Source organism: Chrysochloris asiatica, unplaced genomic scaffold (genome assembly GCF_000296735.1).
Source record: "Chrysochloris asiatica unplaced genomic scaffold, ChrAsi1.0 scaffold00103, whole genome shotgun sequence".
Classification (NCBI taxonomy): domain Eukaryota; kingdom Metazoa; phylum Chordata; class Mammalia; order Afrosoricida; family Chrysochloridae; genus Chrysochloris; species Chrysochloris asiatica.
The window spans coordinates 3,761,690-3,822,816 of NW_006408621.1; the positions used below are offsets into that span (position 1 = coordinate 3,761,690).

Genomic DNA, 61,127 nt, shown 5'->3' on the forward strand with positions numbered 1-61,127 from the left:
GAACCGCTGACCTTAAGATTCGCAGCCCGATTCGTAACCACTACGCTACCAGAGCTCCACTGCTTGATAAATGGGGTCAGGTGAAGGAAACCACAAAAGCAGAGATCCTGGATTATAAATCTAGTCTGCTACGAGAGACAGTGATGCCTCAAGGGAGATTTACGAGACTTTAGGACCTTAGTTTTCTAATCTGTGAAAGATCACCTTTGTTGTTCTTGCTGAGTGCATTTGGGTCATAGCGACCTTGTATAGGATTTCCAAGGAGAGCCTGGTAGGTTTGAACCACAGATCTTGTGGCTAGCAGTTCAGTGCTTATCTTACAGTGCCACACCAGAACCCCAAGATAACCTTTGCTGTTGATGTGTAATGCTGTTGAGTCGGTTTCAACTCTTAGTGGCCCTGCATAGGGCTTCCAACAAAGGGTTAGCATTCCAGTGCTTATCATACAGAGCCACACCAGGACTCCAAGATAACCTTTAGTCACTAGCAATCCAGATACCAAGTGAATCTTGTGTTCAACTGGAGTCTGATGGGAACATAACATAGAAAACAGACTAAATTTCTTCGCCTCTAAAATAAGTAGGAAATCTTGACTATTTTCTATATCATTCTTGAGAAACCAAGGTGTTTCTTTTTCAAGTGCTTGCTTAAAATCGTAGCTATGTAATTTGCTTGAATAAAACTAGTAGTGCTGAGAAAACAAACAATGTTTTCAAAGCAAGCAGTTTTTGCCATCTGTTTTGTGATCTCTGGTGAGCGTTGGTGGTCAGCCGTAGCACAGCTGTTGGAATTCTGGTAAAGAGAGGGGTGTTGTCGATTCTTGCGGGTGTTCATTGGACTCGGCATTCTAACAGTCCCAGTAAGTAGGGCTGGTGTTGGGTTCATCTGAGATACTTGGGCATAATGTACACTTCAGTAAGTAAGAGCTGGATAGATTACACACAAAAAAATAACTTGAGAAAAGTACACCCTCACAAATCAGCCAGTCAGTTTCCTTTTTTAAAAAAAAAAAAGTTATTTTTTTGCTGTGCTAGCTTCCAACGTGTATGGGGAAATGTGCACCATCATCACGTTCATTCAGAAAGAGTGTCTGAAAGGAAGCCTTGTGCTGTGGGGGAAGATCAGCTGCAATACAAGTGAGATTGACAAGAGATGAGGCCCGCTTCCTGCAAGATCTGTTGAAACTTTTTTTCTTCTTTTTCTTACATGTAAGCACACCCACCCACTCACACACACTCACCCCATGAAATACTTCTGACAAAGCACTTCAGATCTACTTCATTTTCTATTCAGGAAAGAATAAGCAGGGACAACTAAGACATTGTCTTCAAAGTCATTTGCTTTGGGGCTGATCTTTATAAACGTAGATTGTCTGACTTCATAGAATTCATTATAGAAACGTTTCTCAGCATTCATATATGAACATGACTTTCACAAGTCTTTTCACACATATTCCCTGACTCTCTGAAGTAGAACTACGGATAGTATTAATAAATACTTGCTTAAGATCACCTAGCGGTAAGTGGAGGAGAAGTCAGATCATACAAGTGTAAAGCCCTATGATCTTACTTTCACCAGACATTGCTCCAGTGTGAAAGCAAGCAGAGCCTAATAAGATTCTTCACTTTCCAGGCACTTAGTAACTATTTATGAATGAGTGAGTGAATGAATTTAGCATTCGCCACCGATAGTTTTAAAAAAGGAGCCCTGGATATTGTTCCCTCCCTTTTGAGGTTTATGGAACAATACGAAGATCACTGTAATACATTTTGTTGTCCATTTATTTCTCTTTAATAAATAATTGACAAAGTTACAGCGTTATAGGGATTTAATGTTCTATGCTATAAGATAAGCATTGGGCAGCTAACCGCAAGGTCGATGGTTCGAACCCACCAGTCGTTCCTGGGAAACCCTATACGGGGTCGCTGCGAGTCAAAACTGACTCAAAGGCATTTAACAACATACTTGATTTTGCTACTGTATCCAAAGTTCATGAAGACTAGAGTTACTGCGCTGCCAATCACAATAGCGCCACCTAGTGATGCTTGTGTTTATTGCCTTTGAAATTGTACTTTAATGTTGGAGAATATTAAAAGTGCCATGGGCTGCCAAGATCCGTTTTGGAAGAAGTGCAGCCAGGGTGCTCCTTGGAGGCCAAGATAGCCAAACTTCGTCTCTCATACTTTGGACATATTGTCAGGAGAGATCAGTCACTCGAGAAGGATATCATGTTTGGTAAGGTGGAGGGTCAGAGAAAAAGAGGAAGACCCCCCAACGAGATGGATTGGCCAAGTGGCAGTATTGATGGACACAAGCATGGCAACAGCAGTGAGGCTGGCCCAGGATAGGGCAGTGTTTCGTTCTGCTGTGCATAAGGTCGCTATGGGTCGGTGGCACCTAACAACATTATAAAAAAAAAATTCACTGCCAGAGACTAAGTGGAGTTCAACATGGGTAGTCTGTGATCGTCTCACCTTTTTCCCAAGTAAACTTTACTCCAGATTTTAGTAGGTGATCTGGTAGCGTAGTGGTTACGAATCAGGCTGCGAACCGCAAGGTCAACAGTTCGAAACTACCAGCTATTCCGCGGGAGAAAGATGAGGCTTTCTGCTCCCGTAAAGATTTATAGCCTCGGAAACTCTGTTTAGGGTCACTATGAGTCGGAACTGATGGCACATAACAACAACAAAACTTCATAAGCTCATTCAACTTTCTCAGATGACAGCATGCATGATGTATTTAACAGAAGCCCTATTCACATCAAATTTTCTAGTAGTGTGTATTTCAGACTGCTTTGCATCTTTTAAGATTACGTTTAATATATTGATTTAAAAACCATTTTTCTGGATAAACAAACAAAATTAAACACATGTGTTGTTTGTAAGATATTCTGATTTCAAAAACATTAAACTGTGAAGAAGAAAAAAAATCCAGGAGAAATTTCATTACTAGAATATTTATATATTGTTGGAATTAAAGCACTTACTTTCATAAAACCACTTTAGCAGTAAATATGCTTCAGTAATGGATGTCGATACATTTTCAATAATTGTTCACAGCTTTCATATATATAAATTCACAAATAAGAAACGTTTGATCATGCCACAGTTACTCAAAATTCAATTAGGAAATTGTAGATTTGCTAAAGAGTATCTTATCTCTGTTAGAAAGCATGGAAGCTAGTCCTGGCTCAGACACTTTTCTAGATATGTAAAGTTGAGCAAGTCAATTAACTTCTGTAATTCAGTATTTTCGCCTGTAAACTGGTATAACAATGTTCACTTTACCCAGCTCTTAGATTTTGAAGATCAAGCATGATGTGTAAAACTGTTCTACAAGGGAAAGTAGGGGGTTATTTCCAATGATCCTTTCTCTGGAAAGCACAGACTTTGGAGTTAGATTACTGTCTTGATCTTCCATTATGCCAACACTCAGAACTGCCTGGCACATAATGTTGCTGTTGATAGGTGCTGTCCAGTCAGTAGACTCATAGTGACCTTATGCACAACAACCTTACAATCATTGCTACACTTGAACCTTTTATTGCTGCCACTGTGCCAATCCATTTCATTGGTGGTCCTTTTTTTCCATGTCCTTCTCCAGGAACTGGTCCCTCCTGATAATACATTTGAAGTATAAGAGAGCAAGTCTCACCATCCTGGCATCTAAGGAGCATTCTGGATGTACTTCTTCCAACACAGATTTGTTTGTTCGTCAATCCATGATACTTGTAATATTCTCCTCCAGCACCATAACTCAAATGCATCAATTCTTCTATGGTCTTTTTTATTCATTGTCCAACTTTCACATGCATATGAGATTACTGAAAATACCTTGGCTTGGGTCAGGCGCACTTTAGTCCTCAAACTGGTACCTTTGTTCTTCAACACTTTCAGCAGATTTGCCTAATGCAATACATTAATTTTATTTCTTGGCTGCTGCTTCCATGAGTGTTGGTGGTTGATTCAAGCAAAATGAAGTCTTTGACAACTTCAATCTTTTCTCCATTTATATGGATGCTGTTTATTGGTCCAGTGGTGAGGATTTTTGTTTTCTTTACATTGAAGTGCAACCCATACGGAGGCTGTGGTCTTTGATCTTCACCAATATTTTAAGTTCTCTTAGCTTTATCATTTGCATATCATAGATTGTTAATGAGTCTTTCTCCAGAATGCCACATTCTTCTTCATATAATCCAGCTTCTTGAATGATTTGCTCAGCATACAGACTGAATAAGTATGGTCAAAAAACAGAACCCTGGTGCACATCTTTCCTAATTTTAAGCCTTTCAGTGTTCCTTTGTTCACTCTTAGTCTATGTACAGGTTCCTCATGAGCATAATTAAGTGTTCTGGAGTACTCATTCTCCACAATGTTGTCTATTGTTTGTCATGATCCACATAATCGAAAGCCTTTGCTTAGTAAAGTCCAGGTAAAACATCTTTCTGGTATTCTCTGCTTTCAGCCAAGATCCATTTGACATCAGCAATGATAGCCCTTGTTCCACGTGCTCTGACAGCGGCCTGTCAAAATACTGCTGCAGGCCATTTTTGAACTATTGTTAGCAAAAGTTTATTTGCATGTGATATGGATATTGTTCAATGATTTTCACATACCCTTGGGTCACTCACCTCTCTTTGGAATGGATACAAATACAGATCTCTTCCAATCAGTTGGCCAGATCTTCCCAATTTCTCAGCATACATGAGTTTGTTGAAATATTTCTATTTGTATTCCATCAATTCCCGGTGCCTTGTTCTTTGCCAATGCCTTCAGTTCATGTTGGACTTCTTCCTTCAGTATCATTGGCTGTTAATCATATGCTACCTCTTGAAATTGTTGAACATTGATCATTTCTTTTTTGATAAAGTGACTCTGAGTAGTCCTTCCATCTTTTTTTAAGTTTTTATTGTGAATTGAGTGATAGTTTACATGGGAGAACATCGGTTTTACACTCATCATTTCATTGCAATGATTACAATCTCCTCTGTGCATCGTCATTCAACAGTCTTTTCTTTTATTCCATTTTATTTGGTGGAGGGGGGAGGAATGTACAGAAAAGCACTCAGGAATATATAATCATTTAAACAAAAGGGAACATTCTGCAATCCTGCCTCCTGGTCGCCTGCACACAGCCTTTCTCTTTCCAGGAGTCTAGAGTCCTCAGCTGCTCCCTCTCTCCATGTCCTCATCTCTGCCTCCATCTCTGGTGTTGCTGCTTCTCTCTTGCCATCTTCGGATACTTTCTGCATCATTCAATATTTTGCCTGTGTTGCTGTTGCTAAGTGTTGTTGAGTCAGTTCTGACCCATAGCAACCCTGTGTAGGGTTTTCAAGGAGCAGTTAGTGGGTTTGAACTGCCAACCTTGTGAAGTTCATTGTTGTTGTGAAATGCCATTGAGTGGGTTCCAACCCATAGCGACCCTGCATAGCATTTCCAAGGAGCAGCTGGTGAACTTGAGCCACCAACCTTGCAGTTCCAACAGTCTGGCACATTAACCCACAGAGCCACACCTGGACTCCAAATAGACTCCTTCAACATTGCAATTGAGACTTGAATTTTTTCTTGTTCCCTCAGCTTGAGAAATGCTGAGCGTGTTCTTTCCTTTTGGGTTTCTAACTCCAGATTTTGCACATTTCATTATATTTTACTTTGTCTTCTGGAGCTGACCTTTGAAATTTTCTACTGAGCTCTTTTACCTCCTCATTAATTCCATTTGATTTAGCATTTCTACACTGGAGAGCATATCTGATGACTGATAAATATTGGTCTAATAAGGAGCTCTGGTGATGCTGTGGATTATGCATTGGACTAACAGCAGGGTGCAAATCTACCAGTTACTCCTTGGGAAAAGAATGAAGCTGTCTGCTCTGTGAAGATTTAGTTTCCAAAACCCTATATAGGATCTTTCCGGCATCCTGGTGTGGCGCTGTGGGTTAATGAGCCAGACTGCAAAGCCGTTTGAACTGCAAGGTCTGCGATTCAAGATCACCAGCCGCTCCTCGGAAACCCTAGTCAGAAATGACTCGATGGCACATAACAACATATAGGGTCTCTATGTGTCAGAACCAACTCAATGGCAGTGGGGCTGAGGATGGTTACCCCATTACATATAAAAAACACATATATTTTAATCTCACAAACCCCCCTTCCCTACTTTTCAAATCTGGCTTTAAACAGAGTAGTTGTTAAAATTATGTCAGAGAGAAATTAGGTTAGGCAGAAGATGCATTTTAATAGCTCAAGCTGCCTGTCTCTTGCCTGGACTAGATTAATGACCTTCTTACTGGTCTTTTTACTTCTACTCTTTCTTTCATTCTATACCCAGCAGCAAGATTGTTTTTTTTTAAAACATAAATCATGTTTCTCCCCATTCCAAAGCTCTCTGGTTTCCTATTTTACATAGCCAATACCACTGTGGTGCCGTTCTCTTGGGCTCTCACACTGTTGTGGACACACTTGCCTTGAGAGGAGCTGGTTGGTCCCTTTGACTGAAAACCTCTTCCTGAGTTTCACACAGGGGTCTTATTCCGATCTCAACCTCACCTTCTAAAGCAGCCTTTGCTGATCATTTTAGGCCATGCTCGCTCAGTTCTGTCCCGCACAAACTTCCTTGACATTTTGTATCAGTTGTCTGTCTGTCTCCCCGTTATCCCAACACTCAGAACCACCTGACAGGTAACAGCGACTGATAAATACTGGTTTAATAATGACCAATGTTACCTCACTCTATTATCCCTCTCCTTAAACAGACTTTGTGGTTGTAAACCCAGCGTGGAGTCCTGGATGTATAAGTCCTTGTACAAGTGCTTCTGCTTTTCCTAATCTGGGATCTTTTATCAAAGAAAGAACGTTACCTGCCCTACTTATCTTGTGAGCCTTGAGGACTGTTAATGGATGTGATTGCTAGAAATACTCCCTCATTTCAAAACTGAAGGGAGCCCAAAACATCTAAGTGGTAGTAAATGAAGGTATATGCCCACTGCATCTAGCTGTAAAGCACAAACATGAATATGTAAATGTATTGATCTTACACAGATTAAGTACCAAAGCACTTTTCACCAGAGGAATAGGTGAACACTGGAAAGCTGGTTTTCCTTCTTTTGCACACCCTCTCTCTCACTTTTCAGTGGTATGTCTTAAGCATTTAAATGAGCTTGCTGCAGCCTTATCTGTTGTTGGTAAGTGCTGCTGAATCGATTCCGACCCATAGCAACCCTGTATAGGGTTTCCAAGAAGCAGCTGGTAAGCTTGAACCAAATTTGCAGTTCAAACGACTTTGCAGTCTGACGCATTAGCCCACAGCAGCCACCAGGACTCTGCAGCTTTGTCTACACAATGGTTTTCAGTCCTTTCCTATATTCTACATTATATGAAATGCCTTCAAGCATCCAACAACTGTAACAGCAGTATTGATTATAATCTTATGTCTTCTACTATTCTTAAACCACAGATAAACTTCCATAATGGCCACAGAATGACTTCACAATGTAATAGATATGAATGACTTTCATAAGCATAGTGATACAGCATGTAACCTCTAGAGTTTGGCACCCTATGTGGGAATTCCAACTGTTTTTACTCTGACCAATTACTCAACTATTCTGACTACAGTTCCCCACTTGAAATCCAGGGCTTAAAACCCATCTTACAAGGTTGTTGGGAGGATTCATTGATCCACACAGTAAATGCTCAGCAGTGACTAATCTTCCTTCAGAATTCTGCCTCACCCTGCAATCTGAATCTTACATCAATAAAACATCTGCTTCCTCAGACACATTTTATATTTATCACCCAATAATTGAAACACCTGAGTTACTAGAGGTATGAAAAACACAAAATCTATTTTAGCATAAAATCCAAAGTATAAGAAGCAGAAAACCTGGGAAAAAAATAAAAAGGACTACCCCCAACTTCCACTCATTTATTTAACTTGTCATTATATTCCATTTGAGGCAGCATAATCTTTATTTCAAAATAGCACTTTTATTATATAAAAATGTAAAAATCCAGCAAAACCAGAAATACGGATATATTTTCCTGGGATTTCACATTTGTTGATTTTTATTCATAATCTCTTTTTCAATACAATTTACAACTTTATTCCCATTCCCAACCTGATTATACAAGGTGCTAAGTGGCAGAAAGGTCTGGAATAAATACATCCAAAAAAGGGCAAAGCTGTGACGCTAAGTGCATGCAATGAGTCCTATGAGGGTGAGGGGAAAGTGTGTTGGAAATAAAATAGAGTAAGACAAGGTAACTGGAAGGTTTTAGCTTAAGTTCGTTCAATCATCCTTGTCTTTTGCTCCATGTTTAAGGATGCGCGTGAACTCAATGTAATTGAAATTCCCCTTTTTGTCAATAGGTGCTTCTCTGTACAGCTCATCTACTTCCTCCTCCGTAAACCGATCTCCCATGGTAGTCAGCAGCTCCCGCAGGTAATCTTCCTGAATGGTGCCTGGAAGGTAACAGAAAGCAGGAACTACTTTCCGAGCACTTTGCCAGTTCATTTCTAAAGCAGGGCAGCCTTACATAGTATTTCAGAACATTTATATTGATAGGAACAAAAAAAAAGCCAACTAAGGCAACACATCACTGTATCATTTCCTAATGACTTCTAGAGCCCTTTATTAATACTAGATTAGCTCTGTAAGCTTTATCACTAAACTTTTTTAAAAAAGCAACTGTTTTTCTAGAGGAAAAAACCCTTCCTGGTGTGGCACTGTAGGATAAGCACTGGACTGCAAACCACAAGGTTACTCAAGGTTAATGGTTCAAACCCACCAGCTGCTCCTCAGAAACCCTATACAGGGTCACTATGAGTTGGAACCTACTAGTCTGCAATTAACAGCAACTCCTTTCTTTTTCTTTTTTTAAGTGCTGTATGAAGAGGCTTCAAAAAGTTCACAGAGAAAATAGAATTGGAAGATAAGGTCTTTTTCCACAAACTTTCTGAAGCCCCTCATATTGTTTTAATAATTAGAAAACCTAAAACAAAACATGCATGATCCTCCCACCCTGAACTTCACTTGTTCACCTGGCTCTACTTACCATCCGCTCTAAGAATATAGTGGTGAAGAATGCAACCACGACACCTGAATGGTCAACAATTGGAGTCTACTAGTTGCTCCGGGAGTGAAAGAAGAGACTTTCTGCTCCTATAAAGCGTCTGAAACCCTACCCACTAAGGTCACTACTGAATCAGCACTGATTTGACAGCACACAGCCACCACCAACCCCTCCAAGAAAGCACATTGTCAACACTCCGAATGCTGGGTCTCCAGGACAGAGACCAGTTTGCTAGGACCTCACCAAACAAAGAGACAATATTTAAAGAGTCACAAAGAGTAAGTCTACCATGTGCTGAAACAGATGCAAATCTGAAACTCCTATTTTAATCCATGTGTCTATAATGATACTAAAAGCAAAGAAACAAGCAAAGTCTTATATCATTTTTGGAGTCTGGTAGCTGCCAATACAGTATTCTGAAAACTAGTGCAAAAGTGACAGAATTGAGCACTTATCGTGTCTTTTCTATACAAATTGTAGCTGATGAAGAACGTTTTTATAGAAGAATTGCAGCCAGTAAAAGAAGAAGAAATTATAGGAATAAATATCCCCATTTTGCAGCCCTTGTGAAGTAATGCCTGGACACTTGAAATCTGGCCCATGCAAACTGAGCTATGCAGCAGACAACACACACACCAGACTTTGAAGATATAATATTAAAAGAAAGATTGTAAAATATATCATTAATTTCATTGTTGATTATATGTGAAAATGATATTTGGATGTAATGGATTTAAATAAAATATATTATTAAAACTGAAAAATGGCTTTTAGACTGATTAAAATACAGAAAGCTCATACTATAAACAACAACAATCCCTACTTTATCTGATATATACGAAAAGTTATCATTTTAAGTAGATTTTACCTTACGAGACTGATTACTTTTAGACTTACATCCCACCTCAAATCACTGAGAACCCCAAATTCTAAGAATTCCTGAGTAGATAATTCAATAAGTATTGAGAAAGACTTCTGTAAAATAAAAATGTTACATTGAAAGTCAGCAAACATAGTTAGTTTAGAATAAGTAGCTGCCAACAGCATGTGATAAGTGTCTGTAGAATAGGAAGTAAAGTGAAATGATACCAGCTGGCAGTATTATCTAGAAATTAGAGTTGATAATTCTGAAAACAAGGTTAAAGACTTCATACAACACAGTATTTAAAAACAAGTCTGAAAGACAGCTCTGACAAGCATGGCACATTTTAGTTAGTAATATCAACTTCTGTATTTACTTTATGATTAATTCAAACTGGCTCAGAAATAGGAACAGTCAACAGTAAAGTTAATAATTCAACAAGCTTAACTTTAAACTCAATTTATACTATAAGGAAAATAAGCATTGCTGTTGTTAGTAGCCATTGCAGTGATTCGGACTCCTGGCAGGGCCTTGTGTGCAGAGTAAGTCTGCCCCATAGCTCTCAAGGCTGTTACTTTTCAGAAGCAGATCTTTTGGCTTTATCTTTGGAGGTTTCTTTGGGTAGGCTGGACCTGCCAATCTTATGGCTAGTAGTTGAATGCCTAACCATTTTTGACACTCAGGGATTCATAAAAAAGCCAGTATACATAATATTATTTATATTTTTATTAAAATTTTATTCTAAATGACATCTTTTGAAAAGACATGACAAATTTTTAAATATGATTATTTGAATATTTTGGTACAAATCCTTGAGAATATTAATTTATTCATATAATAAATATTTATTTAGGGAATGCTATATATCAGGATACTGAGCTAGCTAGGCATATGGGGAGTAAGAGGGCTCTGCTCTTGAGAAATGTATGTCCTAGAAGAAGTGATGAGACATGTGCATAAATAATATGAATAGATGAGTAGAATACACAACAGGGACTTGAGGAATTCTCACTTGAGGAAAAGGGACTAGGTGGTTGAGGTTAATGTCCAAAGGCCTGCTCTCAGAGGCAGTAAAGTTTAGTGCCTGAGTCAGCCTGGATATGAATCCTTGTTTCACCACTTACTAACAAAGTCACTTTGCACAACTAACTTCATGTCTCCAGCCCCAGTTTCCCTATTTGTCAAATGGAAATAATCATAATACCTACTTTCTAGGGTTGCAGTGAAGATTACATAGGATAATCTATGAACCGTGCTTTGGCCACTGCTTGACATGTTGTTCCCAATCTCTGTAAGTGATGAGGCAGACTGGCACACTGCCTCACTTACCATCTCAACACTGCACCAGATGCCCAGATCAAATGTGCATGAAGGACTAGGTGCAGTTAAAGAAGGCCAAGATGGAAAGCAGGAGGGAAAAAGCAAGGTATCTCTGAGGAGGTGATATGGGGGCTGAATAGAGGGTTCATACAGGAAAATCAAAGCAATAAGGTTGAACAAAGAAAGAGAAAAATGAGAAAGGTGACTATCTTGGCTTTGGTGGTTGCCATTGATTTGAGTCTATTTTACGCAGACCCCCAGGTTTGTAGAGTAGAACTGTACTCTACAGGGGTTTCAAGGTTGTAACTTTTCAGAAGCAGATTCCTAGGCCTTACTTTGAGGCACCTTTAGGTGGGCTTGAACTGCCAACCTTTTAGTTAGTAGTCTAATCCTTATTAACCATTTGCATCACTTAGGAACTCCTATGTAGGCTTTGGTGAAGTTGGTTCCAAATCATACCAACCCCATATAGGGTGTCTGAGGCAGTAAATCTTTATGGGAGCAGAAAGCATCATCTTTCTCCAGAGGAGCGGCTGGTAGATTCAAACTGCTGACTCTGCAGTTAGCAGTCCAAGTCGTAATCCACTATACTATCAGAGCTCCTATCCTAGGCTTTACCCAATTTAAAATATGTCGTCTCTGTGGTGTAGTTATCAATGTCTCTTTTAGTCTGAATCTGTAACTCCAATTAATGTTGATAACACTAGTTTATCACAGGGGTTGTTTGAATACTATTATTTAGAAAATCGAAATGTTCATTTTTCCTACTGTTTCAAAATTATATCTCTAAGTTGGCCATTTAGGTTAAAACTACTAGGTGGGTGTAGAATTGGGAGCTTATTTTGCATAGTGATATAGTACTAATCAGTTGCCAGACGAATACCTATTAGTATTGTTTACTCATGTCACTGAATAATCTTATTCAGGATTGCTTGAAATGAGAACTGCTCATCTCAGTTCTGAAAGCCCAGCTCCCTCTCCAGTACAGTCGAGAGGGAACTATCCGCACTGGGTCTGGATAAGAGAAGGTGTAAGAAGATACTGATGGATGAACATGATTCAGCTGTGGATGTTAATAAAATTCATTGTTAATTGTGGAAAATGTGGAACTCTAATGTAGGTTTAAAACGAGCCCTCTCAGAAACAGGGAAGAGGGGAATCTCACTACCATCAACGAGGAAGAGCCAGGAGTGGAACATGTTCTCTGGGCCTGAGATCCCTGCACATTGAACCCACGTGGCTCAGGCAGAAAGCTGTGACAGGGGAGGAGCAGAGAGGAGCAGCAGCAGAACCAAAAGCCTGAAGTCAAGACAGAGCAATGGGCTGCCCAGCCCACCCAGCAAGTAACGCTGAGTGACTCTGGGCCAGAAGCTACCTTGTAGAGTGGCATGGTTCCAGGCGGGAGCTCGGTTTGCTGCCCCACGGAGCTAGAGCTGAACGCTGTCAAGTTAAGGCGTATGATGGAGAGGTGTGTCCTGTGGGCATTTTTCAGCAGCTGACTGGAAAGCTGTGCCCTGAGCATTATCCAATCCTGTAACCCAAAACTGCTAGCGTCCCTAATAAACCCCGTAACTGTTGGCGCAGTGTCTGAGTTATGTGTGGCCATTGCAATGAATTGTCAAATCCAGCTGAGTAGAGAATACTGTGGTGAGAGACGGTTGGTGCTTCATATCTTTGCATTATCCATAACAAAAACCCAATCCCACTAACACTGAGGCAGTTCCAACTCATAGGGACTGTATCGTGATTCCGAGGTTATAAATCTTTATGGAAGCAGAAATCTTTCTCCCGTGGAGCGACTGATAGGTTTAAACTGCCAACATTTTGGTTAGCAGCGTAGTGTTTGTCCCACAGTGCCACGAGGACTCCTTAACTTTCTCCTTTGGTGTATTAATAATAACACAAAAATACTAAGATTTTAATTTTTCATGTTAGTTGCTTTTTAGTGAGATTTAAATCTCGTGAAGAAATAGTTTTCATTGTCTAAGAAATACGACTTAACAGAAAATAATTCTCCTTTCTGCTTTCAAAAGTTCAGAATGAAATTCAAAGATTAATAATACAACCCGGCTAATTTTTTGACACATGTATCTGTGCCATAGGCATTCCCAGGTCATACCATCCTATTGTAAATAAGCCTTTATTTACTCTTTTAGGAACATTTTTATCTTGACATTTATTTTTTTATTTCCTAAAAAATGCCATATTTACTCTCTGGAAAAGACTAACAGAAGCAATAGCACTCACCTGTTGCTTCTTCATCAAAGCAAGCAAAAGCATTTCTGATGACATCTTCCGGATCGGTCCCATTTAGCTTCTCCCCAAACATCGTAAGGAACATGGTGAAATTGATGGGGCCTGGAGCCTCATTCATCATGGCATCGAGGTAAGAATCAGTTGGATTCTTCCCTATACAAATTCAAGTTTAACAGTTCAAGATGTAGAACTAATTCAATAAACATTTTGCTGTTGTTATGCTACCCAACGATTGTGTTTAGAGGTTACATCACCACTACTAGAAACGAGTTTTTCAAATGTTTGCATTAAAAACATTTTTAAAAACTCAGTTTTTGGCAACTTTTAAGATCCTTAAAGCAACACCATACACACACAGTCTGGACTTAGGTGAATGTACTTACTCACTGATACTTTCCCTTCACTATTTTTCATTAAAAAACAATACTTGAAATTATGAATCAGGCAATGCTGTATTATTATCTTGAATGTTGATAACACTAAAGTCCAGCGCAGGGGTTATTTCAACATTAGTTATTTAGAAAATAGAAATATTCCTTTTTCTTATTGTTTCAAAATATTATTTATAAATTGGCCATTTAGGTTAAAAACTACTAGGTGGGTTTAAAATTGGGAGCTTATTTTAAACAGTGTTATAGATATGAATACGTTGCCAGACAAATATCCCAAAGGTGTTTCATGTCACTGAATAATCGTATTCAGGATTGACAGAAATGAGAAACGTTCATCTGAGCTCTGAGAGCCCACCTCCCTCTCCTAGTACACTGGTGAGGGAACTATGCTGACTCTTCCCCTGGGAGAGGAAGACAGGGCCACAGTAAGAAGGAGCACGCTCTTGCTCTGGGTTACTTGGGAGCCCACATGGTGTGGTAAACGCAGAACGAAACTAAAGGTCTGGAATCCTGGGTTTCATCTCAGATCTGTCCCTGGCTCTGTAATCTGAGACGAAGTGGCAATGTGCTAAGGTTTGCTTGTTTTATCTGTAAAATGTCATGATAGAACCTGGTATCTCTAATGGGGCCTTCCAGCATGAATCTGTATGACTCTACATGGAAAGAACATCTGAAGTTAGATATTCATATCTAAGGGAACATCTCAATATCACACCCACTTAGGAGCTAAATATAGCTTGACAGTCAAATCTAGAATTCACAGTTTACATATAAATTTTAATCCTGGAAATCTAAGTAAAATTTAAATATCAAATTGGCATTTATTTCACTGTATTACATAATCCTACATCATTACACCTATTCAAGATATAACACAAACATTAGCCCCAAACAACATTCACTGAATAAGTAAAAGTAGCTAAAGTGATTTATTTTTCAACCTTCAGAGTTGACCTCACTCTTTTGTATCAATTTCTGGGGGTAAAGGGTGACCCTAAGTGAGTGTGGTGGTTCTGTAGACTATGCACTGGACTGAGAACCAAAAAGTTGCCAGTTTGAGCCCACCAGCCACTCTGCAGGAAAAAGATAAGGTTTTCGGCTCTCACAAAAATTTCAGAGCCTAAGAAACCCTATATTAGGTCTCTATGAGAAACCACTCAGTGACACTCAACAACAAGGCATCATAAGAACCCTAGGGTACCAAAAAGACACAGGCATTCAAAATGAATTGGTTTAGGCTAAGCCTCTATGGACTCCCTCAAGGTGTCCAATACATCAGTGGGCTTCAAACACTTATGGAAAAATGGAACTGAAAAATAATGGTAGCCCCTTATAGTTTGTGGATTTTAAAAATATTTGAGAAGGTATGAGATTTCCCCCAAACAGAACATCACCAAAGTAGGTCTCTTTTCAATAACCACTGCTGATTCAATAAATACTCAATAAGCAGGGTATAGGCCTGAGTATTCAATCTTTGAAACTAAATACTCAGCAAAATCCCACAATGGTCCTCTTGTGGTGATTTTCCCAAAAGAGTACACTTAGTACATTATTCCAAATGTGAAAACACTGGGATACAATCTATAATATTGTGATTCTACTTTCATACTAACTAAAGTGCGTGCTGCAAAATGCTAGCAACTGGTGGGTTTAGGTGACGTGTGTATGTAGGGGTGTTCATTTATATTGTTCTCCTCACATTCTGTATGCTTGAAATTTCAAAAAATAACATGTTAGGGGTAAAAGAATAAATGCAAGGAATAGTTTTGTAGATACTAAAAACAAAACAACAGAATTCCCTCTCTCTCTGCCCTCTGGCCTTCAAGTAGCCCTTTCTGGTTAATTATCCAAGCACATTCCCATAGGCAGAGCCTTGCTTGCTTTGACCAATTAAGGGCTACTTTGCTTGTCATTGCTTTATTCCCAGCTGTAAAATCAGTGCTGGTTCTGGGCAGAGGATGTAGAACCTTGTGAGTTCCTCTCTCCCTCACTTCCTTCCTCTTAAGATACAAAAAAAAAAAAAAAAAAAAATACCAACAAAACAAAAGAATAAAAACTAGTTATTGTCAAGTCGTTTCAGATTCATAGCAAGAGTCATGGATTGAATTGGCATCCCTCAAAAAAACATGTGTCCACTTGACTGGGTCGAGTTTCTCAGTGATTTGGCAGTTAGGTAACGCTGCATTCATTCATCCTCCATGATGTGATCAGCCAGTTAGTTGTAAGGGGATTATTAGGGTGGGATGCAGCACAGGCCTGATCCAACGTAAGGGAAGTGGCCCTAGGGTGTGCCCTGCATCACCTTTCTAGGAGATAAAAGGAGGGAGAGAAGTGAGCCAAGAAAGAGGGATTATTACCAAGAAAGAAGAGCTAGGAAGAGAACGCATTCTTTTGAATCATGGTCTCTACACTGAGAATCTCCTAGACCCAGGGGGAGGCAGATGCCAAGACATACAGAGACCTCCATGGAATGCCAAGCTCACAAGTACTGAAAGGAGATGACCTTCCTACAGTACAGACATAAAGCAGGAACCCTGAATTCGCACTTGTCATCTTCTAAACTGTGAGAGACCAAACGTCTGTTTGCTAAAGCCATGGAGCTGTGGTATTTCGACTACAGCACCACTAGAGAACTGAGACAGTGACCTATATACAGTGTAGAGCTGTTATACTGGTGTCTATATGGAAGTGGACTGCCATAGCTTTCTCCTATGGAACAGCTGCTAAGTTTAAACCACTGAACTTTCAGCTAAAATAACAAATGGAGGTTTAAATTCTCTATGTTTCTATTTTGTTTTATCATAAATAAAATTATTTATGTTCCTCCCTTTTGTTCCCTTTCCAATAAAACTGCCATTCCTCCCCGGAGACACCCATTACCACTCATGGCCATCACCTGGTGGTGGTTGGTGGTTAGGTGCCGTGGAGTCGGTTCCGACCCATAGTGACCCTGTACAGGGTTTCTGAGGCTATAAATCTTTACAGGAGCAGAAAGCCTCATCTTTCTCCTGCTGAACAGCTGGTAGTTTCGAACTGCTGACCTTGAGGTTCACAGCCCAATTCGTAACCACTACACTACCTTCCTTGCCGTCACCTAGTCTTCATTAAAAGAGCTCTAATGTTGAACTGCCAGGTTGGCAGTTCAAGCTCACCAGCCGCTCCTTGGAAACCCTATACAGGGTCACTACGGGTCGGAATCAACTTGACGGCACTTAATAACAAGTAGCATAGTAGTTACAAATCAGGCTGCTAACCTCAAGGTCAGCAGTTCGAAATTACCAGCCATTCCATGGGAGAAAGATGAGGCTTTCTGCTCCCATAAAGATTTACAGCCTCAGAAACCCTGTACAGGGTCACTAGGAGTCAGAACCGACTCCACAGCACACAACCACCACCACCACCAAGTCTTTATTATTAACCATATTATATTATATGCTATATTAAATCCTAAAGAGCTCTGGTACAGTAGTGGTTACAAGTCGGGTTCCAAACTACCAGTTGTTCTGCGAGAGAAAGATGAGGCTTTCTGCTCCCATAAAGATTTACAACCTCGGAAACCCTACGCAGGGTTACTATGAGTAAGAACGGGCTCCATTACACATAACCACCACCACCCCCAATTAAGCCCTGGGGATGAGTGCTGTAGGATAAACACTGGATTGCTAACTGCAAATTGGCAGTTCAAATACATCAGCCACTCTCAGAAACCCTATAAAAGGTCGCAATGAGCCAAAACTGACTTGAAAGCACACATCAAACTGTATTACCGATACTTTTTGTTTGAGATTCTGGTACATTGCTATATCTAGACACCCCTGGCTTTTTACGTACTGAGTACCCTTGTCATCGAGTCAATCTGCCTCATAGGACCCCATCCAGGGTCTGTGAGACTGTCAATCTTTACAGGAGCAGACAGAGATAGACGGTGGGTTCTACCTAACAGGAATGTATGGCTCCCTGGCCACGGCACCCACCAGGCCCCCAATCCTGGAAGTGTATCCCATCTTATGACTGACCAGGTAAGCTCCAATACGGCAACCTACACCCAGAAATCTCTCAATAGACCCTTTGAAACAAAAAGGAATATTTATAACACACAAAACATGAGTCTTAGGGAGATGAATTACTATTTTGGGGAAGTAGGCATATAAAGACTACAAAAGTTTACCAAGAGAAGCAAGCATATCATGCAGATCTTCCTTGTCGATGAAGCCGTCTCTATTCTGATCAATCATGTTGAAGGCCTCTTTAAACTCCTGAATCTGTGACTGGTCAAACATGGCAAACACATTGGATGTTGCGCGCTGAGGGCGCTTCTTGGTGGTCTTGGTCTTTGCCTTTTTGCTCGACATGGTGGCTGTTTAAATTCTAGAATTAAGAAGAAAAAAGCAAAAGAAAACACATAAAACACAAAGCAAAAAAGACTGCATTATATATAAAGTTGGAATCATGGTGAGGTGATGTGGAATAATGCTCTGGACTGCAAAATGGGTTTGAACCACAAGGTTGGCAGTTCAAGTTCACCAGCTGCTCCTTAGAAACCCTATACAGGGTCTCCAGAGGTTGGAACCAACTTGACAGCACTTAATAACAACGACATACATAACATTAATGAATAAAAACATCTTAATGTTGAATCATTATTTTAATTAAATAGGTTTGTATCTAAATTCCATTCAGTGTACCAGTTAAGTGGCTGGGGGTAGGGAAAGCACTTTTGAAAAAATATTCACACTTTCTGATTTAAAAATATACAGCTACAGTAATGAAGATATTACTTCTGGTTAACAACTGACACACAGATCAATGAAATAAAATTGAGAGTTTAGAAGTAAACCTACACATCCATGGTCAACTAATTTTTGAGAAGCGTGCAAAGTGCATTCAATGGGGAAAGACAAGTGTCTTCAATAAACGCTGTTGGGAAAACAATATTTCTATATGCAGAAAACTGAAACAGGATCCATGCCTCATACAATACACAAAAACAAATTCAAATACCTTAAGGACCTAAATGTAAAAACTAAAACTACAAAACTCTTAGAATATGATACAGGCATAATGCTGTTGGATGTGGGCTTTAATAATTTATTATCAACTATAATATTATAGAACCCTGCGTGTGCCGCTGTCGGGTAATTACTCAACCACAAGATTGGCGGTTCAAACTCACCAGACGCTCCTCAGAAGCCCTATATAGTGTCACTATGGGTCAGAACCGACTCGTCATCAATGAACAACATAATAACAAAAGCACAAACAGCAAAATACAAAACAGAAAACTAGATCATAAAATTTTAAAAGTTTTGTTTAACAAAAAACTTTTTACATTAAAAAGTGAAACAACGAGCTACCAATTGGGAGAATATCTTCAGACCATATATGTTCAATAAGACTATATGAACCAAAATATATATGCAACTTTGACAAGAAAAAGACAAATAATCCAATCATAGACTAGGCAAAGGGCTTGCGTATACATGTCACCAAAAAGGATATTCAAATGACCAACAGACACATGAAAAGATACTCAGAGACATGCAAAGCAAAACCACAGCAAGATACTATTTCCCTCCCACTAGATAGTGAAGATTAAAAACAGAAACAAAACCCAGAAAATAACAAATGTTGGTAAGGATGTGGGGAAAATGAAACTGTTATCCATTGTTGGTGGGAATACAAAATGGTATAGTTCTTATAGAAAATGATGACAGTTCCTCAAAAAACCTGAAACTAGAACTACCACATGACGCAGCAGACTTCACTCCTAGGCATATACCCAAGACTCTTTGAAAGCAGAGCCTCAAGCAGGTGCTTGTACACCAGTGTTCACTGCAGTATTATTCACAAGAGATGAAAGGTAGACGCAACCTAACTTCCCATCCACTTTTGTTATATATGGATAAACAAAAGTGGTATATATCTATATCTATATATATATAATAGAATTATAAATCAACCAGTAAGATAACTGGATGGAAAGACATTACACTATAAGTGAAATAAGTCAATCACAAAAGGACAGATAATGTATGATCTCATTTATAGAAAAACATAAAAATAGGCAAATGTACCGAGGCTGGGGTTTACTAGCGGTCATCAGGGAAGAGGGAGAGGAAAAGGGGAACCATTGCTATGGAGTACTGAGTTGAGGTCATGGCGCTATAAAAATCACATTGATTAACGGTAGAGTTGCATAATTAATTAATGTAATTGCAGTCAATACGTTGTACACCTGCAAAAAGTTCTGTGGTAGATATATTTACAACAATCACAAAAATAAATTAAAAAGAGTAAAAAAGTTAAGGTTGCTTACATAAAACCAAGTATCTCATGGGATTTGGTTTCTTGGTTTAGAGGTTTAGGGTCATGGTTTCATAAGCTATTCCAGCTAACTAGGCTAGTAATGTACTTGTTGTTGTTGTTAAGTGCCACGGAATCAGTTCTCACTCATAGTGATCTGTACAGGCTTTCCAAAGAGCAGTTGGTGAGTTTGAACTGCCAACCTTGTAGTTCAAACTGACTTGTGGTCCAGAGCTTGCCCTAAAGTGCCACAGTACTTCTGTTTTGCCTTCTAGTTTGTTGCACAGGTGCCTGGAATCTTAAAAGGCAAGCAGCCAAGGAGCAATAATTGGTCTCTATTCACCTGGATTAACAGAGGAAAAAGGAGAGTCAAGAACAGGAGTATATAGACTATTTGGCTAATTACCTCCATGAACAACTGTCCTCTGCCATGAGACCAGAACTGGATGGTGCCTGGCTATCACTCTGAAAAGCTTGATCAAAGACTGTATCAAAGAATTCTGATCAAAAGGGAGGAAATACAGAATAAACTTTCAAAATCGCATATAATCGAGACATTCTGGAACCATACAGGCTAGATGAGCTACTGAAACTATTGCCCTTAAGCCAAAATACCCTCTGAAGTCTTCTTAAAACCAAGTTAGCTAATAAAAGAAACAAATTAACAATAATAAAACCAATAATAAAATATCTACCTTGAGAATTATGGCCTTTAAAAAAGCTTCCTACATGGGATCAAATTGACAACAGCAACCCAAAGATGAGACAGGAACTGTAGGTGGCAGTGAGTTTATGTGAATGGGGAGAAACAACTCAGAAAATACGAGAATGGCTGCACAACTCCAAGAATGTCATCACAGTCCCTGAAGTTTACATGTAGAAATTTAAATTCATGTATGATGTTCTGTGTATAGTCCCAACAACAAAGAGCAATTAAAAAAATAATTTTTAAAAAATTCCTGGGACCAATTTTCATTTGATGGGAATGAATTTTAAAATATATTGTAACAGCTAGCATTTACTGAGTGTTTACCATATGCCTAGCACTGCTATGAAGGTATGGGGCTGAGTAAGGCTCCAAAGTTGGTCTCCTATGCTTTTAAGGATTGCCCATTTAATTCTCACATGAGTCCAGTTGTTGTTGTTGTTGTTAAGTGCTGTCATGTTGGTTCTGACCCATAGTGACCCTGTATAGGGTTTCCAAGGAGCCGCTGGTGAGCTTGAACCACCGAACTTGTAGTTCAAATGACTTTGCAATCTGGTGCATTAACTCACAGCGCCACACCAGGACTATTATTACCTACACTTTGTTAGCAATATAACCTAACTTGTTTTTTATCAGTAAAGCAAGATGTCTGTTTCAGTTCGAGTGAGAATTAAATAACATATGCAAAAAATACTAGTATGGTCAGCGCATGGCATAAAGATGTCTTTTTTTTTAAATCATCATCATCAGAACCTATTCCTCAATCTTGTGCCCTCTTCTAGCTACACCCCTATTTCCTTTACCTAACTTTTAGAATAGTCTAATATTCAACTGTCTCCACTTCCTCATTCCCCACTGTAATGGTTAAGGTTCTGGGTCATCTTGACTAGGCCAGATTTCCAGAGTTTTAGCAGTTGGGATGTGCTTATTCCCACAGTAATGAAACCTAATACAGGCAGAGGTAACTCTATGATGATGGGCTACGAGCAGCCCATCAACTGAAAGGATGTTTCCTCGGGGCTGTGGCCTGCTCCCAATATAATGGACACACAGGAAAGGGGTTCTCTCTCTCTTCTGCCAGGGATTTGGGGCACTGCAATTGTAAGGCATTTCTCTGATAATAAACTTGCTGTTGTTGTTGTTAAGTGCCATTGAGTCGGTTCCGACCCATAGCGACCCTGTACAGGGTTTCCGAGGGTGTAAATCCTTACAGGAGTAGAAAGCCTCATCTTTCTCCCGCGAAGCAGCTGGTAGTTTCGAACCGCTGACCTTAAGGTTCACAGCCCGATTTGTAACCACTACGCTACCAGAGCTCCTTGATAATAAACTTAGTATATATATTATATATAGATATATATAAGTTTTGCTTACATATAAGTTTCACTGGTTTTGCTTCTCTAGAAAACCAAGCCTGACACCCAATCATTTTTTGATTCATGCTGCCAACACTCTACTGAAAGCCACCAAAAATCCAAATATAAAATAAAATAGACGTTTTTCATTTTTAGTTTTAAGTAATAAAAATACTATCAGTTTTATAATTAGAAAATCTGGAGTTCAACTCTTTACTAATTACATTGTTGTTGTTGTGACGTCGAAGTCAGTTCTGACCCATAGCGACCCTGTATAGGGTTTCCAAGGAGCAGCTAGTAAGCTGGAACCACCGACCTTGCAGTTCAAATGGCTTTGCAGTCTGGTGCATTAATCCACAGCGTCATGCCAGGACTCTCCATATAACCTCTGAAAACTCACAGACAACAGAGAATTAATTTTCCAATCCGAAACCTTATTCAATCTTCACAGCTGCCCTGAAGTAGGTACTTCCCATTGCTGATAGGCCAATTTAGATTCATGGCCACCCATGCTTCAGAGCAGAACTGTGTCCCACAGTTTTTAATGATTATGTTGTTGTTAAGTGCTATCTTGTGGGTTCCAACCCATTTTTTAAGTGCCATCAAGTCAGTTACAACTCATAGCGACTCAAACCGACTCACAGGGTTTCCAAGGAGCAACTGGTGGGTTTGAACCTCTGACCTGTGGTTCACAGTCTAGTGCCACACCAGAATTATATTCTTATGGAAATAGATCACCAGCCCTTTTCTTCCATGGCACTGCTAGATAGATTTGAAGTGTCAACCTTTTGGTTAACAGCCAAAAGCAAACCATCTGCACCATTTAGGAACCTCAGATAAGTATTCTGTTGTTGTTAGATGCCATCAAGTAGATTCTGATTCATAGCAACCTATGTACAACAGAACAAAATGCTGCCCAGTGCTGCATCACCCTCACAACCGTCATTAAACCCGCAGCTGCCACTGTGCTGTCCACTTCGTTGGAGTTTTCTTTTTCACTGACCTTCCACTTTACCTAGCATGATATCCTTCTCCAAGGACTGGTTCCTCCTAACAGGAAGTCCATATGAGAGACGGGATCTGGCCATACAGAAGAGCATTCTGGCTGTACTTCTTCCAACACCGATTTGTTTGTTCTTCTAGCAATCCATAATACTTCAATATTCTTCTCCAAAACCACAACGTAAATGGAATTCTTCTATGGCCTTCCTTATTCACTATCTGACTTTCACATGCATATTATTGTTGTTAAGTGCCGTCGAGTCGATTCCGACCCACGGTGACCCTGAACAGGATTTCCAAGGAGCAGCTAGTAAGCTTGAACCACTGACCTTGCAGTTCAAACAACTCTGCAGTCTGATGCATTAGCCCACAGCGCCACACCAGGACTCCGAAAATACCATGGCTTGAGTCAAGTGCACTTTAGTTCTCAAACTGACATCTTTGCTCTTGAACACTTTAAATAAGTCTTGTGTAGCAGATTTGCCTAATGCAATATGTTCTTTGATTTCCTGACTGTTTATGGTTGATCTGAGCAAAATGAAGTCTTTGACAACTTCAATTTTTTCTCTATTGATAAGAATGCTATTTATTGGTCCAATGGTGAGGAATTTTGTTCTTTACATTGATGAGGTGCAACCCATAGGGAGGGCTGTAGTCTTTAATCTTCATCATAAGTATTTTAAGTCCTTCTCACTTTCAGCAAACAAGGCTCTATCATTTGCATACAGCGGCAGGTTGTTAATGAGTCTACCTCCAATCCTGATGCCAGTTTCTTCTCCATACAATCGTTTCTTGGATTATTTGCTCAGCATATAGATTGACCAAAGAGAAGTCAGGCTTTTACTCCAGTCTCCTGAGATGTAGCTTCTAAAGCCCTTGGAACGTCCAGCTGACAAGAGTGTCTTTGTTTACCTGCTGAATGATGGGGCCTCATGGAGACTGAGATCAGTCAAGCAAAAGCAATCAGCCATATCTACGTGAAGGGGGAGTCCAAAACAAGAACTCTGGTAAGTGTCCCTGGGCATACTGTCACATAATTCCCATGAGGTGTTAATACTACCCATGACTCCAGAGAGAGAGGGTGACTGGAAACTCCTCAGTAACTTTGCCCCATGTGTCGCTTCTCTTGGCTGATTTTAACCTGTATCCTTTCACTACAATAAACCCTAATTACTTGCAATTGGTACTAGAAGTGAGGGCAGTCTTATGCACTGTTCTCTACTCTACAGCTCCATACTGTAAAAGCAGGTAAATAGCCAGGTCAGTGGCTGAGCAAGAAGCTTTTAGATTTGGGTCTCAAGACTTCTGGGCTAGAATATGTGGGAGTTTTGAGAGGACCAAGAAACAAAGAGAGTAGTATGAAAGTCATACAAATATTCTACACACGCAATGACTAAGGTACTAGGTCAGGGTGGTGGCAAGAAGGAATGAGGAAGATGAGCATAGCTAAGAAATATTTAAGAGGCAGAACTTGATTCATCTGGGAGAGATATGAGTCAAGGATGACTCCTAAGTTTGTCTCTTGGTGAGTGGGTGCCACTGAGAGAAAACATGAGAAAGTTTATGAGGGGAAGATAATGAATTCCATTTTCAGTGTTTGGATTATGAGATGTCTGAGATATACAAATGGGTACCTTTCATTGGGTATTTGAATTTGAACCTCAAGAGAAAGATCAGACCTGGAGATTCAGATTTAGGAACAAGAAGAGTTAATGAAATCATCCAAGGAAATCAAAAGAGTAAAAAAACGTTAAGCTCTCAATAGCCAGAATACTGGGAGACATGAATATTTCAGAAGGTGGAGGAAATAAAAGCCAAAGGTATTGGCAGTTCCACCTGGCATCTGGACTGCAAGCTCATAAAATCCTGACCCAGAACCACACACACATCAACTGCTCCGGAATTCCTGACTGTCAGAAACTGTATGACACTGTTTATTGTTCATTTTAACCTGCTACATTTTTGTGACGTTTTCTATATACAGCCATAGAAATTGTCTTAGTTACTAGTAATGTTATTACAGGAATACCACAAATGAACGGCTAAACAGAAATTCGTTTTTTTCTCACAGTTTGGGAGGTTAGGAGTCTGAATTCAGAACACTAGCTCTGAAAGGTCCTTGTCTCCTTTCAGCATCTGTATGTTTAGTGTTCCTTGGAAATCCCCATGTCTTTTAGTAGCAATCACTTCCTGGAACTAGGAACTTCACAGTGCAGGGGACAACACACTCATTCCAGCTCTTCTTTCTTGTCACTCCTTCTCTGTCCGCTTCTCTCTCCTTTTGTGTTTCAAGAGATTGACTCATGATACAACCTAATCTTGCAGAGTACATCTAACCTTATTAACATCATAGAAGTGAAGGTTTACAACACACAGAAGAATTACATCAGATCTGGATTTATCACATGGGGTGACTGCATTATATCACATCTCATCATGGGCGATTATGACCTCTTAACTGACAAACCATTGAGAATCTGGGCGTAGCCACGTTGGCACAAACCTTAACTATTACAGAAAATAATGTCACCGTTTCCTTGATCTGTTAACCAATGCAGTTTCCAGCTTTAAACAATGGTAAATGTTCAAATAAAGGCAAGATCTTTATTTCAGGATTATAGCCATAAAATTTTAGAAAGCTTAAAGGGGTCACCAAGAAAAAAAAACAAAACCTCATACCAATATCCACAAGTTTGTATTGGATAGGCATATTTCTACTCTCGTAGCATAGTGATTACGAGTCAGGCTGCTAACCTCAAGATCAGCAGTTCGAAACTACCAGCTGTTCCACAGGAGAACGATGAGGCTTTCTGCGTCTGTAAAGCTTTACAGCCTTGGAAACCCTGTACAGGGTGGCTGTGAGTTGTCACCGACTCCATGGCACATAACCAACCAGCTAGAAAAGGTTAACTTTTTATTTATTTACCATTTAAAATTGGTGTGGGGGTAGAGAGGAAGTGCTGGTTTCTAAACAAAGGGATGATAAGTTTAAGTTTTAGTCAATCTACCATAGAGTGGAAGACTCTTGTGTAGCACTTTGGGATCAGCACTGGATTTCGAATCACAAGATCAGCAGCTCAAACCCACCAACTGTTCCTTGGAAACCCTATACAGGGTGGCTATGAGTAAGATCAACTCAGTGGATCTTAACAGCACCAGCACCAGAGAGTGGTGGTTGTTGTTTGAACTGCTGATTTTGCATTTAGCAGTCCAGTGCTTATCTCCTACAGCACCACACCAGGACTCCACAGTAGAGTGGAAGTGGAGCGTCCACGGGGCTTGTTTAGCAGGCAGATTTGTAAGCAAAGGGAAGCCCCCAGAACTCAAAAACACACACAAAAGTAGAAAGTAGTTCTTAAGCTAAAACTCAATGTCATTTCAAATTCAATTCTCATTCTTACCAAAGCTTATGAGAATCTTTAGGAAACTGTCATGAACTCCCACAGTCATTTCTACAGTTAAAACTAACGTTTGTTTGTTCTAATTGGGGGAGAAAACAAACAATTGAATCAGTATAAAAACAATAACCATAAAGAGAACTTAGCATATAGTCAGGTAAATTTTAAACTGTTCCTCAAAGCTAGCTTCATAAGGTAGAACCCCCACTGAATAGTGTTCATCTGTTTAGACGGGTCTGGTTAAAGGAGATGGGGATAAGATTCTTATGATTCAATAGTGAGTAATTGTTATCAGAACTAATTGCGGTTGTCACAACTGTAAAGGTAGAAGTGTTGAAACAAAAAGCGGGGAGTTGTTAATCTTACATTCCAGGAACAGAGGATCCTAGGTGCATCAAGGGAGAAGAACACTAACAGAATGTGGGACCCTATCTAGAGAAGCAGTGACACCAGAGATGGAGGCAAAGATGAGGACATGGAGAGAGAGAGAAACTGAGGACTCTAGACCCATGGAAAGAGAAAGGCTGTGTGCTGGCAGCCAGAGGCAGGCTTGCAGAAAGTGCCCTTGAGTTATTTAAATGATTATATATTCTTGAGTGTTTTTGTGTACAACCAAAAAACAAGCAAACAAAAACAGATGGAATAGAAGCAAATACCGTTGAATGATGATGCACGGAGTTTGTAATCATCTCAGTGAAACAATGAGTATAAAACCGCAGCAAATAGAAGCATAAACTGTTGAATGATAATGCACGGTGGGTATTGTAATCATTTCAATGAAACAAAATATGATAGAATGAGTATAAAATTGACGTTCTCCCATGTAAACATTCACAATAAAAACATTTTAAAAATTAGCTTCATATACTTGATGATATTATCGTTGTTTCTATGGTACACATTTATATAAAAAGTAATCAATTCCATAAATTATTATATCTAGTCTTTTTTTCACAGAGCCAACTCAAGTTTTGTTTTTTTCCCCCTTTGATGTTATTGTTGTTAGGTGCCAATGAGTTGCTTTCGACTCCTGGTGACCCCTATGTGCTCTATAAGGTTTCCATGCAGGGACCTCTCAGAAGCAGATTGCCAAACCTGTCTCCAAGGCACACCCATCTCTCTGCTTGCAGTCTAGTGCTTAACCTTTCTCTTCCTAATGCCAGTCAAACTGTTCTCCTATTATCCATTTTTGTTGTTGTTGTTTTTACTGGCCAGTTTTTCTGAGAACAGTAATAATCCCTTCCTCTGTCTTAGTCTGGAGGTGCTGCTGAAACCTGTCCATCGTGGATGACCCTGCAGGCATACCAGTGACATGGCTTCCAGGATCTCAACACACAAGGGACCAGTTCCTGGAGAAGGACATCATGCTTGGTAAAATAGTGAGTTGAGTGAAAAAGAGAAAGACCCTCAAAAAGATGAACTAAGACAGTGGCTGCAATTTTGGGTTCAAGCAGCAACAATTGTGTGGATGATGTGGGACTGATCAGTTTCATTCTGGAGAACGTAGGGTCGTTGAGTTAGAATTAACTTGATAGCACCCAACAAATCCATATTTTAATATCTACCACATACACTGAGGAGCTCTTGGTGGTGCGGTGATTAAAGCACTCCACTACTAACCAAAAGGTCAATGGTTAGAACCCACCAACGACTCCACGTGAGAAAGATGTAGCAATCTGCTACCATAAAGATTTACAGCCTTGGAAACCTTATGGGGTAATTCTATCCCATGTTTAACCATTCACTATAAGCAGGAGTTCTGGTGTGGCGGTGTGGGTTAACACGCTGGACTGCAAAGTCGTTTGAATCGCAAAGTTGGTGGTTCAAGCTCACTAGTCACTCCTTGGAAATCCTATACAGGGTCGCTATGGGTCGGAATGGACTAGATGGCGCTTAACAACAACATGATTAGGAACTGACAGCAATGGTTTTTAGGTTTTTTCCTTTTCTTAACCACAAACATAATACTGTAAATTTATTACAGATTTCACAATCACCTCAGTTGGCAGAAACTTTCCAACCTTTGAACTACCATATCATTTTGTTTTATTGCAGTGAAATTTATATACAATGAAATGTATAGCTCTTAACAATGAGACTTTATTAAGGTATACATTCACATACCTGCTACCTCTTATCGGACTTTATACTGTAACATAATTTAACACTCTAGAAAGTTCCTTCGATGTCAATTACCACCTTCCCTAGATAACCATTGCTCAAACTTTTATCACCCTAGATTAGTTCTGTCTTTGAACATCATATAAATGAAATTATATGTATGCATTTCTATGTGCCTGACTTCTTGCACTCAGTATCATGTTTTTGACATTCACTGTCTTGTGTTTTATTAGTGGTTCACTCTTTTTTACTGCTGGATAGTTTGCTGCCACACCATTTTATATGCATTTTCAGTGACACTCTTTCCACCTTGGATTATGGGTAGTCTAGTCGGGTACCTTGCACATGGCAGGTTCTCAATAAATATTAATTAAGTAAATACATATATGTTTCCTTCCTATCTTAAACCTAAGTACAAATACAGACAATCATTATATGGTTAAGTCCTGGATCTGACTCTCAAAATAGGCTATTTCTTTACCATAAGCTCCACTGAAATTCCTCTCTTCCTCAAGGGATCCTTAACCAAATTTATCAGCAAGGAACTGTACTAATAATGGCCAATAACTGAGTGTCTAACTGACGATATTGCCAGTATTGTTATCCCCATTTCTTAGATGAGAAAATTAGGGCAAATAAATAACTTGCCAGCAGCCACACAGCTAGAAAATGGTGGAGCTTAGAAGTGTGCTAAGGTAAAAAAGAGTTCAGATTCAAAATGTCCTCCAGATATCCTATTAAAGCCTTCAACAAGGTAAAAACAAAACAAAGACAAACATCCAGATAAGGGATTTCATTAGCATATAACCAACACAGAGCCCAACAGAATCTTTCATCTGGAGGATGATTTTTATTCTATTTAAAGCTCAATAAAAAGGTCTCAACATGTGGAGTCCTGGTGTGGCACTGTGAGATAAACACTGGATCACAAGGTTTGAAACGCAATATTGGCGGTTCAGACTCACCAGTCACTCCTCAGAAACCCTATATAGGGTTGCTGTGAGTCGGAACAACAACAACATAAAGTGTTTTTAAATCTAGGGCCTCTTCTCCAAGTTCAAATGAGGATGAGGATGAAATGCACAGTGTCTTTTCCAGAGGGACACCCATGTCTTGGAATTTGAGCCTCATATTTTGCTGTGGCTCTCTGAAATCTTTTATTAAGTCTTGCTGTATGTTTTACCATCTGAGAACTCTTAAGACTTTCTTTCTGTTGGTTTGCCAGAAATTGTTATGTCCAGGTTTTGTGGAAGTTGTGGTTAACTCACGCAGGCCACTGCCTTTAGGTGTCCTTTTGGACCTTGCGGCTGAGATAAACTGGTGTGTAAAAGTCACTTTTGAGTCAAACAATGGTCTAGATAAACTAGTAAGACAATTTTGCTCTGAGTGCTGTGCTTTTCTGAAGAATTCAGTCTGTTTTGAGAAACAAAACTTCAAAGATCAGACTGAGAGTTATTTTAATTGATCACTATTTTCATGGCAATGCTGTATGACATACCTGTCTAATGCTTATAATGAAACTGTCACCCTGCCTTGCTATGCAGAAAATTCTGTGTCTTGAAACAGCTAAGTTCTCAGACATCAACCTCACCTCTTGAGTCAGCCTTTTGAGAAACTAACCGGTTCCTTCAATTGTCTTGGAATCACAGATGTATAATGTCCAAGTGAAAGAATATACTCCTATAATAGTAAACAAGGAATTTCTATAAAAATTCATGATGGACCAGAGCAAGGAAATGTGTGGGGACAGCCTAAAACTGAGGAACTTAGACTAATTAAAATGGCTGACAGAAAATTTGGCTCAGACTCCATTTTACATTTGGCTCCATTTCTGTTTCTGAGAAAGTGCCCTATAATTGTTGGTGGGTGTCATAGATTGAACTGAGTCCCCAAAATATGTGTTAACTTGGCTGGGTCATGATTTTCAGCAATTTAGCAGTTATACAATGATATAATGCTGCAGTTATGTGATGATTCCCATGTTGAGAATCTGATACGATAAACTAAAAAAAGGAATAAAAGTAAGTACCATCAAGCCCTTTTCTAGGAGTGGCTGGTGAGTTTGAACTGCCAACTTTACGGTTCAAAAAAACCTTTCAGTCCAGTGCTGTTCCTACAGCACCACACCAGAACTCCAAGGATGGGCTACAATAGGGATGCTAACCTCAAGGTTAGCAGTTTGAAACTACCAGCCGTTCCATTGGAGAACAATGAAGCTTTCTGCTCCTGTCAAGATTTAAAGCCTCAAACACCCTGTAGAGGGTCGCTATGAGTCAAGCCAACTCCATGGTATACAACCACCACCATTATAACCCAAGTAAGAGAGTTTCCCCTGGAGTCCTGGTGTGGCGCCGTGGGTTAATGCGCCAGACTGCAAAGTCTTTTGAACTACAAGGTTGGTGGTTCAAGCTCACCAGCTGCTCCTTGGAAACCCTATATAGAGTTGCTATGGGTTAGAATCGACTCGATGGCACTTAACAACAAGAGAGTTTCCCAGGGGTGTGACCTACAATATCTTTTATCTTATAAAAAGGAGAGAGAAATGAGCAGAGAAAGAGGGATCTATTACCACCAAGGAAGAAGAGCGAGGAATGGAGTTGTGTCCTTTGGACCTGGGGCTCCTACACTACGTAGCTCCTAAATCCAGGGATATATCGAACCTTAAGGTCAGTGGTTCGAAACTACCAGCCGCTCCGCGGGAGAAAGATGAGGCTTTCTACTCCCGTAAAGATTTACACCCTCGGAAACCCTGTACAGGGTCGCTATGGGTCGGCTCCGACTCGAAGGCACTTAACAACAACAACAACATTGATGCCAAGACACATAGAAATCTGTAAGGAATGTCGGCCAAAAGATGCAAGCCTTCCTCTTGAGTAGACACTCTGGACTTTAGTCTTCTAAACTGAGAACATAGTTTTGTTTGCTAAAGCTGTCCACTTGTGGTAGTTCCATCCTAGCAGCATTAGGTAATTACAAGAATGGGTAAACAAAGGAGAGGCAGCTTGCCCTTGGGAAGAACACCTAGCGTGTTTGAAGTAGACCAACAGACTTCCAACAGGAAGGGTCCATTCTATAGTATCTTGATAATCAGGTATTGTTTAAAACTCTACCTGAATGTTTTTCTTCTGCTTTTGGTAGTTTCATGCCTTAGGCCAACTGGGCTTTAGACTGTCTTGCAAAACTGTCAGCCATTAAGGACAGCTGCTCCTTGGAAACCTATACAGGGTCCTATGGGTCAGAATCAACTTGAAGGTACTTAACAGCAACAACAATAGAGCCTTGGTGTAGTGCTGTGGGAGTATGCGCTGGACTGAAAGGTCAGTGGTTCAAGTTCACCAGTTGCTCCTTGGAAACCCTATACAAGGTCACTATGGGTCAGAACTAATTCAATGGCACTTAAACAACAACAATATAGGACTTCTGGTGTGGTGCTGCAGATCAGCACTGGACTGTACACCACCAGATCAGCAATTCAAACCCACCAGCTGCTCCTTGGGAACCCTATCTAGGGGCACTATGAGTTGGAACTGACTCAATGGCACTTAACAACAACATAGGTATTTTTGTTGTTTTCATAGTCACTACTTTTGTCTTACATGCTCTTGGGATCTGTCTACCAATAGCGTTCTCTTAGAGAATGTTATTGAATTTATTGCTTTAAGCCTAGCCCTCCATATTTTTGAAGTAATTTTGTTCTAGTACTTTTTATTAATTTGTATAGGTAAACCTCTCCAAGTGTTTTAACCAAAAATTTCCTTTACATTTTTCTCATTAGTACTTTAATTTGAACTATTGACTGGATTAATGGTAATTATTAGAAAAATGTTGCATGAAAGTTACTTTTAATATAATTTCTCAGAAATCTAATAAGCTGCCCATGATGTGAATCATGTTACATAGCTAAGATATATCCTAACCACAGGTCAAGTATAGGCCCCATTCCATACTTACCCTCATATGAACACTGAAGATTGAGTGCTATAGTACAGCATAGTAAAGAAATTATATGGTACCCAGTTATCAAAAAGAATACTCTCTAGGGTCTTAGAAGCTTGTCCTAAAATAAGCAATCTGTGCAGAAGAAACCATACCAACCTAAATAAGGGCAGAGAATTTTAAATAAAATTCATGATCAAGAGGAGGGGATGTATGAGAGTTTAAATTCTAAAAACACTTGGTTTATGGAAGGTTGTAGTCTACAGCGTTTTTGAGTCTGGAAATCAGTTTAGATGGATTTCTTTATTACTTCCCCGTGTTTGCTGGCTCTTAACAATGTGATTATGCTTAGGCAAGTCCCAGCAAGTCCAATGAAAGGCAGTTTGTCCTCAAGAAGAGTGTAGATTAAATTGTTTGCAGGAAAGTGCTCAAAGAACTAGGGAGCTTGCCTGGGCAATTACCAAAAACCATCAGACCAATGTTTCCCACTCATCGTGATCATGTATAGGGTTCCAAAGAAGCAGCTGGTGGATTTGAACCGCCAACCTTGCAGTCTAGCGGTTACTCCACACCAAGGTTGTGGGGCCTGGTATTGTCTTGTGACTATGACTAAGGGTAGCACAGTCACCATGTAGTCAAATAAAACCTCAGCACTAATCCTGTAACCTTAAAAGCCTGCAGTTATGTATGTATTCCAATCATGGTCCTTTCCCTGCTCCGTAGTCCCACCTGTGGCAGTGAGAAATTGAGCTACTGCAAATCATCGTCCTGTGTTGATTTTCTTTGTCCTCTATTATGAAGATTCTTCAAAAAGTTCAAGGAAAAGCAGAATTGAAATGATAATGGAATTTTTTCACAATCTTTTTGATGTCCTCCCATATATAATAAACATGACTGTGAGTCAGAGGATTTCATCGGCCTCTGAATTGAGTACATCATGCTAGATAACTGCCTTTGTTTTCTCTCTGTCCTGTTTAAGGCTGTGCAGGGTCACTATGCATAGGAATCAACTCCACGGTAATGAACAACATCAAATAGAACATTTTAATCTTACTCACAAGAGCCAGAATCTGTATATAGGCCATCAGACTCCAGAAGCTGGTATCACTCCCACACCACTCCCCGAAAAAAAACCCAAAATTACAAGTCTCCCATGTGTTTCAGAGTACAACTGTACACCCTAGGTTTTCAATGACAGTGATCTTTCAAGGCTTTTCTTCTAAGGTACCTCTGGGTGGATCTAAATCATCAATCTGTTAGCAGCTGGGTGCTTAACCATTTTCACCACCCAGAAACTCCATCCCACATATGTTGTTTGTTAATGCCGTCAAATTGATTCCAACCCATAGCGACCCCATATAGGGTTTCTGAGACGAAGCTGGTGAGTTTGAACTGACGACCTTGCGGTTCAAACTGACCTTGTGGGCAAGTGCTTATCCTACAGCATCACACTAGGACTCCTTATCCTACACATTGCTGATATTCTTTACCATGAAAATGTGGATAATTAGGTGGGGTTAGCAAGCAATGCCATCACACAAGTGTAAAAGGAAGATTCCAATTAAAGATGTTGACAAAGAGAATACAATGAAAATCTTCCATAGGTATCTGGTGTCTTTGAGTCCTGGGATAAAGGGACAACTATCCCCATTCAGGAGCCCTGACATGTTGCTACAGGGTAGGTACTAGACTGCTAACCACAAGGTCAATAGTTCAAATCCACCAGCCACTTCTCAGAAAGCCTATACAGGGTGGCTCTGAGTTGCACTTGACAACAACAGGCCCATTCAGGTGGTCTTCTTATCTTTTCTAACCATCTGGGGATCTAGCCCTCACAAGATGTAGTTCATCCTCATCAAAGCACAACTGAATATGGGATCAGCAATAGACGCTGTTTCCTAACTCTCTCCCTATCTGTAGCAAAGAAGAGTGAAGAAAATTAAAGACACATGGAAACACTTAGTTCAAAGGACTGATGGCCCATGTGAACCTTAGTCTCCATGACCCTGAGACCAGAATAACTAGATGGTGCCCAGCCAGCTACCATGGCTGATAGCTCTGAAAGGGATCAAAATAAAATATGAATGGAAAAAATTAACACTGGGAAGAAGTGAGAAGAAGAGTGCTATACACCGGTGAGGGCTACAACTGATGTCATGAAACGAAATAAACAAAAACTGTTCAAAGGAAAACAAATTTGTTCTGTTAACTTTTATTCAAATCACGAGTAAAATAGATAAATAATGAAATTGTTTCATTAGATGGACCCTGTTGTTGCTGTTAGGTGTCGTGGAGTCGGCTCCGACTCATAGTGACCCTGTACAGGGTTTCCGAGGGAGCAGAAAGCCTCATCTTTCTCCCGCGGAACAGCTGGTAGTTTCGAACTGCTGACCCTGAGGTTAGCAGCCCGATTCGTAACCACTATGCTACCAGAGCTCCTTAGATGGACCCTGAACAAACAAAAAGATGTGCAGTTGGTTTCAGGTCCAGGACTATCCACCTAAGAGGAAAAAAATGAGTCCCTCGAGTGACCTTGGATAAATTCCCTCACCACACTGGGCTTTAGTTTCAATGATCAAAAAAAGGGTTTCACAAGACAATTGAAAAGGTACAACTGAATTCTAAAATGCTGTTTTCTCTTACCTAAATTTACCCTATAAAAAGACTGCCAAACTAATCCTTTAAACACCTTTCTTCAAATTTCTCTCTTAGTCAAGAATACAAAGTGACTCTGTAAAGCCTCTTACATAATCTTCTCTTTTCTAGACAGGTTTTCAAAACGCCCATTCAAATGGCACCACTTACCTACCTACCCTTATTTCCAAATGTTATTCCATTCAGGTTGGTCTCGCCCCTGTCTCCTTTCCATGGGACAAAATTAATTCTCACCTTTTGAGTTTTCGCTCGTGTTATGCTTATCACATATCCAGGCAGAAAGAACGAGCCACTAAACTCTCTCTCCTAGGTCTAGATCTAAGGATTGCAATGCGCTCCCAGTTGTGTCTTCCGGAAGCCTTTTCTGCTTTCTGTATTTGCCCTTTTCTTCAATCAACACGAATACATTAAAAGTTTAAGCGATGCAAGAGACCGAGCGGGTTCCAACTCTTAAGGAAATCACTGCATTTCAGCCTATACAAGCCATGAACTCCTGCCCCGGACCTTTGACACTTTACCCAAGGCAAGAACCAAGTACTACAAGACAGAGACTATCTCCTAAAGCATCTAGCGCGGCGTGAGTCACGGAGAAAAAGGGCACTCCCTGAAGGCCCTAATCCACGAACCGGGGCCGTAGTCTCCGCACCAGGTGTGCAAAGCCGTACGGGTGACGCAAAACCGGCAGACACAGCGGGCAGGACCCGGCCACACCTATGTCAGCGGGACGATGCCCCTCGGTTCCAGGCCCAGATCGGTGCCTGACCCGCATCGCTGACCCTCCTCCCGGCACCTCCTGCCTCGCGTCCACTCCTCTCCCCTTCGGCGGGGCCCGAACCGACCACAGGGTGTGACAGACAGGTCCCCCAGCCGCCCTGCCCTGCCCACTGGGGCTGCCGGCGCGATGTGGGAGTGCGGGGAGCAGGGATGCTATCGAGCGCGGGGGCTAGCGCCACTCACCGCCGCCAGACACCAGAACTGGGCTGCCCTGCGCGAGGCGACAAGTGACGAAGAGGGGCAGCGGCGCGACAGCGGGAGCCCGGCACTTCCTGCCTCCAGAGGCGGAACGGAAGGCGCGCGGGTCCAATCGGAATAGGGGTACTGTTGGCTTTCTCTAGCGCAAGGACACAGATCGGAATGTCCGCCAAGAAACGGAGGGCTTGGAGCGAACGAACAAAGCACGCGGCTTGGTCGTCCTTTCTTCTCCCTCTGGCAGTCTGTCGCAGCACTCCGTAGTGCGGGTGCAGCGGAGTTCTGCGCCCCTGCCTGGGATCTCTAGGTGGTGGCGTCGCGCACCCCTTCCGCATTCCTGAATCGGAGGAGGAGGAAGCTGGGCGTCGCCGTCTGCCCCCGCCGGGCGGAGCCTCAAACCTTCAGGTTTGCGGGACCCAAGCGCCTGAAGGGTCCTCCCCGGGACTGACAGGTGTAGTTAATAAAAGTGCAGTTCACACAGACTCATGACGTCTGTGCAGTATTTGGAGAAGTAAGACAGGTTGGCGGCCGGGCAGGTTCCGGCCTGCTATTCAAATCATTTTTTAAAATTGCAGCCCCAGCTACATAGTTCATCCGTTTTAAGTGCCCTCAAGTCGGTTCCGACTCATAGCGACCCTGTAGAGGGTTTCTGAGAAGTGATTTGAGGGTTTGGCCTTTCGACCTTGCGGTTACTGTACAGCGCCTCACTTGGGCTCAGTTCACCCTAGTTAAGTGCCGTCCAGTCGGTTCCAATTCATAGGAGCCCTGGTTAGCCTATCTGAGCGGCTGGTGAGCTCGAACCGCTGACCTTGTGGTTCACATTGACCCTGCGATCCAGTGCTTTATCCTTCAGCGCCACAGCTACTCTTACCCTTCCCTGTCTACCTGGAAATTATTAGGTTTACCTGTTCGTTGGGTGGCCCTGAGGGAGTAAAAGTGATGGGCTGCTAACTGAAAGGTCAGCCCCACCAGCCAGCTAAGGGCGACAGATGAGGCAGTCTGCAAACTTTTATAACCCAGGGGACCCTAAGGAGCAGTTCCACTCTGTCCTACAGAGTTTCTATAAGTGGAACCCTCTCTATGGCAATGAGTTTGGTTTGGTATGGGCCTTGGCCACAGCCTATAACTATTTTCATTTACCTTACAAGCACAAGAAATTTTAATTTAAATTATTTGCTTCCCTTGGAGTCATTAAAGAGAAAACATTAAAATTACACATACACATCCTATCTTTGATGATACAAAAGAAACTGAGGTTACATTATTCAGGTATTGTTCTAGAGATCATTTGTGATTATCACCTTCAGGATAGTTTCCTGCCCAACACGATAGTCACTAAATACATGTGTGGAATCCTGGTGTGGCACTGTAGGATAAGCACGGGATAGCTAACTGCAAGGTTTAAACTCACCAGCTGCTCCTTGAAAACCTTATACATAGTCACTATGAGTTGGAAACGACTAGACAGCACTAACAATGTCCTTTGTAAGGGAGCGTTGTGACTCTGTAGTATAAGCACTGGACTGCTAACCATAAGGTTGGCAGTTTAAGCCCACCAGCCACTCCCCTGGAGAAAGATGAGGCTTTCTGCTTCTGCAAAGATTTACAGCCTCAGAAACCCTATACAGGGTGGTTATGAGTCAAAACCAACTTGACAGTACTTAACCATCCTTAGTAAACAGACACTATTCACTCATTTTCTGACTAGAAATACCATCCTCATTTCCAGGGATAATTCAGGTGGTCTAGAACCTCCTGAACGTGGGTGGAGTTTGTATTACAAATGACAAAATGCAAACGTTGTCAATTTTTATTATATATGAATGTATTAAAATGCAGCTAAGTTTATATTTAATGTTTCCAACCACCCACAACAAAGATTAGATTTATTAAATACTGATAATGAAAGCCAATAATCAAAACAAAACAAGGAGGTATTCAACTTACATCAGAACTGACTTAGAACTGTTAGAACAGAACCCCATTGTAAGTTGGGGACAACCTACATTCAAAACCAAAAATAAACCCAAAAAATGGTGCCTATGCCAAAATAATAGTCCTGATGTGGCACTGTAGGATAAGCACTGGTCAGTTTGAACCACAAGGTCAGCAATTCAAACTCACCAGCCACTCCTCAGAAACTCTGTACAGGGTGGCTACGAGTTAGAACTGACTCCAAGGCACTTAACATGCCCAAACGTGGAGCCCTGGTGTGGTGCTGTAGGATATGCACTGGACTGTTAAACAAAAGGCCCGTGGTTCAACTCCACCAGTCACTCCTCAGAAACTCTATACAGGGTTGCTCTAAGTTGGAACCAACTCGACAGCACTTAGCAAACATGAAACATTAAATTAAAAACAGAAATCACACACCCATCTCAGCTATAAAACATGGATAAATACTGGATTTTTAAAAAGTCAATGCATGACTCTTGCTATTTGAATAATCACATTGTTTTTAAGTGACATCAAGCTAATTCTGACTCACAGCAACCCTGTATAGGATTTCCGAGGAACACCTGGTTTGAACCACCGATCCTGCAGTTCAAACCGACTCTGTGGTCCAGAGCATTATCCCACAGGGCCACACCAGGACTTCAGTAGTCACAGAAGAAATTTAGAATTAAAGAACATAAGAACTTGATATTGTAAGAGCATGTGGAGCTAGGATAGGCACACTGGGAAAACTAGGCAATTTCTTCAGTGTGGGATGACTCCAGCAACTCAAGGACAGCAAAGATACAACCAGGTTCGGGGAAGTAAATTGTATGCTTAAGGTCCAAATGAAGCATAAAGTCTGGTATACTGGACCTACTCTGGAAATCTAAAACTATTTTATCTGCTAGGCACGAATCTAATTGATAACATGTTGTTAAGTGTCATCGAATTAGTTCTGAGTCATAGCACCCTGTATAGAGTTTCTGAGGAGTGGTTGGTGGATTTGAACCACTAACCTTGTAGTTGCAGTCCAGTGCTAATCCAAAAGAGTGACACCAGGACTCCAGAAAGGCTAACTATAGTTGACATTAAATTATTTCAAACTAGACTGTTGTTATACTAAAGAAGGGGTGGGGAAACTTTTTTCTGCCAAATTTAAAACATTTGCAGGAAATACAAAATTATCACCCTAAAAATAAGCCTGCTCTAGTTGATCAAACATTTAATTAACTCACCCCTACTGGGAGTCCTGGTATGGCACTATAGGATAAGCACTGAACCACAAGGTAGGTCAGTTTGAACTGCAAGGTCAGTAGTCCAAACTCACCAGCTGCTCCTAGGAAACCCATACAGGGTCGCTATGAGTCAGAAACAACTTGATGACACTTAACAACTTGATAGCTGGAGTCCTGGTGTGATGCTATAGGATGAGCACTGGACGGCAGGGTCACAAAGTTAGTGGTTCAAACAAACCAGCTGCTCTTAGGAAACCCTGTACAGGGTCCCTGAGTTGCAGGCTGGATGTTCACCAACCCCTGTATTAAAGAACTGTTGTGTCAGTTGGCAGTCCTGATGTGGCACTGTAGGATAAGCACTGGACTGTTAACCACAAGGTTGGTAGTTCAAACCCACCAGACACTCCTCAAAAACCCTATACGGGATAACTATGAGTCAGAACAGATTTGATGGCACTTAACGATAACAAACAACATAGACCATTCTAACCTCAGCCTTTTACTTAAATCTCCAACTACCACTAAACTGCTATCTTCAGTCTTAAGTGTTATTAGGTGTCATCAATTCAGTTCCAACTCATAACAGCCCTTCGCACAACAGAACAAAACACTGCCTAGTCCTGCACCATCCTAACAATTGTGACTACTCTTGAGTCCTTTGTTGCTGTCACTCTCAATCCATCTCATTGGAGGTCTTCCTCTTTTTCACTGATCCTCCACACTTTACCAAGCATGATGTCCTTCTCCAGGGACTGGTCGCTCCTGATAACATGTCCCAAGTAGATGAGACAAAGTCTCTCCATTTGGCTTCTAAGGAACATTTTGGCTGTACTTCTTCCAACACAGATTGTTTGTTCTTCTAGTAGTCCATGGTAATTTCAATTTCTCCAACACCAAAACTCAAATGCACCAATTCTTCTACTGTCTTCCTTATTCATTGTCCAACTTTCATATATATATGTATGAGGCTTGGAGCAGGTGCACCTTAATCCTCAAACTGACTGGTATCTTTTTAAAAAGTCTTATGCAGCAGATTTGTCTAATGCAATATGCCATTTGATTTCTTGACTGCTGCTTCCATGAGTGTTGATAGTGCATCCCACCAAAAAGATGTCTTAGACAACTTCAATCTTCTATTTATCATGTTACTTTATTGATCCAGTGGTGAGGATTTTTGTTTATATTGAGGGGCAACCCATACTGAAGCCCAAAGTATTTGATTTTCATCAGTATGTATTTTACATCCTCTTTCAGAAAGCAATGAGTTGAGTCTTCCTCCAATCCTGATGCCACATTCTTCATATAATCCAGTTTCTCAGATTTGCTCAACATACAAACTGAGTAAGTATGGTACACACCTTTCCTGATTTTAAACCATCCAGTGCCTCCTTGTTCTGTTTGAACTGCCTCTTGGTCTTTGTACAGGTTCCTCTTGGTAACGATTTAAGGGTTCTGGAATTCTCATTCTTCACAATGCTACCATAGCTTGTCATAGTCCACACAGTCAAAAGTCTTTCCATAGTCAACAAAGGACAGGCAAACATCTTTTTGGTATCCTCTGCTTTTAGCCAAGATCCAGCTGACATCAGCAATGATATCCCTCATTCTGCATCATCATCTGACTTGAACCTCTGGCAGTTCCTTTGAATGTACTGTTGCAGCCGTTTTTGAATGATCTTTAGCAAAATTTTAATTTCATATATTTTAATGCATGTGATCTTGATACTGCCCAGTGATTTCCACATTCCGTTGGGTCACCTCTCTTTGGAATAGGCACAAATAAGGATCTCTTCCAATCAGTTGGCTAGGTAGCTGCCTTCCAAATGTCTTGGCATAGGTGTTTCCAGTGTTGCATCTTTATTCTTCTAATGATAATTCTGTACCATGTGTTGTAGGTTCTGTCCCTATCTCCTTGGTCTACTTCATTCTGTTTTGTGTCCTTCTTCCTCTCAGCCTGCTAATAGGCTTCACCCTATCCTGCTAGACATACCCTGAAAGCTTCCCTTCACTGTCAAGCTTCCTGACTTTTACTTGAATACCTATGTGTCAGTTACTTTACCTTTCATGTTTCTAATTTTCACAACAAATCTGGGGGGCAATGTTCCTTCCTATTTTACAAGTGAGGAAACTAAGAAAACCAAACCCACTGCCATCACTCCTGACAGCATATAGCTCCATAGGGTTTCTGAAGTCGAAAATCTTCATGGAGTGCCTTGAAGTGGCTTGTGGTTTCAAACTGCCAACCTCTTGGGTTAGCAGTGCAACACTTAACTCAGTAGGCCACTAGGGTTCCTCAAGAACCTAACCAACAAGCCAAACCCAGTGCCATTGATTCCGGCTCATAGTGACTCTATAGAGAGGGCTTCTGAGGCTGAAAAGCTAGTCAAATGGGTTTCTGGCTCTAGGACCCATGCTGCTGTATGTATTAATAGTTATATACCTATAGTGATTACGAATCGGGCTGCGAATCTCAAGGTCAGCAGTTCGAAACTACCAGCTGTTCTGCGGGAGAAAGATGAGGCTTTCTGCTCCCGTAAAGATTTACAGCCTCAGAAACCCTGTACAGGGTCGCTGTGAATCGGAACCGACTCCACGGCATATAACGTAACCCAATAGCAATACTTACATTTTACAAGTGAATAAATCCAAGGGGTTAAATATGATAAAGCCATACTGAAGCAAAAATGAGATTTAAATGCAGGTCTTCCTGATCCCAAACTTGAGCACTGCTCACCATCCCATGTTGCACTCTGGCTTCTACACTAAAATCTCTACCTTAAAGCTCTAGATTTTCTAAATCTCGAGGCTTCATTTAAACCTGCCCCTACTTTTATCTTTTTTGTGGTTTTACCATTGATTCATCTCCTTACCCTTGAGTTTTTTGGACTCTAGTTTCCTCATCAACCCCCTTTATCACCTTCTATTTGATCCTTAAGTGTGTTTGTTCGTCACTGAGTCTAGGTGTTACCCTACTGTTTAAGCTTGGTAGAAAATGGTTGCCTTTCCTTTTTAAAGTTGGCTTTCACTTGCCTCTTATGGTCTGCCTTTCCTCCCTTTTGTCCTATTAGCATTCTTCAACTCCTACTCTCTCCACATCACAGGACACTTGATCAAATAGGATCTGGGCACTAGAATCCACATGACAATACAAAGTGGGCAAGGATGCTGGTTCCCCTTTGGATGTTTTCATCAGAACTTTTGAAAGTTTTGCTTCAAGTATGACTTTCATCATGGAGTTTTTAGACACTGGCTTTCCAAACCTCTTCAGTAAACACTACTGACTTTCTATCAGCAATCACAGTTGCTTGTACATAGTCTAGTTGCTAAGCAGAGACTCTGATTATTAAGATTTATTTCCTTCAGCAGAAACTTATCAATTGTTCCTAGGAGGCTGGTTATCTATAGTGAGAATGGGAGCGCTGTCAGCGAAAATTTCAGTAGCTGAGCTCTTCTTTCTATAGTGGAAATAATGTAGCTATCAGTTTTTCATTAGAGATTTATTAACAAAACATATGTGATTACTTTTTTTCCAGTTAAAGTGGAAATTCAACAAACAAAATTTTAACACCATCACCACAGATACTTTGTTTAAACCACATAAAAAGCACATAATTTGGGCAGGCTTGAGGATTCTAGTCTTGAAGGGGACCGGAGGGGCTTTGTTACTGGTCTTTCTCCGAAGCTGACCTCACAAGTTAAAAAACCTAGCTCACCTGTCTTGTTGGAAGCAAAGGGTATTTGGTAATTGTTTGTAGAATGAGGTAATAGTTTAACCCAAGGAAAGTTCTGTTAACATTAACAGAAAATCTGGATATTAATTTTCAATTACTTTGATTAGACTAATTGTCAACTCTTTAATTAACAGGTTTCAATGATTCAAGATCTTTCTTAAACTCATGAAACCATTTTTGAGAGTCAGATTTTTGAAGCGCAAAGAGAACGAACAGTCTACCACTCCCTGAATACCTCTGAAACAGTCCGGTATTTCTGTAAATAGGAGAAGTTATTTTTATAACTGAAATGATGATCTCACTTTACCAGGCATGAAGCTTCAGCTATTTTGATTCTGAGGTCAGGAATATCCAAATTTCATACATGGACTCATGGGTACTCTCTACATAAACACAGTATTTCCATAGGGATTGTTGTGTTAAAGAAAAACTGCATACAATAATAATGGTGTAGGTATGTGCCATTGAGTCAGTACTGATTCATAGTGACTCTGAATAGGAACAGCTGGTGGGTTTGAACCACCCACATGGGTTTCTTACTGTGCCATACTAGAAGTCTACAGTAATAATACTATACTGTATTTCCAACACTCTGAAATAAAATTTAAAATTTGACTTTTGGTAGAAGCATTCCACAGAGCCCTTAGGGCTAAATGAATTTTTTAAACTAGGACAAATTAAAAAATTCAGTGGACTGGTCTAATTTTAAAAATGACATGAAACAATGAACAAAAATTTAGAACAGATTAGTGGGAAATGTTGGCAGGTATGTTAGACTTAAGCGTTTAAAGCTATTAAGCTATCCTAACACATGCAAATTCTGTAAGAAATTATTTTTACAAAGCATTTTGTTGGTGGTGGTGTGTACTGTCAAGTCAGCTCTGACTCATAGCAACCTTGTATAGGGTTTCCAAGGAGCAGCTGGTGAGCTTGAACCGTCGACCTTGTGGTTCAAATCAACCTTGTAGTCTAGTGCATTCATTAATCCACACCTCCATATCACCACACAAGGCATAGGAAACCTGATTGTTTTGTTGTTGTTGTTAAGTGCTGTCAAGTTGATTCATAGCAGTTGGTGAATTTTAACCACCCACCTTATCCTACAGTATTACACCAGGACTCCAGATTGTTGTTGTTAATTGCCACTGAGTCAGTTCTAATACACAGCAACTCTCCATAGGATTTCTGAGGAGCAGCTGGTGGTTTTGAACCTCCAGACCTTCTGATTAACAGTCCAGAGGTGATTCTACAGAGCCACACCAGGACTCCAGATAAATTGTTAAGAGCCATTCCAACGCAAAGTGACCAAACAGGGTTTCCGAGGAATGGTTGGTGGGTCTGAACCAACAACCTGTGATTAGCAGTCCAGCAGCACACCAGACCACCAGATTAGGGCAGTTAAAAAGGATTTTTTTTTCAGGAGCAGGAGGGATGAACAAGAATAGAGAAGATATGTTTGTTAGGAAAACTAGAAGAAGCACGGGAGAGGTGGCCAGCAACCAGAGCGTTTCCTAGAATTTACTTCATCTAAGGTGAAGGAGTTCTGGTAGCGTAGTGGTTACAAATCGGGCTGTGAACCACAACGTCAGCAGTTCAAAACTACCAGCTGTTCCGCGGGAGAAAGATGAGGCTTTCTGCTCCCGTAAAGATTTACAGCCTCGGAAACCCTGTACAGGGTCGCTATGAGTTAGAACCGCCTCCACAGCACACAACCACCACCACCATGTTCCTGGTGTGGTGCTGTAAGATAAGCACTGAACTGCTAAACTCAAGGTCAGCGGTTCAAACCCAACAGCTGCTCCTTGGAAATCCTACACAGGGTCGCTATGAGTTGGAACCAACTTGACAGCACTCAATAACGCTAATCTGGAAGATGAAACTGGTGGAGGAAAAGCCAGTTTTGGTAAATAAGTTTTAAACAAGAAAGCATTTCATCATAAAGTTTAATTAGGGTTCAGAAAAAAAGGAGTAACTTTGAGAAAATATATTGATTCTGTGTAGGCTGGAGTTATTTGGGAGTGACAAGAGTGAGAAGTTGCATCATCCTCTTTCTATTCTGAAAATGACAAAAATAATTAACATTAGGTGACCTGAATCATAATGTTTATTCAAAAAGTTTTTATTACCAAAAAATGCAAAAATTCCAGTAAATCAGAAAAATTTGAGAATATTTTCCTTTAGGTTTTGATAAGACAATGGTCTTTCTCCCAGTTCTATTTACTTGAACTTTAAAAAAAAAGTCCCATTTCCAGTCTGATTAAAGAGATGTGCCCAAAATGGCTGAGAATAAATATAACAAAAAGGCAAAAGCTGTAAAACTAAGGGCATGCAATAAGCTCTAAGAGAAAGTCTCAGAAATACCCATAGTGGCAACAAGGAACGCTTGGCTGGAATATGAAGTTCGTTCAGTCATCCTTGTCTTTTGCTCCATGTTTAAGGATGCGTGTGAACTCAATGTAATTGAAATTCCCCTTTTTGTCAATAGGTGCTTCTCTGTACAGCTCATCCACTTCCTCATCTGTAAACCGATCTCCCATGGTAGTCAGCAGCTCCCTCAGGTAATCTTCCTGAATGGTGCCTAGAGAATAAAAGCACATGGGGTCATACATACAACTCTTGAGGATTCGTTACAAGAACTATCTACTCTTGACTAAACATACCCTATATGGTAACAACTGTAAGCATACAAATATATGAAATGCAAGCTTTCCACAGGCTGAAGCCAGACTCAGCAGTCTGTTGCCTAGAAAAGTACCCAACTGTTAGGGGGCTTTACTCTGTTCCATCAGCTGGCCTCCATAGTCATCTTATGATCTTTTGCTAATGGGAAAAAATAAAGAGCAAAAAATATGACTCGGCAATCTACAGTTCCTTGAAGTAGTAGGAATGGTCTCACACACTTTACAAGCAAATGGGTTTCCTGCTACAGTAAAATCAGTGCCATTCCATAAGCATCAGCGAAGTGCTGCAGTGGAAGCAACATTGGAGTTGGAGTGTTATTTTAGGCACTTTACTTCTAATTGTGGTTTTCTCATTTGTAAAATGAAATTTTTTATACTTTGCATATTTAATTCAGATTTAATAACAAAATTGACCAGGCATAGGATATGCCAAAACACTGAATAAATATTCCAGCAGCAACTATGTGGCAGACTCACTGCGAGGCACTGGGGAAACTGCTTTTTACTCTCAATTCTGGACACCAGGATTTTCATGAAACCTGACTGCACTCGCCTGAGGAACATAAAAATGACCAGGTACCACCCCTGATTTATTATCTGGAATTAGTATTTGTAAAAGGCTCTCCTCCAAGTAATTCCAATGTGCAACAGAGCTGAGAACTGCTAAAGTGTTCTATACCGAAGGTGGTATAAGTAAGCAGCAGAGATTTTGAAATTCATTAAAGTAAACAGAAAGGAAAACCTGACTGTCACTTGTATAACTACAAATAATGAAATTAAGCTAATACATTGATAAGATAGTTACTGTAAGATGAGTTTAAAGCATAAGCTCGTTTCACAACATAAACACTAGATTGGTTGGTAGGTTTTTATGCTAATTCAACCCTAAATCCAAAAAAAGTTCCCCAATTTTATCAACTGTAGCTTGTGGAAACAAATTCTTGTCTCCAGGCAAGTCCTCCAACTATCCACTGTGTGCAAGGGACGGGTAGGTGCTAGAAGGGGGAGTAAGTACAAGGGTGGGCATACCACTATTTAAGACTCATCACTGCAGGGACAACTGATAATGAGTACACAACTAAAATGTCACAAATAGCATATGAAGCACCTTCGTGGGACAGAAGTCATGAGAAAATAGTATGAAAATTCAGGTCAAGACTCCTGCCTACCTTAGTCCCACTCCACCCTATCCCACCCCTCCCTAAAAGAGCTGTTAAGGAGTCTGATTTTAAAAGGATGGAGGAGATGGTAGTATGATGACAAAGGCACAGAGGCAGAAATGTTGGTGGACAATTAAGACAGTACTGTAACTGTACAGTGCGTGAGGCCTGGAAGGAGAGAAGATTACATGAGAGGAGAGTCTGACTATCTGAAAGGCAGAATGAAGCCATACTGTGGGGACTCTGAAAGCCAGCGTGCAGAGACGATGTTTTATCAGCCTCACAACCACCCAGTATTCAAGGTGATCAATGAATGCAGGTAACCCAAGGCTGTGCCTTCCTTTTCTAAAAGCAGCCACTCTGTGTGAGTTAGGGGTTTAACAAAAATATTCCCTTATATTTCTCCTCATAGACTCATTATTTGCCAAGGATCAAGTATTTATGTAGTTTTTTTTTTCTCTACAAATAAGCAAACAATCTGAAGAGACATTAACTTGCCCCAAATTAAACAACTAGAACAGCCATTTGAAATCAAGTGGTTTGATTACAGAGCATAAACTCTCCTTTGCTAACTTAGAAGCTAGAAATCAGACTTAAATGATTTTAAAGTAGAGTGATACCTGGTAAACAAAAAGATTGTACTGGTGACAGACAAGAGCAATAACACTTTATCCAAGATTACTCTGGTAAAAGTTATTCATTAAACACACATTTACTGAGAACCTAACTTTTGTGGAGCTAACAGTCTAGTGAAGGAATAATCTCCAAAGAGATTTAAAGTACAATCTACTGATTTATAAACTACTTGGTAGTGTAGTGGGTTACACATTGGGTTCCTAGCCTCGAGGCCAGCAGTTCAAATCCACCAGCCACTCCTCAGGAGAAAAACGAGGCTTTCTGCTCACAGGAAATCGATTGACAGCCTCAGAAACTCTTATCAGTCAGAACTGACTAGATGGCACATCACCACCACCATGTAGTTAAAGGCCCAGAAGTACGTGATGAACATGCTGAAGAAGCATCCTGTTTAAAACAGGTGTGGTATAAACTTGAGTGTGTTATGTTACCATACTTCAAGTTACTATGTATTTTAGTTATCACAGCAAAAAATGAAATCACTTTGTAAAAAAGGCTATTTCTGATTTACCAGTTGCTTCTTCATCAAAGCAAGCAAAAGCATTTCTGATGACATCTTCCGGATCGGTCCCATTTAGCTTCTCCCCAAACATCGTAAGGAACATGGTGAAATTGATGGGGCCTGGAGCCTCATTCATCATGGCATCCAGATAATCATCAAGTGGATTTTTCCCTAAGGAAAAAAAAGGCTATATTTTTAATTTTAATACACACCAATTATTACAGTGACTATTTTAGCAAGAAATACTATCAACTGCACAATTACATTCATGATAGCAAAACTACTCAAGGGAAAAAAAATCTAATCAATGACTAAAGTCCTGCATTAAGAGGCTGCTAGTCCATTGGGATTGTTGTTAAGTGCTATTGAGTTGGTTCCTATTCATAGCAATCCCGTGTAGGGTTTCCCTTGCAAACCATTGGGATTGTTGTTGTTAAGTGTTGTTGAGTCAGTCCTGACTCACAGTGACCCCGTACAGGATTCTGAGGAGTGGCTGGTGGGTTTGACCTGCCGACTTTACAGTTAGCAATCCAGTGCTTATTCTACAGTGCCACATTAGGAGTCCTTACACAGAACTAGGTTAGGAGTTCAAACCTACCAGTCATTCCTTAGAACACCCTATACAGGGTCACGATGAGATAGAATGGACTCAATGGCACTTAACAACAACAATCATCACAATGAGTGTTTTCACTGTTTGAGGACTACTGCTCTGAATGCTTTCTGACTCTTAGTAGGGTATATAGTGTTTTCACTGTTTGAGGACTACTGCTCTGAATGCTTTCTGACTCTTAGTAGGGTATATGCATCATTCCACTTGCTTCAGAAGGCTTAAGACATAAACATTAAAGGCATTATAAATATTCTAATATATTAATATCAAAACTGATTATTACCCAGGGAGGCAAGCATATCATGCAGATCTTCCTTGTCGATGAAGCCGTCTCTATTCTGATCAATCATGTTGAAGGCCTCTTTGAACTCCTGAATCTGTGACTGGTCAAACATGGCAAACACATTGGATGTTGCGCGCTGAGGGCGCTTCTTGGTGGTCTTGGTCTTTGCCCTTTTGCTCGACATGGTGGTAGTTAAATCCTAATTTGGAAAGAAAATACAAGAAAACAAAATCAACTAGGATTTCTTAAGTTTAAATCAAAATAATGATTAACAAAAGTAAACCTGATTAGCCTTTCTATAGTACTCCTGTGCTAATTAGAGAGGGATGTGTCTAAAAACTATATACCAAGAAAGTATCACTTGCCAAAAATTTCTCAACTGATGGAAAGAATTATTAATTGAACCAAGCTCCTGGTGTGGCACTGTGGATTAATGCACCAGACTGCAAAGTCGTTTGAACTGCAAGGTCAGCGGTTCAAGCTCACCAGCTGCTCCTCGGAAACCCTATACAGGGTCGTTATGGTCAGAACCAACTCGATGGCACTTAACAACAACAACTAAAATGAAAAAACAGACTCACTTTGAGTTTACTTACTCTTAGTTGTGATGTTTTATAATCCACCACTAACTTCAAATTCCAAACTGCAGCTCACACTACTTCAAAGTTCACAGCATGTCACAAAGATTATGTACTCCCAGTACTGCCGTGCAGCCTACCTGTGACTGTCTTATTACTGTTCTTTAGGAAGTCAGGTGCTGTTTCTATCCCTTAGCACATGGGTATGGAAAATACAAACGTATTCTCACTGGGGGCAGCCTTCTGCCGTGCTAGCCCACAAGAACCGTCCCCTCCTCTGGCGGACGTGGGGGCAGCCCACCAGGTGGAGCAGGTTGTCATTTTCTCATCTCCACTGTCGGCTATCGTACTTCATTCCACTAACATTTCTTGTACCCTCACTTTTCAAATCAAAATATGTAAATATGTATTTGTTGAAAGACTAAATATAGCACAGGAAACTGAAAAAAGTCTAGACATTTACACTATATGGAAACCAATTTCTTGCATAAAGCCACACTACAGTTTTTAGCAAAATTTAGTTAAAAATAAATTCCTATTTAGAAAGTATCTTCAGAGATCTGAAAACTACCTTTGCTCTCTAATAATCTCAAATTTATTCCTATAAAATTTAAGTTAAGAAATGTTCACAAATACCTAAAATGAAAAGGCAATTTTCCTTTAAACACTCAGTGCTTAAGAGATGATAAAAATTTGTTGCAGTTTAAATTCTAAATTCATCAGATAATAAAATTTTACCATACCATCCTTCCGAGTTGAGGTAGTGATGGTAGTCTGCTAAACCTCTAACCAGCCAAGAGTGGAGACACTGTATTAAGTTATATTCTTCCAAGCAGGTCTAAAATAGGCACTACTGACTTCACTCTGACCAGGGTCACAATTTTAAAGCTTACGTTCTGAAAACAACACGGAGCTATGATTTAGCAAAATGCTATGCCCTTGCTCTAAAAATAAGTCTATGGACTGCAAAGAATGAACTACTACCTAGATCTCAGCACTACAAAGTGACCCTTTGAATACAATGTGTTACTTTTCACATTCTTTCCTTAGATTAGACCACCTCACCAAGACTAATTACAGAAATACTTTGCTTCAAAAAATAAATAAATTTGTAAAAAGCTAAATCTGTTTTTAAGGATTTCCACAAAGGATAACCACAAATTCCAAACCATTCAATAAAGCAATTTTTGACTGTGCACTAGAATGTGTTGTGGGATGATGTGGCCTCAGAATTAATGATATATACTCCTCCCAAGCGAACGCAGTGGCTCCATACAATAAGCACCAGGCTGCCTGAACTAAGCTGCAAACCACAAGGTGCATGGTTCAAGCCCACTAGCCGCTCCGCTCCGCATGATAAACATGATGTTTTCTGCTCCTGCTAAGATTTTTAAAAGCCTCAGAAAGTCTATGCAGGGTGTCTCTGAGTCAGAACTGACACACTTAACTCCTCCTTCCAATATTCCTGGTTTCCTTTAATCACTGTTTAGGAGGCTACCCTTCATAACTTATCTATACCATTAACAATTGCCTTATTTTCATTTTGTGGCACTTTTCGGGGACAGATCCCAAAATACTCCTTAGAACTAATATGGCGAGACTTTGTCTTAATATACTTTGGACATATTATCAGGAAGGATCAGCCCCTAGAGAAAGACATCTTGCTTGGTAAAGCAGAGGAGCCGTGCAAAAGAGGAAGGTGCTCAGTGAGATGGGATCACACAGAAGCTGCAACAGTGGGCTGCTCACACACAACAACCATGAGGATGGTGCAGAACTGGCAGTGTTTTGTTCTGTTGTACATACAGAGTCGTTATAAGAATATATCAGTATTATTCCCTGACCCCTTAAATGTATTCAAGCACCTGTGGTGAGTGGTTGAGATCAGATGGGTGGGGCATATTTATCATTCCTTCTCTTCAGTATTTTTAGTATGCAATGCCTTTGCAAACCAGAGCACATATTTAAAAATAGTTTTTGTTTGACAACACCAGCCTTTCCTAATGACGCAGAAATGCTAGTTATTTTAAGAACAAAGATGAGACTTACAGGTCAAATGATTAACACATTGACTTTTAATCTACAAAATTTCATATTATGAATTTGGTAGGGGTCCTCTTTTAAAATGGCTTACTTTTGGTTGTAAAATAACATGTACTTTTGAATCTTGATGTATTTCCTTTTACTTTTTATTTCAAGTTTTTTTGAATTTGCAAATGCATCAGACATTTAAAATGGTTATAAAGGCACTGCTGTTGGTCAACAATGACAGTGATCTCCCACAGAACTTTTCATTAGCTAATTCAGTACTTAATCATCAAACTTTAGTATGATAGATTAATATACTAATGTGTATCAAATGTCATTTGTGTTGAAAAGTATTTAAGAATTAAATGTAAAGCATGGGTCCTATTTTCAAGAAGCTTAAAATACAGTTGGGGAAACAACTATAAAGAATAGATGGTCACTTATGAAATGAGTCACATAGTTTTCATTCCATCGTTATGACTCTGAAGTTAAAATAATGTGTGATGATAATGAAAAAATCACATTAAGGGAGTACATGATTTCAGAAATGATCTTGGTGAGCTTCTAAAAGGTTCAGAGAGGAAAAAAGAAAGACCCTATATTGTATCCTTTAGAAGCAACAAGGGTTCTTAGACCTATGGGATTCAGGTTTTAGTCTTAATTCTATAAAGATGGTCAGCATAATTCTGGGCAAGTTACTATCTGTTTACTATTTTTCAAAGAAGTTAGATTTTCATCTATGAGTTTAATCTCCCACCAGAAACCTCAAGCCTTTCAGCGATAGGGAGTGTTCCACATCACAGTCAATTGTTCCAAAGTAAGGAAATTGCGGTGCTTTTTTCCTGCTAAACTAAAGGTATGGTTGGAATAAACACTGGTAATTGTTGCTGTTGTTAAGTGCTTCCGAGTCAGTTCCTACCCACAGCGACCCTGTATAGGGTTTCCGAGCAGCTGGTGAGTTTGAACTGCTGACGTTGCGGTTCAAAAGGCTTTGCAGTCCAGCACATTATCATTATGATTAACTTTCCCCCAAAACAAATGAGGCTGTAGCTGTCTTTATAGAACAAACTTTCAACTCTCAAAAGATTAAAAAGCTTAGGTAAAATGTAAGAGATTGTATGCATTGGTGTAGTGTAAGCATTCTTTATCTTGGATGGATAGATTGCCTTTGCATACATCTGAGGATTTCCAAATTATGAGATTCCTGACTCCATTAAATTAGCATCTTCAATCTGATTTTTGAAGCATTTACTGAATGATTATTGTTAAGTGCCTTTGAGTCTGTTCTGAATCATAGCAACTCTGTGCAGGGTTTCCAAGGAGCAGCTAGTGGTTTGAACTGCCAACCTTGTAATTAGCAGTCCAGTGCTTATCCTACAGCATATCAGGTCTACTGAAAGATACTTTGGTGTAAAAGGAATTTTTTCATATTTTCTATGAAAATAGGAATAAGGAGAGCAAGGATGCTGAACAGACATAATAACTGGAAGTCTTGCAGAACAGGATTCTCCAAAACAGATGAGGACTTTAGATGTATGAAGTGAAAGAAGCCGTCAAGGAGATTGTTTATAGATGGAAAGGAGCATGATCTTGTTTCAAGTATGAGGTGTTACGGCAACTTGATGAGACAGGTAGAAAATCATTAAGGGTTATGACCAAGGGAGGGATACAAATCATGCTTAATTAAGGAAGGTGTTAGACTGGATGAACTGGGAAGAAAGATCCTCAAAGACAACCAGAATTCTCATTTTTTAGAAACTATAGTTTCAATTACTTATACATTATATTGTGGCCCTGCAGGATAAGCACTGGACTGAAAGATAGGTTTGAACTGCAAGGTGGGCAGTTCAAACTTACCAGCTGCTGCATGGGAACCCCATACAGACAGGGTTGCTATGAGTCAAAAACAACTGGACAGCACTTAACAACAGTATACATTTACATTGCTCTAATTAGGCTAGCTTTTATAAAGTAATAATGTAAAAGAATCTGGAAATAGTTTTTATATTACACTAATATCAGTGAAATCTATTATGTTTTTGAAAAACAACCATCTTTTCTAAGTTATGCTATATATTGGGCCCTAGATCCTATTTTCCTTCAATCATCCTTTCTTGTTAAGTGCTATGGAGTCAGTTCTGACGCGTTGTTTTAGGATTCCCAAGGAGCTGCTGGTAGGTTTGAACCATCAACCTTGTGGTTAGCAGTCCAGTGCTGAGGTGATTAAACGTGTTGATAAACTTGTCAAAATCACATTCATAAATACCTGTCTTCATTCTGTAACACCTTTTAGGAGTTCACCTAAACTGGAGTTAGGTATCTCCCTCTGCCCCAGTTATGACTGTGGAGTCCTGATGTAGCTCTGTAGGATAAGCACTGGAGTGCTCAAAGGTCGTGGTTCAAAAATGGATTTGACAATGAAACATATACGACAGGATGAATGTAAAGCTAATGTTCTCCCATGTAAACTACAGACGGTCTGGCGTTAGCAATACAGTGCTTATCCTACAGTGCCACACCAGGACTCCGAAAACCCCTTAAAAGGTCGCTATGAGTTGGAACCAACTCAACAGCACTTAACGTTATATAGTTTTAAAATATTTAATTTTTTAAAGAAGATTCAAGGAATTTATTTCCCCATCCCTTAAATGTAGGAGCCCTACTGTGGCGCTGTAGGATAAACACTAGATTGCTAACTACAGGGTCAGCAATTCAAACGCACTGCTGCTCCAATGGAGAAAGAGGCTTTTTGCTCCCATAAAATTCAATTCACAACCACAGAAATCCCATAAGGGATCACTCTGAGTTGAAATCAACTAAATATCAAGGATCTGTGGTTTTGTTTTGTTTTTTTAATGTTTTATTGTGATAGTTTACATGGGAGAACATTAGTTTTACATTCATTCTATCTTATTTAGTTTCATTAACATGGTTACAATCCCCTCTATGCACCATCAACCAACCACAGGGTATATACCCTGCAAGCCTGCCTCTACGCGGCCCCGATGGTCAGCACACAGCTCCTCTCCCTCTCTGGGTCTAAAGTCCCCAGCTGCTCCATCTCTCCACGTCATCGTCTCTGCCTCCATCTCAGGCATCACTTGTGTTTTTTAATGTAGTCCCAGACACACTCTGAGTAACCGTGCCATACAGTATTTGAAGCTTTCTAGTTCCAAGCTGAATCCACTTCTCATTTAATCAGTGAACTTTTCTTTCTCAAGTAAGCATAAGTAATTTTTTTGGTGCGACCTACCATTTAAAAAATAATAATTTCAGGTTGCTCTCCTTCCAACGTAACAAAAATTTTCATTTGCTAAAGAAACTGCCGGTTGAAGGTGGAGTTAGTTCTCTAAAACTGCCACACCCAAAAATTCTCACCACTTACAAAGGCATTAGGATTGCCCTGCCAAAAAAAGACTGACGTTTGAAAGGAAAAAGCTTTATCAAAATTCTTACAAAACATGAAACAAATATTAGTAATTTTACGACATTCGATTTCTTCACCTTTAATCATAAAAGTTTTTGCACTTAAAAAAATCTATAAAACGGATCTACACTTGTTTCAAAGTTGTATAAACAACTGGATACATGCCTTCATATACCTACTCAGTTACTTAAAGAAAACAATTTGGCGAATTGATTTAGCCCATTGTCCCACTCGAAAGGGACACAGTATTGCACTTTGGAGCGTTTCTCCGGTCGCAAATTAAGACTCCAAGCTCTCTCGGTACAAATTTCGCTTAAAAAATATTTCCAATTACAGAAGCAGATGCTGAGCTGACGAAGTTCCTAATTTGAATCGGTTATTCCTACTAAACGGAGCCACACAGCTGCAACAACAGCTGCGAGAGGAGACACACGACTACGGTTTCTGCGCAAACGCTCTCAAATCGGGCAAGTTTACGTTATAAACTAAAGATAGTTCCCGGAGTCAGCTAACAGGGAGCTCGGGTTCCGCGGTCCTTGTGGTCACCTAAGCTCAGGGCTCCAGAGAGCTAAGCCACACTTCCGGACCTCCAAGTTTGGGCAAAAGAGAGAAGTCTGGGCCGCTTCCGGCCGCGGCCTCCAGTGCGGGAGCTGGCCCCTGGGCTGGAAACCCGGGAAGCGGATGGAACACCTGCTCAGGTGCACTCTCAGCGCCGAATGTCCGTCCCCGCCTCTCGGGGCTGGACCCCCAGGATGGGTCTGCGTGCCCCACCGCGAGTACCTCTCACCTGCACAGCCAAGAGAACCGAAGCACGACAGCGATCGCCGAACCGCCTTAACTGCCTTCGCTGCAGCTTATTACCACCCTCCTCTAAACCAAGGAGCGGCTTAAACTCAACACTTCCGGTCTCCGCTTAGAAAACCGGAAGGAAGCTAGTCACCATTATCAGCAGAAGTAGTGGACCCGACCTAATGAAAGGGTGAGAAAGAGAGACGAGGCAGCGTGGTCAGCGAATGCGGTACTGACCGAGTGGACGCGGAAGAAGTATAAAGAGGGCAACTTAGAACAAAGGAGCATGTGTAATGGTGCGTGGGTCTGATTACTGAGTTTTTGTCTTTTTTTTGCCTACCCTTATAACGTAAATCTTTTATCCCCCCTTTCTTGCTTGACCGGATGGTTCAGTCTGTCTCCGCACATTCCAGGACCCAGCACGGGGCGGGGCTCGTTCGCTCAAGTCCTTGTAGGGAAATCACGGAGAGGGGTGAAAGGCTCACGTGACTCGCCCTGGCTCCACCCTTTAGTACTGTTGGTTCTCCTGTGGTGCTGTCTTGTCTGAGCTTGGCTCTCCGAGACCGCAGAGTTTTGCTGCGTGGATCTCTATAAACCCTGCTATTTTTCTGAAGAGTTACATCTTCAGAAACATATACTGTTAATTTTCCAACTAGAATTCTACTGACTGACAAGGGGAGTAGACTAGGAAAGTAGATAGGCTACCAGTAACAGTTTACTAAATCTTGCCCCAACCTCTCGCTATAATGACTTGCGGTTTGGTGAAAATGGAAATTTTTACGTGATTATTTTTTCTAAGGCCTCCTTGTCTAGAACAGTTTCAAACCATGCATTTTATTAAAGGAAAGAGAAATTCCACCGCAATTGTCTTTTTCCTTTCAAAGTCAGTCTGTTGGGGAGGAAGTCAGTATCAATCTCCTCAGATGACTGATTAGCCTGGTACAAGGAAGGAGTGAGTTGGAATGATAATACTGAAATTACACTGCACTGAGGTTCAATAACTAGACACTTACATGGCCAGAACATGACATGTGTGGTTGCCCTACTGTTTTTCCTTAAAGTTATCTCCCACTGGAACTACCCGCTGGAGAAGGAAAGTATTACCTTACAACTGCAGAGTAATATAGTCTTTTTTTTTTTTTTAATGTACACAAAAACCCTCAGGAATATATAATCATTTAAACAACCAAAGGGCACATTCTGCAAGCCAGCATCCTGGCTGCCAGCACATAGCCTTTCTCTTTCCATTAGTCTAGAGTCCTTAGCAGCTCTATCTCTCTCTCCATGCCATGTCTCTGCCTCCATCTCTGGTGTCACTGCTGCTCTGGTTAGGGGCCCATGTTCCGCTCATGCTCTTCTCTCTTCATAGTCCTAGGGTCCTCTGTTTCTGGAATATAAGATTAACTACTGCCCCCTTTATGTTACAAAACTTCTTACCTTTACAGTTGTAACAATTGCAATTAGTCATAAGATAACAAGTATTCACTATTGAATCAAACGAGTCCTATCCTCATCTCCTTTCACCAGACCTTTCTAGATGAGATGAAAATTGAGGGATTCTACCTCCCCCGCCCCATATTCTGAACCTAAACTCCCTCTTGAAAACTTGTAAACCAGTCACTTTGTGCCTTTTTAGTCTGCCCTCCCCCCACCCCCAATTTTAGGTAGGCAGTGTCTAATTTGCCCATCCTGGTGTGGCACTGTGGGTTAATGCTCCAGACCGCAAAGCTCTTTGAACTGCAAGGTTGGCAGTTCAAGCTCACCAGCTGCTCCTCGGAAACCCTGTACAGGGTCACTATGTTTCGGAACTGACTCGACGGCACTTCACAACAACAATCAACCCTGTATACCTAAAGGGACAGGCTTGATCCTTGAGGTGAAGACTCCTTACCTCTTGGTTGGTATTTTGAGCTACTACATCCATAAGTATCGGTCAAATTCATCAAATTCTATCAAGTTACGCTTGCTTCCTTTATCAATTTTATTTATCTTCCTCTAATTGAGCTTGGTCATCAAGCCATCAAAGCTAGGTCAAATGGGTACTACTATCTGCAAGTTTGGGTGTTCTTGTGAGTCTCCACCCCACTTCATATCAGCTGTACACTTCACTCTCAGCTCTATCCCTCCATGACTAGGTCAGTATCCATGGGCTCAGGAGTTCCCAAGTCTCCCAAAACTTCAGACCAACCAGCCTTTCCTCTTGTCTCTCTCATCTCAAGGTAGACAGGAGTCTATGGAACATAGTCAAACTCAGTCCATATCTCCTTTACTGCCTTTCCTCCACATCCACTCACAATGTAGACCAATGCAGTCGCCAGCAAGCTTACATGCCTACTCATGTGTTCCCTTTGAGTTTCAGTCTTAAAGGAACTTGATTGCCTGCCTTGATGGCTTCCTGGCAAATACCTTGCTTGTTCTTATAGCAGCCAAACAGATTGCCATTTTTGTTTTATATTTTTCCTGCTGTTCTTTCTTTCAGGAAGTATCTTCTGTTCCTCTAGCTGCTCCGGGCTGGTCTGCATGTACTTTCAAGTAGGAATGTCCCACCTCAGAAGGTTCTGGATGGGGCTTAGGATTCCACCTAAGGTCCTATATACTACAAAGGCTCCACAACAAGTCTGTTTCACCGAGCAATTTCTAAAACCCCTTTTAGGTATTCGAATCAGTTATAAGCTGAAGACAGGCTACAAGCTTTCTGTAATCATATTTCCTGATATTCCTTTCTATCCCACTCAAGTGTCTATTTTACAATATCCAGTCAAGCATTTTAATATTATTTCTCCTCTTTTATCCATTCAGACTATGTCTCAATCCTCAATCATAGAACCCTATTATTTGCTGTTGAGCATTCATAACTATTTACCTCTGTCCCATTTAGCCCAGGCAAACCTACCTAAGTGTTCCTCTATCGACTTGGTTGTTTTCTACCTCCCTTTCCCTTCCTTGTATATTACCCTCCCCAACGCCTGAAATAGTGTGTGTCTATCCCTGAACTTGTGCTCTACCATCCCCCTGCCCCCGTAACCAATAAAGATTTTTTTTTTTTTTAAGAATAGTATGCTCTTAAAGAAAGAGTCAGCCTTCATAGAATTCAGAAATATTTCTTCTTTTAAATAGCAACCTATTCCAAAGTTACCTTAGAAGTAACCCAAACCAAACCCTTCGCTATAGAGTGGATACAGATTCACAGCCATCTTCTAGGACACAGTAGAACTTCCCCATAGGGGTTCTCAAGCTGTGATCTTTACAGAAGCAGATGGCCACATCTTTCTCCTATGGAGTGGTTGGTGGGTTTGAACCAGTAACCTTTCAGTTAGCATCCAAGTACTTAAGCCACTGTATAAACAGGGCTCCTTACCTTAGAAGTAAAGTCACTGGAAAAAATCAATAAATAACTGCCGGAATTTGTGTGGGGTGACTGAACTAAGGTGTTTAGTTTCCCAAACTTCATAATAAGGACCACGTTTTTACTAGTAAAAAATAAAATGGTTGGATAACCCATCTCTGGCCCACTGAATCAGAATCAAGGGTGAAGCCTAGGAAGCCATCCATTTTTGTTGAGGTCCTAAGGGACTCTTCAGGGAAGAAGGGACACAGTTACACAGCTAGCAGCCTGAGGCTTGGCAGCAGAGGGCTGCAGTTTTTTTGGAGTTCCCTGCAGTACACGTTCCCCTCCACAGAGTGGTGGCCTTCCACCATGGAGAGACTTCCAGTGACAGCTTCTTCAAAAAAAGCAACCATTAAAACTTTGCAGGAGCTGTATGATAATTAAAGGAACAGTATCGGTTTCCTTTCAGCTTGAAAGAGAGCAGCAACTTAATTTTTTTCTTGTAACTGGCTTATTTGTCTTCCTTCTTTCCTCCTGCTCAGTCAATCAAGTCAATTGCATCGCCAGGCCCAAATGTGGGTGCTGTGGGGTATTCTTTTTGATTAATTAACCTATTTTTAAAAAGCATATGTTTTTGGGAGAAGTTTACAAAGCAAATTAGCTTCCCATTTCACAGTTTCTAGACAAAATTGTTCACTGACATGACTTAGATTTTTTTACAGTGTGTCAACATTCTCTTTAATTATGTTTGGTTGTTCCCTTTCCAGTGCACAAGTTTTCCTGCCCACTTATCTCCTCATCTTTTCTTTAGAATAATTTTTGACCCTACAGATGGTTTTGTTTGTTTGTTTAATGTTTCATTGTGAATTATGTGATAGTTTACATGGGAGAACATTAGTTTTACATTCGCTACAGATGGTTTTTTAGTGAAGCACATACTCATGACGATAGCCTTTATTTTGTGTGCCAGTCTTTTATTTCACTAAAAGGTGACCTCATGGGATAGTTTGGTTCAAGTTTTAGAGTATCTCAGAGTGCTAGTTTCATAGAGCCCTCAAGTCTCCACTGGCCCAGTAAGTCTGAACTTTCAAAGATTTTGAGTTTTGTTTCATGTTTTTCTCTCTTCTGTTAGAACCCATGTATTATGGCCTGATCATAGCTGGGTACCATCTAGCTCTTCTGGTCTCAGGGTAGATGAAACTGTGGCTTGTGTAGGCTGTTAGCTCTCTAGAATAGTTTCTCTTCTGAGACTTTGGTGGGTTATGCTTTTTCAAATATAATTGCTATCTTCAGGGCTCAGGGAGGAGAGGTGGCTTAGGCACAGGGTGTCAGGGATCAATATAGAACAGATAATTACAACTTAGTAAGGCCTATAGAAGGAGCACTGAGGAGAAAGTAAATCTGTCTAGGGATGTATAGAAGGTATCCCCCAGAGGTCTACTGAAGACCTGACTCTAGAAATGAAAGGAAAGGAGAGTGACAGATTCTAGGCAGAGGGAACACCATGCCTGATTGTCTGGGCCTGGCTGACTGAAGATTAAAAGCAATTGTGTGGCCTAGGTTCATGTATAGTGCACCGAAAAATAATAACCAAAGACCAGATGACTTGTGGGATAGCATCAAGGACATCATACATGACAAAAGCGAAAGGTCATTTAAAAGACAGGAAAGAAAGAAAAGAACAGAGTGGATATCAGATGAGATTCTGAAATTTGCTCTTAAACATAGAGTAGCTAAAGCAAAAGGAAAAAATGATGAACCAGAAAATCCAAACAGAAGATTTCAAAGCAAATGAAAATATTATAGTGAAACATACAAAGTTAGGAGTCCTGGTGTGGATAATGCACTGGACCAC

At 40.5% G+C, this 61,127-nt stretch overlaps 2 protein-coding genes across 4 annotated transcripts; both read right to left on the reverse strand.

Annotated features, from left to right (window-relative positions):
• Positions 1-8,039: 8,039 nt before the first annotated feature.
• MYL12B (myosin, light chain 12B, regulatory) lies at positions 8,040-36,384 on the reverse strand. Of its 2 annotated transcripts, XM_006867268.1 has the most exons (4): positions 36,332-36,384; positions 18,070-18,269; positions 13,501-13,662; positions 8,040-8,460 (listed from the first exon to the last, which is right to left on the reverse strand). In XM_006867268.1, exons 2-4 carry the CDS (start codon positions 18,251-18,253, stop codon positions 8,288-8,290), a joined length of 519 nt encoding a protein of 172 aa, XP_006867330.1. In that variant the 5' UTR covers positions 18,254-18,269; positions 36,332-36,384; the 3' UTR covers positions 8,040-8,287. The 2 variants fall into 2 exon arrangements, with proteins under 2 accessions (XP_006867330.1, XP_006867331.1); XM_006867269.1 differs by lacking the exons at positions 13,501-13,662; positions 36,332-36,384 and having other exon boundaries at positions 8,288-8,460; positions 18,070-18,253.
• A 9,094-nt stretch (positions 36,385-45,478) lies between these two features.
• Positions 45,479-50,495, reverse strand: LOC102840478 (myosin regulatory light polypeptide 9-like). Of its 2 annotated transcripts, XM_006867270.1 has the most exons (4): positions 50,444-50,495; positions 49,123-49,321; positions 48,236-48,397; positions 45,479-45,825 (listed from the first exon to the last, which is right to left on the reverse strand). In XM_006867270.1, exons 1-4 carry the CDS (start codon positions 50,444-50,446, stop codon positions 45,653-45,655), a joined length of 537 nt encoding a protein of 178 aa, XP_006867332.1. In that variant the 5' UTR covers positions 50,447-50,495; the 3' UTR covers positions 45,479-45,652. The 2 variants fall into 2 exon arrangements, with proteins under 2 accessions (XP_006867332.1, XP_006867333.1); XM_006867271.1 differs by lacking the exons at positions 48,236-48,397; positions 50,444-50,495 and having other exon boundaries at positions 45,653-45,825; positions 49,123-49,306.
• Between the last annotated feature and the right edge of the window lie 10,632 nt (positions 50,496-61,127).

Bases quoted from the DNA above. Each gene is read 5' to 3' on its own strand.
- LOC102840478 (XM_006867270.1), bottom strand. The intron at 48,398-49,122 runs GTAATAATCAGT...TTTTTTCCTTAG, and splicing joins TGATATGCTTGCCTCCCTGG to GGAAAAATCCACTTGATGAT. The intron at 45,826-48,235 runs GTAAATCAGAAA...TTTATTCTCTAG, and splicing joins CTTTGATGAAGAAGCAACTG to GCACCATTCAGGAAGATTAC.
- MYL12B (XM_006867268.1), bottom strand. From the start codon at position 18,253: ATGTCGAGCAAAAAGGCAAAGACCAAGACCACCAAGAAGCGCCCTCAG. The intron at 13,663-18,069 runs GTAAACTTTTGT...GAATTTGTATAG, and splicing joins TGATATGCTTGCTTCTCTTG to GGAAGAATCCAACTGATTCT. The intron at 8,461-13,500 runs GTGAGTGCTATT...GTTACCTTCCAG, and splicing joins CTTTGATGAAGAAGCAACAG to GCACCATTCAGGAAGATTAC.